Raw genomic sequence first — 72089 nt, 5'->3', positions numbered from 1 at the left:
GGAAACAGGTTCTTCGATCTATATTTAAATAATTTTTTTAAAGCAATTTTAGTATTTTTAAGCAAGTTATAACCTTACTTCTAAACGAGTTCTGTTAGAGTTTTCCGGATCTATTAGAAGTGTTTCAGTTTTGACCTTTCGGTGAGGTGGTACCGTGGGAAAACTTTCACTAACACAAAGTGACTTAGTATCAACATCATCCATGTTTTCATTTTCTGTCGACAAATATCCCTCAATCTATATATTAAAATTTTTTTCAGTAATTTTTTGTATTATTTAGCAAGTTATAACCTTACTTCTAAACAACCGCCCTTTACAGTTATATTAGAGTTTTCAGAACCTATTACAGGTACAACACCTCTCGATAAAATTATTCGGTTAAAAGATTTATTTTTATGTTCATCACGAAAATGTTTTGAACATATAACAGAACGTTTATTTGGATGCCAATTTGCAGGTTTATTAATTGCCGAAATCCATTTTTTTCTACACTCTTCATCTTTTGGGAAATAATGCAAACTATAGGTGTCATCTTTCTCTTTATAATTGCTGAGGCACCCTTCAACAGCACAACGTAGGGTATATGGCATTTCAAAAAGGATTAAGACCTCTAAAAGAATTGTCCGTTATTTTTGGATTATAATTCGAAATTGAAATGAAATTAGAAACAATATAACATACTTTATAATATTCTTCGAAGTTTCAACTAGTCATGAGAGTTTGGAAATAAATTATTGAAGTAAACGTTTCCTTGCCTTGCCGTTAGGTTCCGTTTCACTTTATTTACAAAATGTAGCTGCAGGCTTGCAGCTTGGAGGAATAAATACTTTTTTTTTTTGACATCCACACATCAGTGTCGACCCAAGGCCTTAGACACCAGCACACAATAACTGATTAATCCGGGCGAGATATGTGTAACGGCCACGCCAACGGGGGGATACGTGGGGACAGGGGTGGGGACACCCGTGGCGGAAGTATTCCGACCACCCGTTGGGGGATTGGTGGTAGGCCTCACACGGCCATCCACAAACTCTGCCTCCTGGACGCCTGGGATTACAGGAGTGAGCCACTACTCCCGGCTTGAGGAATAAATACTTGTTTTATTCCTCCAAGGTTGCAGCGCAGCGTTGCCAGATCTAAAATCTTAAGTTATCGTATCTAGGCCAAAATATTATCGATTTTCCTGGAAAATTATCGCACATTTATTTTTGGCGCTAAATTTAGATGATTTTTATTTCAGGGAAATAAACAAAATGTCTATTATCATTATTAACTGAACTTAATATGTTTAAAAATTTATTAAAAAAATGCGGTAACAGCTAGGAGTAATAAACTCACACTCACGTTTGGCAGAAAATGTACATCATTCATTTTTAAGTAGAAGTTATATAAATTAATAAGAAAATTTAATCGTTCGTAAGTTTTTAAAAAAATCAAAAAATTATCGTACGTTGAGACAGAATTATCAATAAAATGGTACGATATCATACGCCATGAAAACTGGTTCGACCTCATTTCTCCGACTCCACCTATCTCTCGAGGCTTCATTACTCCGCTTTCTCATTACTCCGACTTCACATTACTCCGATATACCTTTTCCCCGACTTCCCATTTCTCCGAAACGTCTTTAGTTAGTTTAGTCTAGATTATCTTTGCTGGGATGATTGGGATCGTTCGGTCACTCATCCGCTCTCCCTGGTGTCTTAAATAGTTTTCCCTTTATATAATTATATTTATATTAATTATAGGACATATAGTATATTTTTTTATGTAAGATTGTTGAAAAATGTTTTGGTAAATCTAGTTTATCTCTTCTTTATTTTTATAACTGGTTTCATAATTTAGATGGCGCAATGTTTTCGCCTAAGTCTATTCGCTACCCATGGGCAAACTACTACCCATGCGCTACCGAAACTTATGGTTTTGGTCGAATGTGGCATAATCACGATTTAATCAATATAATCGGTCGAATCGAGAATTTATCATTAAAATCCAAACTAAAGTACGATTTAATCATACTAATCACGATATAATTTTTTAATCAGTATTTAATCATCTTAAACAGATTTAATCATTTTTATCAGATTTAATCATGATTAAATCAGATTTAATCATGATTAAATCAGATTTAATCATGATTAAATCAGATTTAAACATTCTAATCATGATTAAACGTGATTTAATCAACTTAATCGTGATTAAATTGAATTTGATCAAAATAATCACGATTAAATCGGATTTAATCTTTTGAGGGGTGCGTCGTTAATCAAGGAAGTGACCCAGTAGCCCCGCCAGGATTTTTTCGCGAGTAGGCACTGCGTGATTAAGAGGCCCCCATAAAAAACCCCTTTGTAATTTTTGTTGTTCTTTAACTAGCCAAATTGTATATAATTATTTAAAAATTTTATTATTATTAAATCAATAAAATTTTTATTATTATTAAATTAATAAAAATGTTATTAGTATTAAATTAATAAAAATGTTATCATTATTAAATTAATAAAATTTTTATTATTATTAAATTAATAAAATTTTTATCATTATTAAATTAATAAAAATGTTATTATTATTAAATTAATAAAAGTTTTATTATTATTAAATTAATAAATTTTTTATTATTAAGTATATTATTTACAAATAAATATTACCAACTTTACTTTTAATCGTAGAATTCCACCCTACGATTACCTCTTTACCCAAATTCATCAACTACTTATTTAGGCTTGTCTCCCCCATTGTTAAGGGGGAAGACAACAGTGGCCATTGTCTAGTTTCGCGCTATTTCAAGCTGAACTGTTTTATTGTTGTGTTTTAACTTATTAAATTAATATTGATGTGTAAAACAGCCTCTTGTTTAGTGCTTAAAATAATTTTGACAATTTTAAATTTCAAAGTAATCTAATTATTACGTTTTAATTCGGACCCCCGGAGCTAAACACGTTGGGCAAGCGCCCAAACTACCCTATAGTAGTTGACCTCTTGAACAATAATTTTTCTCACTAAACTTGCTTTTAAATCATGAAATTTTTTTAAAATATCTAATATTGGAATAAAGTTTCCCCTATTCCCAATATTGTCGGCGGATGTGTAAGTGTTCCCCTGAAGTGCTAAATCTTGTTGGGCACATAAAATAATCACTTCCACGTGTGTAGATAGGACCTCTTTGTTTCTAATAACGTCTATTCTATGGTGGTCGTTAACCTGGCAAACTATTGATCCACGGGATTTGGATTCCATGTAGTCTAAGTACATTTTGTAGGCTAGTTGATGAGAAGATTTTTTGGAAGTGAAGTGTTCTTCGAATTGTGTCCCCATGTTTTTCCAATCCGAAAATCCCTTTAGAAATGCAGTGTTTTTACTGCCTAAAAAATGACGGCAACAAAAACAATACACTGCATCCTTTCTTTGCAACTGAATATTCAATCATTTGATATTTGTCATACCAAGAAGAATTGAAACCTCAATTTTTACCGCCAATTAATCTTTTAGGAAAAGGATTTAGTTTAGGCTGAACTGGAAGGCAATCTTTATCTAGACTAATATCCATTTATTTTGAATTGGACACGTTGTTTGATGTATTTTGTGCATGGTTAGAGTTGGGGTTTGCAATTACTTCTGCAATTTCTCCTTCATGAGTCAGTTCCATTTCCATAACAGTACTGACGTTTGGAAGAACTTCAGCAGTATTACTAATACAGTGACTGTTATCAAGCACGTAGATATAGAAAGTCTAAGGGGGGGGGGGGCTATAAGACAACCAGATTAAATCGCGAGCGCAGCGAGCGCGAAATTTTTCGTTAGCAATAACGCATATTTAAAGTACTGGCTAGACTCGGGATCGACATTTCCGAACGTGTATCAAACGAAGTTTTTTTAATACATTTAATGTTGTGCTCCTTTCGTAAGAAAGGAATCGACTCCTAAGGGGGGGGGGGGGGTTGAACCCCCTAACCCCCCCTTATATACGTGCTTGACTGTTATCAGTCTCCTATTATATACTAATAGCGAAATAACCTTAATAAGGTTTAAGAAAATAAAGCTTAGTTAAAGCTATGTAGTCTTCAGACAGACTTTTTAATAATACCAGCTATATCAAAGCCCTGAAAAAAGCGGTTTGAATATTTTTTCTAGAATAGCTAATTAGCCTTGAAAAGGGCTTTTTGAATAATTTAGCTAGAATAGCTAAGTAGCCTTGAAAAGGGCTTTTTGAATAATTTAGCTAGAATAGCTAATTAGCCTTGAAAAAGGCTGTTTAAAAATTAGCTTAAAACAGCTAAATAGCCTTTAAAAAGGCTGTATTGGCAAAGTTAGTCTCGGAAGAGACTTAAGGCCTTTTCACACGAGCCAACTTTTTGATCCAACTAGATGAGTCAACTTGAGTTGAGTAAACTAGTTGGTTCGTGTGAATAAAAGTTCGATGAGTTGATCCACCAAAAAAGTACGCCAGAAAAAAATGGATCACTGATCCATTTTTGCTGACTCAGCATTTTGATTTGAAAAGTTGGCTGGTGTGAAAAGACCTTTAGAAAAAATTTGACTGGGAGAGAATCGAAATTGAGAACTACCTGTTTGTTCAGGAGCAGAAAACGAAATGAAGAAACGCGCGTTATCTGGGACAAGTCCGACCACCGAAGGTCTAGGTCCTTTCTCTACGATCAGTGGTCACTGATATCACGTGATTTCGCAAAAGGGACAAGGAGTAAAAAAGAAAAAACCCTATTGAAAGTAGTGACTGGTACGATGCTTTACGCTTCGACTTCAGCTCCGCTAGGATTTCCCTTCGTTTAAGCGTTGCAACGGTTTAAGTCGTATTAAAGAAATCCAGTTTCTCACTTTATGCCCCCTTGTGTAGAATTCCTAGAAACTAAGCTTATGTTTATTGTTTTGGTTGGAGCTAAGTTATCACTGAGGCGAACAGGTGGTTTTTTTTGTTGCTTTCCTTGCACGACGAACTTCCCCGTCCCGGGCCAGTCTTTTGTCATATACTCTACATCAATGTTAACAGAGTACACTACCAAAAGCAGAAACCACAGAGTTCGCTGCCTTTGTTTGTGTACTCAAGTAATATTTATTTCGAGTATAGGTGGTTCAAAAGGGAACGTTTTGTTAGGGCCATTTAGGACTCTTGGAAATTGGAATTGAATGGGAGTTCTTTTTTTAGGGGGCTAGATGACCAATTTTTAAAAATAAATAAAATTTAAAAATCACATTTGGAGGCCCCAGAGGCAATTTTTTTAAACTTTTAGAGGCCCCTAAAATAGGCCTAAAATTTTCGAACATAGGCACGTGCCTACTTGTGCCTACTGCTGGCGGGGGCACTGAAGTGACCTGCTGTGAATAGCTCAAACACATCAGAAGGATTGTGTGTATTCTGATCATCGTACGTCTTGTTTCTAATTTTAAGTGTTCTCTTCGTTTGGCCTACGTAATTTTGTCCGCAATCACAAGGAAAATATTGTATACTATGCCTGTATAATCTCCTATATTTTCTTTTGGTCCATTTTAAATCGTTTTTAAGGTATTATTGGTTTTAACATAAGTTTATGGTTTTACTAATTAAATTTACATTTAATTTTTTTAATTGTCGTTTCGTTTGTTTACTGATTGATTTTATATATGGTAACGATATTTAAATTCTATTTTCTACTTCATTTTTAAGAAGAGTAATAAAAAAATGTTTTTATTTTTCTATAAGTTCACATAATTGTTTCACTGCTGTGTTAATCGTTTTTCGTACCTTCCGAACAATTGATAGCGTATAGGTGGTATTCACGAGAAGATAGCGGCCATTGCTCTAAGGTAGATAGTTATTGGGGAAAGGTGGATGACACTAGCCTTCCACTACAGTGATGATGACGTAACTAGAATACACCCTATATGCATAGAAATCAAACCTTGGGGGAATGGTAAATTTAAGTAAACCGAGCCATTGTTTAGGGAAATTGGAACAATAGCCCCGTGACCCTCCTTAAAGTACTTTTTAAGGAGTTTCCAATGGTGCGAAAATTATTCCCCGCAAAGCATTATTTAAAAAGTTAATTAAAAATTGCCCAAAGACTATACCTTGGCGGCTGAAGGCACTCGTGTTGGATGAGGTAGGACCATAGATATAGAAAATAAGTAGAGGCCCAGACAGGGAAAAAAAGAGCGGCTTTCTGTTATGGAAATTTCACCCCCCCCCCCCCCGTGGCATGTGTTATAGGGAAGAAGCACGTAGCGCCACCACACCGTTCTGGAGGAACTAGAAATCGTCGCCTGAAAGCAAAATCCACGTAACTAAATACACAAGTCTTAAGAAGTTACGTGGATTTTGCAATGACTTCGTAGAGCCCAGCTGGTTGCCACAAAGGGAGTTTAGTTTCTTAGATGGCCGTTTGTGGCGCCACGTATTTCTTCCCTATAACGCATAGCTCGTGAAGGGGGATAGCAGCGCGGAACAAACCCTCAGATTTCATTGGGCCTCTACTTATTTTCTATCTCTATGGGTAGGACTGATGACGTGTACGATTCTTTAAATTCCTAGATTAATACTTTTTGGATAACGTAGGACTGATGACGAAAATGAAAAAGGCTGAAATGCAAAATAGTACTAGCTTTTAAGGGTTGGGAATTTTTCCCGTATTTCAACGCATTTTAGGCTTTTTTAACCATAGTATGTCATATTATACGTCTTCTGTGTGATGTTGACTTATACAACGTCGAATGTATTCTAAGTATTGGCGCCTGACGGCGCCGCGCTCGAGCGGATCGAGCGCTGGGGGCGCGCGGCGCCTCCCCAACCCCATACTAAAAAAAGCTATGGGCCATCTATAACGCAACCTAGAGGACAGCACCAAGCCTGACGCATCAAGGAACGTCAACCCGATATTAATCCAACTAACCTAACCTATTTCCCCCGCCAAAACCCCTAAAATGCGTTGAAATACGGCGAAAATACCTAAAATAAAAAAGTAAGTAATGTTTTGCATGCCCACATTTTTCTTTTTCGTTATCAGCCCCACGTTATCCAAAACGCATTAAAATCTAGGAATTTAAAGAATCGTCCTAGGGAAAATTAACTGCAAAAGGCCAATGTTTAAAAATTCATATCTTTGTAAACATTCATTTCCGGCAAAAATTATTTAACATTAAAATAATCCCCATCTTGCCCTCTATCCAAAAAATATATATATAAAAAAAATCGGGTGGGGGGCAGCTATTCTACACTTTACCCAAAAGTTCTGGGAAGTAACAATTTTATATTTATCATATCTTTCTAAATAATAAATTGCGCTTAAAACTTTTTGTATTATTGTTCTCCTTGACAAATAATAAACCAAAAACAATAAACAAAACCAAAAAAAAACAAAACATATTATTAAAAATAGCCAAAACATTTTGATTTACTGTAATCCTTGACAAATAATACATCTTAAAAAATAAACCAAAACCAAACGTACCTATTCTTTGCGGAACTACACGAAGACCCGGAATCGGGCATGGTTAGCCGAAAATGAAACCGTATTATCCGTTTTGTGAAATTTTTCTTTTTTGTTTCGCGCAACGTCATTTTAATCCCTAAACCCCACGTCTACTACAGCAGCATATTTCGCGAACATTGTGGTCCTACAGGCGCCATTACCACTCCCAACACATAAAGAGAGGCTGATTTACGAAAGGGCAAAAACGGAGTGACGGCGAGCTCTCTTCGCCGCGGAGTGAATTCTACGCCCCAAACCGTTCGGTTCGTACATCTTTAAAATTAGTATATCTTTTAAAATAATTATTTGCGGCTAATAATTTTTGCACCATTAAGTTCCCCTTAATAAGTACGTTGGTATGGTGGAACTAAAAAGTGGGAAACATGTGGCGGGGCTATTGTTCCAAATAGCCGGCCCTTAATGGGTCAGAGTGTGCAATAACTGGTGGCTTTACCGGGGAGTCGGGGTCCGGCTGTTGTAACCCGTAAGGGCGGTGGCGCACTGGGAGATGTTAGCTCTGGTCAAATGGTCCTATCTCCACCTCCGACTTCGGTCAGGTAGGGGCTGGATACTGGTCGAAGCTCCACGAAAAGACGCCGCCTTCGCTCCAGCGGTTCTTGGAATGGTTAATGGTAAGCGTAAACTAGGGACTTAGATCTGTTTTTGCAAAGTTTTTTTCATTGACATATATTCAAAATTCTGCTACAGCGCTGCCAGAACAGTCAACCGCCGTAAGGCCCCGGCAGATCGTCGGCGTCTGCCATGGCCTCCAAGGACCCATCCGGCCACCGTCTTCGACCGCGACAAACGCCGCAACGATAGTGAATGGTACTTAAATCTGTTTTTGCCAAGTTTTTTTTTACGAATATTCAAAATTCCGCCACAGCGCTGCCAGGACAGTCAACCACCGTTAGGCCCCGGCAGATCATCGACGTCCGCCATCCAAGGACCCATCCGGACACCGTCTTCGACCCCGACAAACGCCGCAACGATAGTGAATGGTAAGCGTAAACTGGAATTTGTTGGCCAAAAAAGTTTTCATTGACATACAGGGTGTTAACTAAAAAACGATACAGAGCCAATTACTCAAAATGTGTTTTAGGTAAGAATTTGAAATTTGCAGGTTACATAGAGGGTGAAGGGGTACAAATGACAATGCAAATTTCAATGACCTTTAATCAGGTCTTCAAGGTCAATCAAATTTTATCTCTAGAACCATTAGGATTAGAAGAATGGTTCCAATTAGAAATGTGTTCTACGTTTAATTTTAAGTCTAGACAGCTATGACCCGATCTAATTTGATCAATGGGAAGCCATGAAATGTTAGACCAAAAACCATAAGGTCGTGTGTGGTATTCTAATTAAGACACGACATTTAACGGCTTATAAATCGAAAACTACCAAATCTAATGGATCAAAATTGTCGTGACACTCTACACTGAGTGCGGGAGTTCAAAAGTTTTAACTTATGATGACCTTGAAACATTAGTTCAAGGTCATTCAAAATTTATCTCGAGAACCATTAGGATTAGGAGAATGGTTCCAATTAAAAAAATTCCTACCAAGGTTTTTTAAGTCAACTTAACTTTCACCTGAGGGAAATAAACCAATAAAACTCCAAAATAAACGTTAATTAATTTTTTTAAGATGTACCAAGTATTTTTATTAACTTTTTGAATTTAAATTTTTTAAACACAAAAGAAACGAAACAAGAAATTGAAATAAATAAGCAACTAATAAACGTAAGAATTATTTACAAATAATTTAAATAAATAAATGATGAAAAAACTGAAGATTAACTTTCTCAATTCTGCCTGAGCTTCTCTGGTACCACGGCAAGGATTTTCATTAAAATACGCTAAGACATCGATGTCTAAGTTGCCTACTTAGTGTTGTGGTCCTTTACTAATAAAAATACTTAGTACGTCTTAAACTAATTAATTAACGTTTATTTTGGAGTTTTATCGGGTAAAAGGTAATTTGACTTAAAAAACCTTGGCGGGCATTTTCCTAATTGAAACCATTCTCCTAATCCTAATGGTTCTCGAGATAAATTTTGAATGACCTTGAACTAATGTTTCAAGGTCATCATAAGTTACAAATTTCGAACTCTCCCACTCAGTTTAGAGTGTCACGACAATTTGGATCCATTTGATCTGGTAGTTTTCAATTTATAAACCGTTAAATGTCGTGTCTTAATTAGAATACCACACACGACCTTATGGTTTTTGGTCTAACATTTCTCGGCTTCCCATTGGTCAAATTAGATCGGGTCAAAGCTGTTTAGACTTAAACTTAAACGTAGAACACATTTCTAATTGGAACCATTCTTCTAATCCTAATGGTTCTCGACATAAAATTTGTATGACCTTGAAGAGCTGGTTCAAGGTCATAGAAATTTTCATTGACATTTGTCCCCCTGCACCCTCTATATAACCTGCAAATTTCAAATTCTTACATAAATCACATTTTGAGTAATTGGCTCTGTATCGTTTTTTAGTTAACACCCTGTATATTATAAATGAGCGTTCTCGAATCAGTTGAAGGCATGTTAAGAGATTACGATTTTTACGACGGTCTAATGCCAATTGAAGCTGACCGTTCTGAGGAAGAACCTGTTGGAGCACTAATTCAGAATGTTCTTCTTGAAGCACAAGTAAAAAAATTAATATTGTACGGAAATATTCAAAATGTATTAAACCTTTTGGTTTTAGAACGATCAAAACGAATCTGAAGAGTGCAATATATGCTATGACAATATTGCCAGCACTAGAGCAATACCATGTAACCATAAAGCATAATACAGGTGCTTTTCTACGCTTCAAACAAAAACCAATGTCCGTTTTGCCGTAGGACAATAGATTATTTGATTGGCGTCTAGGTAATATAAAATCCTGTTACTTTTTGTTTGGTAATCATAAAAAACCAGTGTTTTAAGAAGCACTGCATCTTCCCAGCCACATAAGCAATTATTTTTTATGTTGAATTATAGATCTTAGACCTAATTTCTCCGACTCCACCTGAATCCATTGAATTGGGAATAATACTGCAAGAATTACAATTACGATTTCGGTTGCCATGGTTACGCGGGACCTGGGGCAATTCTGTAAAAAATCGAATGGAAATTCGATATCGATGCCCTATACCATGTCGAGATCGACTTCGACAATTTGCATTGATTTATGCTTATTCGAAATCTTTACCGAATACCATTCGTCGAGATCTCGAAGTTCGAAATCTAGTTTTCGATCGAAAATTGGATTTCGAATATTTACAGAATAGGCCCCCTGTTCTGAGAAGACTACGAAATGTATCTTTATAATTAGGCGGTAGCGCCATCTATATTTTGTAAAGTTATATGGTTAAAAATAAATAATGATTAGCTAACGCACTGTAGCTTGTGTTAAAAAGGATTGTGTTGACAGAATAAAATTGTTTTAAACAACTTCAAAGGTTTGTTTGTTACGATAAATCATACATTTCAATTTCGCGTCAGATTCGCGCAAAAATTCAATTGTCATATAGTGGCCACCACCAGAGAAAGATGCCGCCACGGTAGAACGATAAAGTTGATAAAGTTTCCTTATTGAAAGAAATTGGTCCCGCACCAGCCAGATTTAGTTGTACCTCTATTTATTCCCAACTCAATGCCTGAATCATAGTGTATTTTTCTCTACTAACCTTGTGCCTGAATCTCTCGAGGCTTCATTCCTATGCCTTCTATTTTAGGGGACAAATTTTTAGAAAAAATCTTATAGAAAACATGCGTTTTTGTGCTATTACACCCAAAAATAAAAAAATAAATATATGTATTTCAAAACCAATTAGACTCATGCTTATTGCAATTTCAAATTTGTCTGAGATTTTCAGAAACAAGTAATGACTTAAAGGGATCTTAAGGACAATTGAAGAAATAAATCATTAAACTAGTTTAAAACCAATTAGACTCATGCTTATTGCAAATTTCAAATTTGTCTGCGATTTTTCAGAAACAAGTAAAGACTTAAATGGATCTTAAGGACAATTGAAGAAATAAATCATTAAACAATTGATATTCAAACTCACCCGCCTATATTAAAAACATCCCGCTCAATAGTTTAGAATTTTCCCGACCGACAAGGGAAGTCGGAGTAATGGGAATTGGAAACGTAAAGTCGGAGAAACGAATCAGCACCTGAAAATTATAATACGCCCTAAAATTAGAGGGCACGCGGAGCAAGCGCGTGCAGGGGGCCGTGGTCCTTCGCGCATTCAAAAGGAAACGAGTATTCGCATCTGGTTTCGTAGAACGGGCTTCAAAATGGGGAATTGCCAATAAGAAAATAGGAAACGTTGAATCTTACCAAATGAGAAATATAAGCGTAACGAAACATCCCGGTTCACACGATGCGATTTTGTCGCATGCGACAAAAATTCGAAAATCGCGTCTTGTGAAATGGTTTTTTCAAGTCGCATGCGGCTGCGACCAAAAATAGGTATGAACCTATTTTATCGCATGCCACTGCTAGCTTCAGTAGAATAAAAAGGGGGAGTAAACAGGTGGCATTCCTTCGGAAATTTCGAAGTTTCTTCAACGCGTCAAAAATCTATTTTCATGTGCGAAAAGAGGATTTTCCACAGTTTCTTGAGGGGTTTATGAAATCGGAAACACCTGGATGTCCGAAACAAACTTCGAGAAACGGGTTTTTGAGAAAATTTTGAAAATACGTCCGTAGCTTTAATCCTTTTATTAAAAATTATAATGAACTTACCAGTGGCTAAAAATCACAGAGTGAGCGCCAAATGTTCAGCAGGTGTAATTGTCTCCCACCTTACCGTATTATTTTTTTGAGATTATGGGAGAAACACTATTGACTAAAAATCCAGATGTTTATGTGTCCATTCTTATCCATTTAAATTGGTACAAAAAAGGTAGGCAAATATTAACTTTTACCGTAACATAATAATAATAGGCCCCATAATGATTAATTTGACTTTATCTACGGAATTTGATGGGTACACCTTGTTCTTTAAACATCTGCGGTCATTTGGTTTCGTCTTTGTTATCGGCTTAACCGAACGCACGGTGTGAATGAAAATCTCATGTGACCGAGTTTTGGGTCGCATGCGATCAGAAATCGCATGTGACGAAATAGCATCGTGTGAACCAGGCAAAGTCTTCTTTCTGAGTAATATTTCTAATTTTACTATAAACTGGTATTGATTATACGTTTAAATTGGAAACATAATGTTTTATTGATGATTATTATTATCATTGTGGTTAAGAATTACAATGGTATTAAACTACAATATAAGGCATTCGTCTTTTTCGATAGTTTTTTGCGTTATCAATAATTAGAGCTTTAGCGTTTGGAGGAATGTCCGCGCACCGTTTTTAAATTAAGGACAATGTCGTCTTAGGTGTAAAACCATGGCCGCCGAGGGCGGAACCGGGTAACAACAATTGTTTTTTATGAAATATTTTAATAATTTAAATTTAAAAACGTAAACACACAAAATGTTTCTTGAATATTTGTATCCAAACCAAGACAGTCTTACATCATTACTCAACCCTAATAACACCTCAAATTTACTGTACTGAGTTCTGAAACACCCCGTATAGTTAAATTTTAAGAAATAATTTATTTAATATATCATTAAATTTTCATGAAATAATTTATTTGATATTTAAATTTTTATTAAATTGTTTAATAATTAAATTTTTATTAAATCGTTTAATAATTAAATTTTTATTAAATTAATTATTTAATACTGAATTTTTATTAAATAATTTATTTAACAATTAATTTTTTTAAATAATATATTTAAATTTTTTTTTAAATAATCTATTCAAAAATTAAATTTTATATAATAATATAATAATTACAATAACAAATTTGGTTAAATAATTTAATAATAATAATAAAATTATTGTTAGATTATTTTAAAAATAATAATAAAATTATTGTTAGATTATTTTAAAAATAATAATAAAATCTTTGTTAGATAATTTCAAAATAATAAAACGTTTGTAAAAATATTTAATAAAAATAAAAAAAATTGTTAAACAATTTACAAATATTAAATTTTTTGTTAAATAACATTTTTATTAAATAATTTATTAATAAACTTAATATTTTTGTTAAATAATTTATTAATAAACTTAATATTTTTGTTAAATAATTTAATAATATTTAAATTATTTGAATAATTTAAAAATAACAATTAAATTATTTAAATTATTTAAAAATAATAATTAAATTATTTGAATAATTTAAAAATAATAATTAAATTATTTAAAAAGTTTAAAAATTAAAATTAAATTATCTAAATAATTTAAAAATAATAATTTAAGTATTTAAATAATTTAAAAATAATAATTAAGTTATTTAAAAATTTAAAAATAATAATTAAATTATTTAAATAATTTAAAAATAATAATTAAATTATTTGAATAATTTAAAAATAATAATTAAATTATTTAAAAAGTTTAAAAATAAAAATTAAATTATCTAAATAATTTAAAAATAATAATTTAAGTATTTAAATAATTTAAAAATAATAATTAAATTATTTAAAAAATTAAATATTATGACCAGTTAAGTATCAAACAAAATTACAAGCAAATTATTGATGAGGGGGGGGGGTGAAAAAATATTTTGGTATAAAAATTAAGACATTTTTATCACTCCACCACCTAGTGGTGAGACTTTGTGGCCTTTTGAAAATGATTTCAAAACCCCGATCTTTCTGGGCCTCATCAAAACATTCACATCAAATAACTGAATTGCTTTGAATTTTGTAGAATTGTCAAGTTTGAAATGCGAGACGTGAAGCAATTTTAACAATGTAAACAAATCCACTTTGAAGGAAGGGGTGGGCCAGTGAGGGATAATTTTGAACAAAAAATGTATTTTCTAAAAAATAATTTAAAGATTTCTGATCTTTGTAAATACATATACCGTCTAATATATTAATTTGCATGTAGTTGGTTCAAATATTAGAAAGCCAAATAGGCCCATTATAAATTTGGAGGCCCTCAAAGAAAGCCCACTAGCCTGTGACGTATTAAGTTTGATATAAATCGACAATTACTTTTTATAATAGATGACGCGTGTTTTAGCCGTGTACTTATGATCTTCTTTATGGGTCTCCGGAAGTGACCTCAGATGGACTGTATCTCACAAAAACCCCCACTCTGACCCGTAAGACAAAGTGATATTGGTTACTCATTAGAATGGTCGTTTAAAAATATATTGACCCACCGTGTACATGCGTATTTTGTCATGGGCTCTTGCAACTACAAATTTTTCAAGAAATTCTATTGACGCTCTAATTTGTGTATCTTTTGTCACTTTGAGATTTCTCTTTTAATGGCCACTTTTAAATTTTGTTCCAAAATCGCGAACCCTTTTCCTAATTACTAATCGAACACTTTGAATATTTGGACCTTAACGCAAAACGATATAGCCTTAACTTAAAATAATAAGGTAGGTTCGAACTATAAATTTGCCAAACACAAATCCTTTACAACGATTAAGCCCGCTTTCAGTTCAGTGGCAAACAAAAACCGGTACGACTTCAATAACAATTTTATTATTTTAAATGGAGAAAATGTCCCCAGTGAAATACCATCCTTGGATAAAGAAATGAAAACGATCCTCGACGATCCCAATATGAGCGAATCTGAAAAATTAACGTTATATAATCAAACTTTGCAGCGGCACATAATATCTAATCGCAAACCAGTTGAAAAACAACAGACTGTTAAAAACAAAACGTGGTACGAAGAAATTGCGACGTCTATTCCGTCAAGTATGCTAACCGACGCGATATCGTTGTACAAATGGACATTACGTTTTATTTCGTGGAACAAACTCAGTGAAATGACATTTGGATGACTAATCGTTTCAGGATCAAACGTAATCGATTTAATTTACGACGCGGTTAGAAAAACCAAGTCAAATTCCGACCCTACGAGGTTCAAGAACTTCTACGAAGTATTGCAAAACAATAATGTTCCCAAAAAGTATATTAAGAATTCTACTAGAATAAGTTCTTTAAAATCGTTATCTTTTAACACGACACCTCCCAGACAAAATCAGTGGGGGACGATTTGAATGTATTTACCAATAAAACATTTAACACCAGTTACGGGTATTTATTTCAATCCCATATATCATAATGGATGGTTGTACGGAAGTTTTAGCTGAAAGTATCGTATCCCGATTAACTATATCATTTTCGAAAAATCCAAAACTATTTACCGTCGTTTTAATAATATTAATTTTTGTAATAGTCGAATAATTCGATTTCTTAATATTGTACTACACGACACCCACACATGGAAATTACACCAATTACGGATAAGCTAGAAAAGATATATTACGACGTAGCGGACTCTGGGGGCTGCGTTGGTGTTCGAGGACTATATCGTTCGGCTCGAGAAAAGGGTATCAAAGTTACGTTGAAAAATGTGAGGGAATTTTTACAAAACCAAGATACCTATACTCTACATAAAAATGCAAAGTGGTGATACAAAAGAAATAAAACGATAGTGTACGGCATTGACGATCAATGGCAAGCCGACCTCATTGACCTCCAGAAACTTTCCAGACTAAACAATGGGTACCGCGCTATATACTCGCGTGTATTGATATTTTTCGTAAGTATGCTTACGTCAAACCGGTAAAAAATAAGAAAGGAGAGACTATAGTGAACGCGCTAAAAAGATATTAGATGGTGATAGGAAACCAAAGCGAATGCATAGTGACCACGGGAAAGAGTTTGTTTGTGAAGCCGTTCAATCCGAACTAAATTTCCGTGGAATAGATTTTTTTGCGACGAACTCTGAAGTGAAAGCCAGCATCGTTGAGCGGTTTATTCGATCGTTTAAATCGAGAATGTGTCGATATTTCACTGCGAGGGCGTATCCAGGATTTCATTTCAGGGGGGGCTTAGAGGGAAAAATTTCAAGGGGGTGGGGTGCTGACGGAGGTTTCACTGATTTTTATTAGACACCCCCCAGTCATCAGCATTTCGGGGGGGGGGGGGGTTTGAACTCCCAACCCCCCCCTTAAATACGCCCTTGTTCCACTGGGGAAAATACTTATAAGTACGTTGACGTGCTTCAAAAATTAGTTAGCGCCTATAATAACAGTTATCACCGAGCAATTAAATGTAAACCCGTCAATGTAAATCCCGAAAATTCAAAAATAATTTGGAAAAATTTGTACGGAGATATCAACTTTAGTCCTCCGATAAAGTACGACTTCAAAATTGGAGACATTGTCAGAATAAGCAAAAACAAGGGACTATTCGAAAAAGGATATATCCCGAATTATTTCGAGTGATTTAGCAGATACCGAGACAGCCGCTGGTATTTAAACTGGAGGCGCTAGATTCGGAGCCCATTTTAGGAATTTTTTACCAAGAAGAAGTACAAAAGGTGGGGAACGATCTTGACACTTGCGCGTTCCAAATTGAAAAAGTGCTCAGGAGGCGTCGGAAATCTCATAATTCAGTCGAGTTACTCGTACGCTGGAAGGGGTACGGACCACAATTTGATAGTTGGGTTCAAGAAGTAGACTTAGAATGAGTTTTTATATCAGTATATCACTCTACCATCCGATTCTTCGCTGAATTACTTTCCGGGTAATACTCTGAGCAAATTCAGAGCTTACCTTCCGGAGAATGTTCCGCTGAATGGACCTTACGAAGTAGGGTAAGCGGAAATAAGTTATCCTAGAACGTGGAACAATATCAAAGAAGAACGGGTAGTACGAGTTGGTACGGATGATATCTTGTTGAAAGATTTTAGGTATATACGTAAAGAAAATTTCTCTTCTATCGAAAATTTACTTGAAATGGTAAAATTTGAGAATAAAAGGGTCGAGTTCAAATACCATAAACATCTGAAACGAATTGAGGTTCATATAACTAAGAGTTTTTACTGTATAATCCCTCCCGATATAGCGATGATGTTGGGGTTTTCTCGTAAGCAAGAAGGTGAATTTGAACTTATAAAATCTTCGTTTGCCCCTTATACCGTAGATATGGACGTAGGATTACATTCATTGTTTGTCTATTCTGACATCGTTGAAAATACGATCGTGGGGGACAGGAACGTCCCTCTTTTAAGAATTATTATATATACTGAATTTTCTCGTCCGCATTACCTACCCGCCGTTTCTTCCAACATACAAACTATCGAAATTAATATTATGGACGACTTGGGGAACCCCGTGCAATTTGAACGCGGAAAGGTGCACGTTACTCTATATTTTAGACCGCGGAGGGCCTGGCTCACTCTTTAATAGCGAGTGTCGGGAACAAGTAGCCCTCAGTTTAATGAAAGCTAACGAATGACGAACATTATGAGACGTCAGCCATACATTTCCTCCGTAGGCGATTACGAGAGGTACTATTTAAATCAGTCTGGATACGGATCAGTCCCCGTGTATCGTGGCGTGGGTGTCCAGAGAGGCTATGGATTGTGTAACATACTAGCTTCGGCATTTCGTCTTGCCATGCCGCTTTTGAAGCGCGGAGCCCAGTTTCTAGGAAAGAAATTTCTCGATACTAGGGCGAAAGTCGTGTCTGACGTCGCTAGCGGTGTCCCAATTAAATCATCGCTAGCCAAGAGATCTAAGAGCGCTGGTAAAGAGACATTGTTATCAGATGCGAAAGCCGTTACGCAAATGACGGGATCTGGAATTAAAAAGAGGCGTAGAGCATCGCGCAAAGTCACTCGAGCTAAAACCAAGAAGAAGAAAGCATCGTGCCGTTCTTACTCCGATATATTTTCATAAAGTCTTAGAATGGCGTTGATACATCCGAACTCTAGTGGTTGCGTGAATTCCGAATAAGTATGTTTGGGGTGAAGAATATGTTCATGATCTAAGTTTTTTTTTTAAATCCGTGGATTTGGGACTAGTATTTTGCTTATTTTCCATCATACATTTATTACAAAAATCATTTAAAATAAGAAAAACCGCGCGGAAAGCCGGAAATTAGTGAAGCCTAGGCTAGCAACTACGTTACTCCTAAAAATCCACTGCTCTCAATTTCTTACGGGTTTGAAAGATAAATATTTTTCTCTCACACGAAAAACCGGCCAAACCTTCACCTCCTCCGAACTCAAAAGGGGGAAAGCACACCTCATTGATATTATAGAACGCTCTATTGGACCTTTTCGAAATCCCGTTAACGCAAACGGGGATTATCGGTGGCGAATGGGTCGAATACAACCCCATTTCCAGCATTAGCAACAATTCAGCGTTAACGTTTTGCATTAGTGGGAATTCCGAAGCGTACATGGACCTATCACAAACTCTCCTTCACGTTCAAGTGGATGTAAAAATGTAAAACGGATCTTACCCTAACGCCGCCGTTGTCACCCCAGCGGATAATGTAGCCCCCATCAATTTGTTTTTGCACAGTCTATTTCCCGAAGTCCATTTATTTTTAAACGATAAATCAGTTACTCCTTCCGCTCAGATTCAAACTATGTTAACATTTGGAGACTCTGCTTAAACGAGTCATCTTACCAGTGGCCTATTCTATCGCGACACGGCGTACGAGTTCAACGATTTCGTGAATAATAAAGGTTTCTTACAAAGAGCCAGCTTCGCTCAAAAGGGAACTATAGATATGATCGGCGCTCTTCATTTAGATATTTGTCAACAGCCGCGCTTCCTTTTGAACTTGGTAGATTTAAAATTTGTTTTTGGGAAACCAAATACCGAATTTTGTTTACACTCTGACGTAAAATGTAAATTGGACATTAAATCGGCTTCGTTGTATTTGAGAAAAGTCAAGTTAATTCCCGAAATCCCACTATCACACGCCAGAGTGTTACAAATGTCGAGAGCGAAGTACCTAATTTCTCGCACGGAAGTGATGTCGTTTTCGATTCTGAGGGGTAACATGAGCGTCGTGCAAGATCATTTATTTACCGGACAAATTCCGAATAAAGTCGTAATCGGGATGGTTGAGCAAACCGCGTTTCTAGGTGAACTTAAATCGTTGCCATATAATTTCCAACATTTCAAATTAAACCACATATGTTTCGCTTTAATGACTTTGTCGAAAGAAATAGTAAAACTGTGACATTTAACTCTTTACAACTTCAAGGAAATCTAAGCGTGACGTGTGGAGGTTTTTGCGGGTATTTTGCTCTTAATAGATGTAGAGGTGTAAAAAGGTTCGATATTGTGACTAGATTTTCTAAAAATAAAAATGTAAATGATAAAAGAATTTATTCAAGGTATTCAATAAATTTTCAATAACTTCTTTAATTTACATTTTACATTCAAAATAACACCAGTCTACATTACACCAGAGTAACAATTTACAAAATTAGTATTTAATAAAATTTTAACGGAGGAAACACATGGATGTAAAAATTGTTTTATTTCAATTTTTAAAACATTAAAAATTAATTAAAACTAACTCATTCATAGGTTGAGCTTTCGAGCCGAGGGTCTTTGTTAAATTTTTTTTTAAATTATTATTTTCCATGGATTCTAAAAAATCTTTCAACATTTAAAATTAGTATGTTTAATCTGTAATGTTTCTTTTCAAAATATCGACCCAGTAATGACCGTATGATAATGTAGGAATTCCATCCCCCAAAATATATTTCTTGTTATCACAAGGGTTTAGGGCCATTTTATGTTGGGAAATTGTAAACAGGTTATGTTTCAAACTAACGTTGCGCTTCATCGAACAAGTCGTTAATTTCCTCCCCAGCAAACACTCGCGATAGTGGGAGTGACGAATTTTGTTTTTGACAACCCTTTTACAAAAACCCTTAAGTGTTTTTTTCTCCCCCTTATTGGAAATTAAACTATACATTTTAGGTCTGAGGCCGCAAAATTAATGAATTGGGATACCGTTCATTTCATCTTTCATTTTCCCAATGACTTTCTGGTTTATGACACTATATAAGGGGTGATTAGTGGGGTAGCCTGAGAAGTCGAAGAGATTAGAATTGGCCTTAAAATCAGCGTAGACATCTTCTGTTCGAATGTCGTAGGGTTAGGCTATCGGTGTCGGTGAACAGAAGTCGCGCATTTTCTCCATTGGTCTTCTGGATAAAGTCGTAATGGAATTCATACATGCTTAGTTTAAAGAGCTCCAAAATGGTGACTGCGGTGTAATAGGTCTGTTTAACGTTAAAGTCCTCTTTTTCATGTGAATACCCACAAGCTCGTTGTCAAAAATTGTGAACTTTTCAAAACACGGAGAAGTCGCCTTCTTAATCGCGCGTTCAGGTGTTTGGACTAACATCGTAAGTGGAACTCTATTCTTTTCCTTAAATTCTCCATTGTTTTACCTGGTAAATGAAATTGAAAAAAAAAACATTTAAAAAATAATTGTTTTTTAAATAATTAAAATTTAATTTTTGTTTTATTTATTAATTACCAAAAACGCTGTTGTTTTGGAGTTTGAAGAAATCTCGATCGAAATCGTTTTTCGCAAGTTAATTTTATTATTTTAAACCAGATTTCGCTTATTATACCTAAGTTTTGGATATTAAAAGCTTTCCACAATTGATGTACATTTTCATAGCATTCATAAGATATATCCTCGTCGGTTAAAGCATTGAAAAAGGCTTCTTTGGGAGGTAGTTTGGTTTCATTAAATGTATTCGTGTCACTCATGTAATCATAGGGGTATGATAATTTTTTAAGTAAGTGTATAACTTGATTAGGTGGATAAATTGAGTTAAGTATGGGGAACTTGTTGGGCTCACCCTTCGCTAAGTTGGAAACGAGAGTTTCAAGGGATGCCGGCATGAAACGCACCGAATCAATAAATCTTAGTCGTCCAAAAGTAAAACTTATATATGTTTCGGCGGTCTAAGGAATACATTTAATGTTTTCCCCCTTTTTTAGACCAATCCTCTGCATGATAAGAAATGCATCATACCAGTAAAATGTAACGCTCTTTCTTATGCAAACTTTATTAATTATTTTTCGTGTGTTAGATAAACTTACCGTGATAAATTATGCATAATAACTGGTATGAACTTTCCCACTCGTAATTTTAGATTGCACGAATTATACGCAATATCTCGAAAACGTCCTTGAGATTTAAATTCAATTAATTATAATATATTATTTATAACCTTTAATTATTTACCAGAGTAATGACAATGGTCTTTGACTGGTGGATCCGTACGTGTAAGAATCTCCGAGCAAACATAACAATGATTCGCTTTCAAGCACATTTTAATTTCTGCAGGAGTGAGATCCATTGGGACATTCTTCTTCAGTTAATCGGAAATTATCACTGCTCCACCAAAAGACTTTCCAGAAACACGTCGATGGCATCTGTTCCTCTATAAGTCACCGGTGCGTTCGGTGTATCTAAAATATATAAAACGTCATGGTTTCGGTCGAAAATAACTATGTAAAAAAATACCGTTTGGGCCTATGACAACATAACTAAAACCACAAGCTTCGTGCTCCGTCAGTTTTGTGATAGAGGATAATAGTGAATCAGCAAAACATGTCCGAATTTTAACAATAATTGACTCGAAATCGGCAATTATTACGTAGGGTACCTTGTAATAAAATATTAACAGTTAATTAAATAAAATGTGGTTTAATTAAATGTAACGTACCTTCTGTAACCATTCGAATTTGGCAAATTTTACAATAGGTTTTTTCAAAGGGCATTTTCACCCGTTGTGGAGCGTGGATATTACAGTTTTCTACGTGTTCTTTGTGATTATTTTCAGAATTAACTCCCGAAAATCGATGCAAACAATAACGACATACATGCACTTTACCATTATGATGGGTGAATTTGCATAATAATCTACTCATATTCCGTATCAAACAAAAGTGTTGGTTTTCTCCGGAAACAATGAATAATAGGTCAATTTGTCGACTTTTATTCACCTTGTTCTCACTGATGTGACGAGGGAAGACCTCATTTTTTTCAAAACCAAAGATATTAATTGAAAGATTGTTCTTTTTTTCAAATTTCTGTAGTTTGGATATGTTTAGGGAAAATGGGAAAAATAAATCGCGACAATCTAATTCTGTTTCGAAGGGTCTATAGTTATTCACTCTTTCAGCGTGGAAATATGCGTGGTGGAGTTTCGCGAGAATACACCAAAGAAAACACTTGTTATCGTCTGAATTAATATTCACAATACCTAAACAATAACGAAGTTTGTCGGGAAAAACAACACGCGCACCACCTACAAGCGGTCTGTAAGTTACGATATCCACTTGAAGAACCAGAATGGATTGAATTATCCACCCACTACCAATATCTTGAAATTCCTCCATAGCCTTAGATATTTGTTGTAGGCACGAATCAATTTTCCGCTGTATTTCATCGGGTGTTGTGATCAGTGATGGATTTCCCATTAGGCACACTAAGCAATTGCTTAGGGCGGCCAATTTTAGGGGGCGGCAAGTTTTCCCAAAGGAAATCAGTTACATCTTCCAAATTTTTAACGAGTACGGTGTACCGCTGTACTAGTAGCTTATATAGTTTAGCTTAGTAAACGTCTGTATTTTTTAATTGCTTCGCAAGTTCGTTTGCACTCATTTTTACTATAAATTATAGTAAAATTAGTGCAAACGAACTTGCGAAGCAATTTTAAGATAAAGACTACTTTCAAGTAAATTATAGTCTATAATTTGCTTGGAAGTAGACAATGACTAAAAATGCACCCACCATAATCATGTCCGTCCGTAGAAAATCAACATCGTCGATCGTCGTAGATTTTGAAATGTGACCAACGCTGACTATAGTCATGTGACAAAGTCGCAGTTTTAGTTCTAGTTGACCAAATTCATTTCAACAGAGGCTGAGAGGCGATTGTAAGTTTGTAACGAAGACACGAAGTCTTAAACGAAATTATATAATCTAAAACTAAAAAGGCTAAAACGTTAAAATGAATAAAGATAAATTAAGTGGTGTTAAATATCGTGCTAAAGCGAAAATGAAGTTAGAAAATCTCAGGAAAGTTGTGGAATAATCTGCAAAAATAGAGACTTTGTGCAGACGCTAACTAGCCCGAGAGCGACTTTTCCGACCCATAGAGTGTTGTCGTCTGATACGATTTTGAAAACTTGTAACGTCACAGCTGTAGTGTTAATAGTGGCCGCCATGACAGTTACCGTTTTTTATCAATAGGCAAATTACAATGGTGACGTGGCAGGGTTTCAGACAACAACACTCTATAGCTATAGCTTTGAAATATTGAAAAAGAATTCTGATGAAATAGAATTACAAGATAAAAATATAGAAATTGAAGAAAACAATTAAGCTGATTCTTCAGAAGAACAACAACAGTTTCAACAAATAAAGCATTCGGTTTTTAATACTTTTTGATACATTTTTCTTTAATGCGTCACGTACCCATTTTACCCCAATAGCACAATTTCTCTTAAAATATTGGGGTTATGATCATAGAAATGAGACTAGAACCACGATCGGATTGGATGAGATGTACCAGCTAGAAGGCCGCCATTAGAGTGGAATCGCGCATATCCGCGCCATCTAATAAAAAAAATTGAAACTAAATATGATCACGTGGCATAACGCCGTAAGCAACGTCGTCTGGTTTGTTTATCATTTCTTCGGTTGGTTTTCGGTATTGTAGAGTTGTAAAAAAGACAGATTTATTATTTCAACGACATAATATAAGTAATTTAAACAACTTTGAAAATCATTAGCTCACAAGAATCTACATTACCGTCAATTACAGTTTTATAAACGTTTTAAATTTACTGACCTTGAAATAAAATAAGCTTTGAAAGCTTATCTCTAATAGTTGATTTCAAAGGTCTCTTTGAGTTCAATGTCATGCCCTTTGACCTCATTAACGCACCCGCAACTTTTCAACGGTGTATGGAGGAAATATTCGAGGAAATGCTATCCAAAGTACTAGAGCTGTACTTTGACGACATTTTAGTTAAAGCCCGCGCGCTCGAAGACCACCTTGTTGTTCTTAAGTCCGTTTTCCAGTGCCTGCGCGAAACTGGTTTAACTTGCAAGCGACCTAAATGCGCGTTTCTTAAAAAGGTTGTTTTATATTTGGGATATAGAGTGAGCTCCGCGGAAATCGCGATAGACCCCTCCTCTACCGTCGCTATCGTAGAATATCCTAGGCCGAAAAACCTTAAAGAAGTTAGGTCATTCTTGGGTATGTGTGGGTGGTACCGTGAATTTGTCGAAGATTATGCCGATATTTCACTCCCCATCACCCAATTGACGAAAAACCCTACGACCGCGAAAATTCCCTGGAATGCAGCGTGTCAGTCCAGTTTTCAAGCACTGAAGAAAAGCCTACTTTCTCCCCCCTTGTTAGCTTACCCCGATTACTCCCTGTCTTTTGTCCTGCGAACCGACGCTTCTTTGACCGGCCTCGGGGCGGTCTTGTATCAGGTTGATAGGGAAGGAAGGGAACACGTCATTTCTTTTGGCAGCAAAAAGCTTAAAGACGTGGAACCCCGATATCACGCCACGGAACGCGAACTACTAGCGGTGGTTTGGGCGGTTAACAAGTATAGGCAATATGTCGACTGTGTTAAATTCACTCTCCCGTAATTCCGTTGAAACTAACGATGATCACCTAACCGAATCCACGAGATTTGATGAATTAAGTAATTGCGTAGAAGTTGAAATCCCTTCTCAACTGGCCGTCGACGCGCTTGCCCTAAACGACGCGGCCGCGACTCAGGTAGCCCCGCTTCGCGATTTACGCCGTTTCTCCGACGCTCAGGATAAAGATGTCAAACTCAGGGCCCTGAAAACCTACCTCACAAATGGGGACCTACCACGTGAAAAATTTGGTAGAAAAATTAAACAAAAATCGCGACGCTATTGTCTTTCTGACGAGATCGTTCTTTACCGTTTGATCGAGAGTCGCCCTTGTAAGCACATGGCTCGGATCACGGAGCCCATAGCGTGGCGTCCCGTTATCCCCTCTTCACTCAAAAATTCAATTTTATTCGAATTGCACGACCACCCCACAGCTGGTCATTTAGGGTTTGAGATAACACTTTATAGATTGCGCAACACCGCGTACTGGGACGGTATGGTAGCCGACTGTAAGGCCTATGTCAACTATTCCCTAACCTGTCAAAAATTTTAAATTTCCAACACTCAACCAGCAGGTTTCCTTTCCACAATCGAGCCCACCGCTCCTTGGGATATAATAGCCGCGGATCTTATGGGCCCCTTCCCCGTTAGTAAAAAACAAAACGAATATCTCCTAGTCGTCATTGACCATTTTTCAAAATACATTGAAATGTTCGCTTTGCGCAAGGCTACTTCCCAGATCATAACTAAGAAACTTTCGGATGAGGTTTATCCGCGCTATGGGGTTCCTCGCGTCTTAATCGTAGACAAGGGCTCCCAATTTATCTCGAAGCAATTCGTTGGCGCTTGTACTGATTGGGGGGTAAAAGTTCAACACACGACCCCGTATCACCTCCAGGCAAATTTCACTGAATGCGCTAATCGCACCGTAAAAACTATGATTGTCTCCTACGTTGAGGACAACCACGTGACTTGGGACGCTCATTTGCCCCAATTCGCTCTCGCTATTCGTTCGGCGGTCAACTCGTCGACAGGTTACAGCCCACATTTCACGCTTACCGGTCGCGAGATGGCTTTACCGCTGCATCGAGTTCTCGACAAATCAGGCACCGCAGCCCATACCTCCACTGCCCAATATATTGAGCAATTGAAAACCAGAGTAGAGGTCATTGATGACAACGTAAAATCTGCACGCGCGAAGGCCCACGCAACTCAAAAGCGCGCTTATGATAAAAACCGGCGTCACGTGACGTACGAGGTGGGCTCCCAAGTCTTATTAAAGACTCATTTCCTATCCAGTAAGGGTCACCGTTTCACAAAAAAATGGCGCCGAAATGGGAGGGTCCTTACGAGGTCGCGAAGGTTATCTCGGACGTGGATTACGTTTTATTTGATAGAACACGGAAATCCAAGGGTGGTGAACCTTTTTCTTTGGGGGCGCACCACGTTTCCCACATTCGTCCCTTTCGGGATCGTCCCGATGCACATGATACTCCCCTCTCTGCTCAAGAAAGTATTACGGACCATAGCCCTTCACCCCAAACAGTCTCGCATCCTGATCTTTCCGATGATGACAATGGCGAGCCTTTTGTTCGAAGCTCTGAACGTATTAAGAATAAAGAGCGAATAAAATACCCAAAATGAAGTTCATTTTAGTCTATCAATTTTTGCGCAACTTTGTTATAGTTGTTATGTCGCGTTTGGTTTTTTTTTTATTCATTTATCCGTTCTGACGCGGTTTTGAACTGTGAAAACTCGGAACAACTCCTTCTGCGTTGAGTTTACAAGTTCTCTCCCCACTGGTTTAAGGGGTTTTCCCCCGAGATCTTCGGTTTCCCCTTCCATAAAAACTTGTTGAGGTTAACGGCAATAGTTTGTGTAGGGAGCTGTTGGCTCGCGTGGCTTGCAGGGCTTGCCACCACCCTCCTACGCATTGTAACCCGGCCACCTGAATTTAAGGCTTTAAAAGTCGCAAGATGACTTAGGCCTAAGGTGGTGCCTTGGGTATTAGCCTAGCTGATTATTATTGATTATTATTATCATTGTAAAACCCAAAAGAAAAAAAGGAAATGAAATGTAATTTTTTTTTCTGAACACAAAGTGACATCTGTCCCTGATATTCTTGTAACCCAATTCTATTTTATTTGTTTAATTTTGATGTCGTTACTCATTACTTATTCTTATCATGTCGATTTTACTACGTATAACCTCCCTTGGGCCGGGGGAATTGTGATCGATAACTCCGGCCCTGCTTAACGGTAGTGTGTTTCCCCCATAATATCTATTGTAAGACGTGACCTGTCAATCACGAACCAATATCCCTTCGCCGGGGAAAACCCTTTCTCGGCGTTGGAACAAAATACCTATTGTAAGACCTCTGCTTGAAAAGGGACTGCCTTTCAAGGAGAGGTCAGATTTGATGTACGACTTCGAAGAGAGAGGTTCTCCTCTCTAATTTTTAATAAAATTATTTCTTTTTCTAATCAAATCAAATCAAATTTTATTGTTGTAAGTATATTCGTAATTTGTTAGATATTTGGGCTAAGTCAACAGTGTGACTTGTGAGCCCTACAACTTTTTAAACAGTTCCTTAAAAGACACCAATTTTAAAAATTGAAAAATTCAAAAAAGCAATCAACATCTTAAATTATACACTTAAAAATAAACATTCATATATATAGATACATTCAAAAATACACTTTCAAAAATATAAAACTAAAATTATACAATAAAAATCACTGCTATACCCTTTTGATTATCCTATTGTTAGTTTTTATTTTTGGACGTAAATAAGAAAATAAATTAATTTTAGATTTCATTATTCAAAATCAGAGATTTCAATTTACACTTAAAAATATTTTCTTTTTCTCTGATATCTATATATTGCCCGACCTCGTTTAGTAATTTAATTCCGTAATATAATAACGATGTTATTTTTTTCGTTGTGTTGCACAGGGAAATTTCAAAATTATTTTTCATTATAGTGTTAACCCTTTTGTTTCGGTTTTTAACAATTTCTTGGTTTCCATTATAATCTTTATACAAAAAAGTAATTATTGAATATTTATATAGCTGATTTATGTTTAAAATTTTATTCTTAGCACACAAATCTTTTGTATGGGTTAAAAAGGGAAACTTATTTATAGTTCGAATTATACGCTTTTGATTAAACGCGGACGTATTTCCCCAGATACAAAGACAATAATTAAGTTTGGAGACAAAGAGGGCGTGATATATTTCTAATAGAGTTTTATAGGTTATAATATTGTTGCATCGATACAAACACCCATTAATTTTACGCAGATGGTTATATAATAAATTTATGTGCGCATTCCAATTTAGATGCTCGTCAAAAATGACACCTAAATACTTATATTCTTTGACTCTTTTTATTTTGTGTTTATTTATGTTTAGGTCTATAGCGCTATTAGTGTTTTTACCTACATCGCTGAATATCACATATTCGGTTTTTTCTAAATTCAGGTTTAAATTATTATTTTTTAACCATATGCTTATTTTATTCAGTAAAAGATTAGTTTCTTTTATAACATAGTCGAGGCATTTCCCTCCATACAGAAATAAAGTATCATCCGCGTATAGAAACAGTCCATTTTTTATAATTGTTGTTAGATCGTTCACGTACAAATTAAACAACAGAGGCGATATCACTGACCCCTGCGGGACTCCATTTTGTAACATTTTAACGTCGGAGAGGGTTGTATTAATTTTAGTTTGGCACGGTCTATTGCACATGTAACTTTTAACCCAGTCACCAGCCACCCCTCTAACACCCATAGCATGCAATTTTTTAAGAAGGTTATTGTGTGGTATGGAATAAAACTTTAGAACGTAGTTCTGTTATTTGTAGTTAACACGCTAAGTCGCATATCCCCCGCTACAGTGTTAGAGTGGTTTGATTTCTGCTCCGGAAATAAGGAAGCGCTTCCACTTCTTCTCCATTGTTTAATTCTCTTAAATATCGTGCGTGAATAAATATGTTCCACTTTAGCCCATTTTTATTACTTAATTGTTTTTCCAGATATTTAATTAATCCAAGCTTTATGTACGTAATTAGTAAATTAACGTCCGTGTGGGTTGATTTTTGTGGATATCGAGAACTAACTATAGTGTTTCCTAGAACTGATAGTTCTTCAAGATTTTCATGAAAATTGTTCTCTGGTCCATCTATAGACACGGGTTCTTCCCCCCTCTTTTGTTCGGGTAAAGCGCCTTGGTTGATGAGATCGGTACGTCGCTCGTGAACGCGCGAATGTCTCTAAAGACGATCATTGTGGGCAAACGAATGTCCACAGACTTCGCAAGTACATTTCTGTTTTTCGTGAACTTCGCGAACGTGCCGATTTAAAGTACATTTTCGCGTAAACCCTTTCGAACACACGATACACGAAAACATGATGGAGAAGACTCACCGTATTCGGGAATGGAAATGACTAGATTTTAAGAGTTTTTGTACGGTTAGTCTACGCTTTTCTAACTTTTGGTATCAGTGACCAATGTACCAGTCAATACACTCGTTATCGTCAATAACACTCTAAGATACTCCTATCATTCAATTTGATATTCGTCAGTTTTCAACAGATTATAGGTCTTATAAAAAATATAAAATATGATACACAGAATTGCTTTTTTTAACTTAAAATGAAATATTTTTATTCGTAATTAGCAACATGGTTCAAAATCGGATGAGCTATCCGAATCTGGAATGTGATTAGTGTTTCTGTCAACGCGGACTGGGCCATGTTTTCCAAATTTATTAAATGGTTGAGATCAGCGTCGTCTTCGACTCTCTTGATTTTATTTGTCTTCAATGGTACGTTCGCGTCCAATGAGCGTTTCTTTTTGATTTTTCGGGAATTGTTGAACTTGAAGGGGTAAGGGAACCGGAGAAGGACGTTATTGGTAGGGAGATCTCGGACGATTTAGATAATGGCGATGGTAGATCGGTGGCTTTTGTATTTTTAGTGGGCTAGACGATGGTGGTGGAGATGTTAAACCCATCAATATTCTAGCAATATCGTCATCCTCCTGAGACACGGTGGAGTTTTTGATGAAGATTTTTTCGACCTTGAATGACACAATTAAAATTTATTATTTCCCTAACAATACATATTTATATACATCTAAGAATTGATATTTACCCCAACATAGGGGAACGCCAGTCCTAGTTTTTTCCTCCAGTAGTGTAAAAGTGAGAGTTTAGAGCTACGGGGTGAAATATTCCCATAGGGTTATAACGGGGTGCCAATATTTTCCATAGGGTTAGAACGGGGTGCCGGTATCTCCCTCGAAACCGCGTCGGCTCGATGTGGCCACATTTGCCGGCATCGAGAATACGAGAGAGACCGATGAAAACGTGAAGGGGGAATCGAAGCCGGTCAGAGTCTTGTTGACGGGGTGTAATATCGTTCAAGGAGGAAGCTGAGTTTCGTGACGAGGTAAGGGATAGAGACCCGGAAGAGAGTGAGGTCTCGGATTTCAACCGCGCCAGAAAGAAGCGGCTTGTTTATACGCGCGTTTCCTCGGTACGGGGCGGGAGTTTACGCGGGGATTAACGAAATACCCAATAGGGTATGGCATGGGGTATAATTCACGAACAAAGTACGGGTCAGCATCGAGAATACGAGAGCGTCCGTCGAAAACACGAAGGGACCATCGGAGCCAGCCGGAGATTTATTGACGGGCCGTAATAAGGAAGTAGAATAGAGGTCCGCGATAAAACGAGGTCAAGCTTTTGATCCGCGCCAGAAAGAAGCGGTTTGTTTATACATGACGTGAATCTACGGTGAGGGTAGCGATATTACGACGATTGTATATTTGCGGGGATTTTATCGGAGAGCAACGTCTAAGGTTAACCAGGTGGAAAGAAGCCGATTGTTTTCCAGCGTGTTTAGTCTGCAAATAGAATTCTTACAGATGCGAAACGTCAATTGAAATGAACGGAGAGTAACGTAGATGTTGATACGCCAAGGATTGAAATTAGTATTTTTGTAAAGTATATGAATCCAAGTAAAAAGCGCACGGATGAGTACCATATAAAGGGACTCAGTTTCCTTAAAATTACATCCCGAATTTGGAATCTTGTCTTTCACGTTTTAGAAGCGGCGCTCACCAGTCATACGAGGAGTAACCCAAAATGTGAGTTTTATCACGTATTAATTATTCGCGAATCATTTTTAATTTGTATTGTCAATTCTAGGTCGGAGAATAACTCTCGCATTCTCGAAGTCAACTTTCTGAGAGCCAACAACGAATATGTTCTCAAAGAATTGGCATTCTTGGTGGTTGAAACTGGAGAGAGTGGGGTGTACGCCTTTAAGCCGCCTTTTCCGTATCACGAGCCAAACGTGAAAGACAAAAGACTTTGTTCGTGGATCTCGACGAATATTTGCGGGATGCAGTGGGACGATTGTGAATACGAAATAAACGAATTGGATGGAATCATCACCTACATCCCGTCTAAAGCGTCAACCTTCTTCATGAAAGGTCTGGATAAAACATCGTTCCTCTCGAATCGTTTCGTTAAGAAGATCACTAACGTTGAGGACATTGGATGCCCAAAATTGAAAAATTTTGCAGATTTGGGTCCAAGGGTCTGCAAATACCATTTTCAAAATTTCAATTGTGCATTATTTAAAGCGCATCAAATAAATTTATGGAAAAAATATAAATAAAATATTTTGGTCTTAACCATATCTGATTTTTTTTCTTTTTACCTCTCTCATATACATTTACTTGAATCAAACATTGGGAAGTGGAATGGTGAAATAGAAACATTTTTACTTACAACCGTCTAATAGGTCTACCGATGGAAATCAGAATTAGTCTTATTACAAAGAATATATTTATACTAAATATAGATAAATCCAATCTTTATTTATACCCCACTGTATAAAAACGTTCTTATGTATACCTTATAGTATAAATACGTTCTTATGTATACCTTATAGTATAAATACGTTCTTATGTATACCTTATAGTATAAATACGTTCTTATGTATACCTTATAGTATAAATACGTTCTTATGTATACCTTATAGTATAAATACGTTCTTATGTATACCTTATAGTATAAATACGTTCTTATGTATACCTTATAGTATAAATACGTTCTTATGTATACCTTATAGTATAAATACGTTCTTATGTATACCTTATAGTATAAATACGTTATTTATTCTTTGTGACATAAATAAAGCGTAATTTATATCTTATGGCGTAAATACATTCTTGTTATTACGAAAGGTTGTAAACTATAAGCTCTATTTATTACTTGTGGTGGAGACGACTTCCAGAAGAAATTTCAATTCTGGCCGGGATATATAAGCCCATCTCCCGAAAATCAAAATCATATTCATTTCAGAATGGCAACTAACAATACCGTCTTAGACAAAAAAGTTACCATCGCGGTCTTAAGATATAAGGCTGCGCTGGGACATATTCCCGGCCGCCCCGAATTACCAGTCTTCAATTTTCGAACTTTCGAAGTCATTATCCGGAAGCAACATCGGGGATTTTGGGTGGAATTCCGCCCGGATGAATCGTGTGCAGTTATTGACGTGCACTTATGTTACCACCCGAACCTAAGACGGGCTCTCGGAGGATTAAATCAACTAATCGGGGTATGTTTATTTTCGTTTATTACGTATAAAACGTGTATTTATTCCAATTATTTTAAGATCGAAAAACTGGATTTAACGATATCGCCGGAAGAAGACTCCATCGCTTCGCTACTCTTTTTCAGAATGAACAACGAGCCGAATCCTTCTACCCCGGAAATCCCAGCCACACTATCATTGATCCCGACCACATCATCATTCACAATTCCTATAACCGGAAACTCATCATCATCTCTATCGTCTCTACCATCATTAGCGTCAACTTCTTCTACCCCCGAAGTGCCTTCGACTCTTCTCGCATCTCCTTCATTTTCCACACAGAAGCGGAAGAAAAGAAGCGGTCCATCAGAGAAGCAGATTAAAAAAAAATTGACTTTAACGATGATTTAGAAAAATTATTGGCTTTAGAACAAATTGTTCAACAAACCCTCGGTGAGGAATTTGTAATGTGAAAATAAATAAATATTAAGAGAAAATACCAAAGTTTAATTTTTACGTACTTATAATTAGGAATTATATTTAATTTTGGTTGGGAATTAATAAGATAATATTTTTTTTAATCCTTGTAAATTCTAAAGAGTGCATCAGATATAATTTTCCAAAGATTCTTTATCACATTGAAAACATTCTAGCGAGGTAGAGGCGGCCCCGTTATAATAACAAAGTAGTGATGTACTTTCCTTGAAAGAATTCTCCCACGTCCCAAGCGCTAAGACTGAAAAAAACCCTGCTCTTCCCCAACTCGCGAAGGACCCTACTATTATAACCCAAACAACGCGAAGCGAATGTTTAGGGGTGCAAAGTGTATAAAAGCTCGAATCGGAGCTGATGACATTGTCAGTTGCTAGTAGCGGCTAGTGAGTCAAAATGTTTTCGTGCACCATATGTGTTAGAGAATTTGCGACAAAGTTTACTTTGAATCGACATATACGAGAACAACACGGTAATAGGAAATACGTTTGTTCGCTTTGTGGTAACAGTTTCACGCGCAAATACGGATTGCAGCGTCATTCGCGAATTCACGCGATTGGTTCAGATTCATCGACACCGATTCATCGCGTAAAGAAGCCATCCTCCCATTTCAGCAGCCAGTTTCACCGACACCCGCACAACCATGGCAAAATAATCCTCTACCACTTCAAAAACCGATGGAAATAGACGACACCGAGGATAATTTTCTAGAAAACGTCGAAGAACTTTCCGTTATCGAGGACGCCATCATTAGCTCGCGTTATACCCCGAAAACCACTCAAACTTACCCAGCGGTATTAATCACTTCTATATGTTCAGCCTTATTTAAATACTTGAAAAATCGCTTATCTAAGAAACGGGGTATAAAATGGAGCGTATTTATTCGCGCGAAGTACGTGCGTAAACTCAACGACGGTGATGAAGTTGAAGCGTTACCGTATTTCCGTAGCAAGACTCAAACTTCCCTCATGCCGGATACCAGTTCAAATAGACTCTTGCATAAAGCAAGATCATTTATCGGATTTTGTTTTTCCAAGTAGATATTATAACGTATCTTCCACTCGTAGGTGGTACCTATATAGAGCTACCCTCGTAGCTTTGTAAAGGTAAAGGTCTCCTAAATATTAAAACTAAAGACCAGAAGTGTTTCTTATGGTGCATTCTTGCTAAACTACATCCTACAAATTCACATCGACGCCGAAAGGAACAATACCAAAAATTTGAAAGTGAAATAGACTATAGTGACATTTCATTCCCTTTTCAATTAAACGTTTTAAAACTTACAAAATTTGAATTTAAAAACAATCTATCAATCAACGTTTTTGGTTATGATAACGAAGTTTTCCCGCTTCACGTCAGTGAAAACAAAGTGCCGGATGATCGACAAATAGACCTTCTATATCTCGTGTCAGGAAAAAACCAGCACTTTTGTCTTATTAGCGACCTTAGTCGCTTGTTGAGCCACTTCACAAATCATAACGGAAAAATTTACGTATGTCGTTATTGCTTACACCGCTACTCTGGTGTAAGCGCCGAAAGTAATCATAGAGAGCACGTAAAAAACTGTAATGTCCACGGTCCACAGCTTGTGAAAATGCCCCACAAAGAACCCATTTTAAAATTCAATAAAATCGACTGGCTACAAAAGGTAAAACAAAAAATCTTATTACAAATTTTCACTTTTTAATATTCTTCTTAAATTTAGGTACCTTACGTCATATACGCGGATTTTGAATCTATCATTGATAAAATCCATACATGTTTACCCGATTCTTCACTGTCATCAACAACCAAACTTTCCGAACATGTAGCGTGTGGTTTCAGCTATGTTGTTGTGGGAGCCGATGGTATTTATATTTTGTACTGTTTTTAAAAAATATCTTCGCTACAAAGAATATTCAATTTATAGGAAAACCGCATCCACCCGTGACTTATAGAGGAACTGACGCTACTGATGTTTTTCTTGAAAGTTAGTTAATGGAACGGGAGTACATCACCGATTTATTAAAGGAAAACGTTCCGATGGTGATTTTATTATCAGAAAGCTAACGTCTAATTATAATTCTTAGGACGTTTTCGCGGAGTGGCCCACAATTCGGGTAATTTAAAGCTAAGAGTTGGAAAGTTTACACCCGTCGTCATGCACAATTTATCACGGTACGTAATTTATTTTCGTTTCTACTATCGACGAAATTATAACTAAATTATATTTATTTTCAAATTGTAGATACGACGCCAATCTTATTATGCAGAGGATTGGGTTGATGAAGGAACATAAAATTTCCTGCATTCCATCAACCACCGAAACTTATCTAAGTTTCACTATAGCTAGTCGTCTCCGTTTCATCGATTCACTTCGTTTCATGCCAGCTTCCCTCGAAACTCTAATTAATAACATAGCTATGGGGGGGGTCGTATAAATTTCCTCTTCTTTCTATCCTTCTCATCAAGTCCCGTATTTACTTAAAAAATTAACCTATCCTTACGACTACATGAGCAGCGTGGCAAAGTTTGAGGAGACACTTCCTCCCAGAGAAGCATTTTTCAACTCTCTCACTGATGAACACATATCAGATGAAAGTTACGAATCAGTCCGGCAAGTGTGGAATACTTTCAACGTAAAAAATCTAGGTATTTCACAAGAAATCTTTAATGGAAAGAAATAATGTTACTAACGAAAATTTTCTTGACAGGTGAACTACACGATTTGTACGTTCAAGTGGATACCCTCCAGCTCGCTGACGTCTTCGAAAGTTTCCGCGCCATGTGTGTAGCATACTATATCCTGGATTGCGCGCACGCGTACACCGGACCAGGATTCGCCTGGGAATCTGCGCTTCACATGACCAAAGTGAAGTTGGAGTTACTCCTCGATATTGACATGCACTTATTTATTGAGCGCGGTATTCGAGGAGGGGTTTCGATGATTAGCCACAGATTCGCCAAGGCGAATAATAAATACATATCCGAAACTTACGACCCCGAGCACCCGAGTAATTTTATAATGTACTTCGACATGAACAATTTGTACGGGTCGTCGATGGTCGGCTACCTACCCACTAGTAAGTTCGCTTGGGTACCTGTAAAAGACCTCGATTACGCTAATTTACACGTGCTTACTTTATCGGACGAGTCATCCTATGGTTTCATTTTGGAGGTTGATTTAGAGTATCCTGCTGAATTGCATCAAGAACACAATTGCTACCCCTGGCACCTGAATCTCGCGCAATAACCACCGATTTATTTTCTTCATATTATAAACTGATGCTTAAACAATTGAACCTTTCCACAAAAGACACTCTTTCTAAGCTTGTACCTAATCTATTCAACAAGCAACGTTACGTAGTTAACTGTCGTAGTTTAAAATACTACGTTTCGAAGGGGTTGAGACTTACTAAAGTTCACAGGATACTCTCGTTTGACCAAAGTCCTTGGCTTCGTCCCTTCATCGAGTTCAATACGGAGAAAAGAAAACTTGCCAAAAACAACTTTGAACGGGAATTTTTCAAGTTGCTCAATAATAGCACTTTTGGTATATTAAATATAAATTTAAATAATAATCAATACTAATCTAATTTTCTCCAATACTAGGTAAGACCATGGAAAATCTCCGTAATCGTATAGACTTTCATCTCGTGCAAACACCTGAGCGGGCCATCAAGAAAGCGTCTTTCCCGGCATTTGAAAAGTTCACTATTTTCCACAACGAACTCGTAGGCATTCAGATGAAGAGGAAGTCGCTTACTTTGAATAGACCTATTTATACTGGCTTCTCCATTTTGGATCTATCCAAACTTTCCATGTATGAGTTTCATTACGAGTACATGCGGAAGAATTTCGGGGGTAAAGTGCGACTCCTTTTCACAGATACCGACAGCCTCACGTATGACATCCAATCCGAGGATGTCTACGCGGACTTACAGAAGTCCTCCCACCTCTTCGATTTCTCAGGATATCCCGTTAATCATCCTCTTCACAATGAATCAAATAAAAAAGTGATTGGGAAGATGAAAGACGAGATGGAAGGAATTCCGATTCGCGAGTTTTGCGGTTTACGCCCGAAAATGTATAGTATCCTTTCGGAGAAGGGGGAGAAAAAAACCGCGAAGGGTGTTTGCAAGAGAGTCGTCAAAAAAAGTATCCGCCACTCGAGCTACCGCAATTGTCTTTTTCGGAATCAAATTACGAGCAACTTTATGATGCGAATTGTGAGTCAGAGACATCAACTCTTTACCATTTCCCAAAACAAAATGTCTCTAAATCCTTGTGATAATAAAAGATACATTTTGGGTAACGGTATTCAAACTCTATCCTATGGACATCACTGGATCGACAAGATAAAAAAGGTGTGACTGAATTCGTAAAATACGTATATAACTAATAGAACATTATGTATATGACTAAAAGAACATTATGTATATGACTAAAAGAACATTATGTATACATGACTAAAAGAGCATTATGTATATAACTAAAAGCACATTATGTATATGACTAAAAGAACATTATGTATACGACTAAAAGGATATTTAGAGTATTTTGATTTATTTTCACAAATATTATTCTAAAAATGTTAAATATTTTCAACTGGAAATGATCTGTGAATTAACTTTAACAAAAAAGTTTATGAACTAGTGTTTTTGTAATTTGTTTTGAATGTTGGTAAATTAAAAAAAAACATTTAAAAGTTATTCAATATTTATTGAATAGTTTGAATACACAAATTCTTTAATCATGTTATCATTAAGTAGAGAATAATCATATTTGAACATGTAAATCCAAGATGGCCGCCAAGAGGGCCGCCAAAAATAACCCCCCCCCAAAACAACCCCAAATTTTTTTCCAAAAACCAATTTTTGACCTTGGAAAAAAATCAACAAAATATTTTTGTTTTCAATCTCAAATTTCACCTTGAAGATGATCCTTGACCTCGACGCTTGACCCCTGTCCACCACCCCTAAGCCTCGGTCTATCACTCCAACAAGTTTGGACACGATCGGACAAGCTCGGACCGAGATATCGGCGGTAATATGTGACCCCACCAAATACCTACGTTCATTCACTTTTGATATCGTTTTTTTTTTTTTCGTTTTTTAGCCGTTTAAAATGCTAATTAGTTATTTGCGAGATGGGGAAACGAATTCGCGACCTTCGCTTTATACCCTTGGCAACTTTTGGCCCCACCCAAAATACTTTAAACATCTAATAAACGAGTCTAAACTTGCGATAATAACTATTTCTATAAATGATAATTCTTTTGACATTTAAAAACCAAAAGATATGTGTAAGCGTAAGACGTCTCAAAACTCGAGCTCTTTAAAGGTTAAAAAAATGAAGTTATTTATGGGAAAACCAGAAGTTAAATGCAAATCTCCTACCGAGAACCCTTGTTATTACTAGGAGCCATGTCGCAAACACGCGTTTGATTTTATAGATAGTTTTAAATTTAGTGTTAAATGCTGGGTTTGTCAAGCTTTATTTCTGGAACGAAGAGTTTTTAAGATGCATCTGATGAACCATTTGACATCTAGTTATTCTAATAAAACACTTCTTAATATTGATGTTTGCGATTGTCTTCATTCAAATCAGCCGAAATACACAAGCGAAGAAGAAATATTAGACGACCAAATTATTGATTATTTGAACGAGTTTAACGTAAAAAATCAAGAATGGTTCGACGGGTTTGTTAATGATAATGGAACTCCAAAGAAAATTCAACGTAAAAAAAGACAACTTGTATGAAGTCCGAAGAAACTTTAAATTCAACAATGAAACCAAATGTTGTATTTCCACCGGACTTTGTCATGCCATCTGATGAGCAGATGGAAGCTATTATCTTTTTTCAAGAATATTGTAAAAATAATCAAATTTTAAGTCTTAATCAAGTTGAAACGCCCATTGAGGTTTTGGAAAATCTTGAAAAAACTTGTCAAATGATTGAAAATATGTGAATAAAGCTGTTTTTCTAATAAACATATTGTTCTTTTTTTTCCTACGTAAACATAGATATTTTAACTCTTTCGTGTTAAGGTTTAGCGTGGTAGATCGGTAGCGTTGCAGTACGTTAATCAAATAGTCTCAAGTTCAACTCCCAATCCTTTCGATCTATCACGCTAAATCTTTTATTAATATAAAACGAGATGTCGCCCAACTAAAACTGTCATTATAAAGATGTCAAGTTTCGTAGTATTTCTACCTTCGAACGCATCACCCGATATATATCCAGAAAATACAGCTTCTGCCTTTAAAGTACTGTTATCAAAACCTTTAAATTTTAACAATGAAAAATGGGCTTGTGCATTAGCAGAGATAATTCTTCCTGAAACTTATTCAAATATAACAAAGGAGTATTCGCATTTCCAAGTAGGGCACGTGTCAGATGCTATTTCACCCGAAGAAAATCAATGGGATTATATTAAAATTGAAATTCCACCCAAACGTTACGAGGGTGATCTAGATCGAAATAAGAATACTATTCCAACATCTCTTCAAAATAATATACTTAACGAGTTTGCTAAAGCTATTGAGACCAATCAAACACTTAAAGGAAAAATCCAAATAAATACGGTAAAAGTAGATGAAAACGAAGATAGTTCAAAATTAAAAATACAGTTACAAAAAGATGTGCAAGTAAGAATACCTCAAGCATCGCCCCTAGCTTCTGTTCTGGAATTTCGAGAAAATGATTTTGTCGACAGTGATTATCTTTCTAATTATCCACTCTCGAATCACGCCAAAACTATTTCTTTAACTTACGCAACAAATTTTATCGAAGTACGAATAAAAAAAGCGTTAATTGTGAATAAATATCAACAAAAATATTTACCACGACAAATTCCCGTGGAAGAAATCCAATCACAACCCAGGAGGAAAAAACAGAAAATTAACAAGAAACCGAAACTAAAGCTAGAAGTAAAACAAGAAGAAAAACCAAAACTTGAACCAAAACTAAATTTAGAAGAAAAGCCAAATCTGAAACCAGAAGAAAATCTAAACAACATTTTACCAACAGAACCTTTAATTCCAAATATTAATGGAGACGTCAACCAACCAGAAGTTTTAAATCCTTCCGAAGAAAATAATTTACCAAGATCTCTTCCAATAGCAGTTAATCTACCGTCTCAACCTGTTATTAAACAAATACAATGGAATAATTACGCGATTGTGTTTGAGGCGGGCAGATATGAGGGTGAAAGACAATATAATAATGAAATTCAACCGTTCACATTACACTTGATTATACGCGATTTATTTGAGCGCTGTAAACCGAGACAGTTTGATGGATTAAAAACCCCGATATCGTCCGATGATGAAGATAATTTATATTTTAATTTAGAAATACCGGTAGGTATGGAAATTAAATTTCAAAATTCATTAGCAGATCTTTTTAAAATTCCACCAGACATTTATTTTACGGGTATTAAAAAATTTGGCACGTTAAATAATTTAAATAATATTACTTTTAGTTCGAGCAACAATTTTATCGACATACGTATTGAGACTACAAAAATACCGCAATTTGAGCAAGAAGATTGGGCTTTCTACTCTGTATCAATTATCCAACCTTTTTTATTTGAAGGTCAGAGAGATGATTTTGGAAATATTATTCCATTATCTTTGCATAGGCAATTAAAAAACGAAATTCAACAGGCGACAAACTTCCCCCCTTTAAACCGGTTCGAAATTAGTTACGTAATCGAAGAAATAAATCGAGGTCATTACTTAAGAATTTCATTCCCTCGAGACCTACAGGCGGCCTTCACCGGGAGCTTAGCAAATATTTTTAATATAAACGCGCCAGAATTTCAAGATGGTGTAATTAGTAGTCAAAATCCTTTAAAAGTGTATGAGGAAAAATTTATGTCAGATGAGGATTCTATTATAGATTTTAGATATAATAAAAATATTCCAATTGAACCGCCTAATTGGGAAAATGACAGTTATACGTTTGAACGTAATTATTACGAGGCTGATAAGGATTTAAGCGGGAATTTTAAACCGTTATCCCTTCATTTTAAATTTTTAAATGAACTTCAAAGATATTTTGATTCACATGTCTCGCTTAAGGCTGGATTTTTTATTTTCAAAGAAAATGGAAAATATTATTTTCAAATCGAGTTAATGAGTGGGTTGGAAATTAAAATATTCGGACCTCTAGCAGATCTTTTGCAAATCGAGTACAAAATAAATTATATCTCCTCAGTTTATAAAAGCAAAGCATTAGACTCTTCAAATTAGATTAGAATTAGATAATACGGTTAATTTTATAATTTTTCGAAACGATTTAAACAGAATTGAGAATAGTCGACGACAAAAACGTGATATTGATTTCCACAATTACGAACAAGGTAAAAATAATAAACTAAATGTTGTAGACAAATTCCATTGTCGAATTCCAAGGGGCGTTTACCACACCATTGAAGATGTTTTAATTGCGATGAAACACTCATTACCAGAACAGAACTGGGCTAAATTCGAGTTTAATTTTAATTCAGATTCGACAGTTTCAGTTAAAGGTTTGGGTGGAAACAATTTTTTAACCTTTCCAATAGATAACCCCAAACTCGGACAAATGTTAGGTTTTTCCAACAATCAAATTGAAAGACCTCTTTTTAACGAAATAGGTATGTACCCCGCAGATCTCAACCACGGAATATCTGGAATTTATGTCTATACAAATATTATATAACCTGTAATTACAGGTCACACCAACACACCCCTGCTGATAATTATCAAATTAAATGAAAATAAAAATCGAGCACAAGTTGAAAGATTTAATTTTTTAGACTATTTTCCAGTTCTCTACGATCAAATACAAACTATAGAAATTTCTTTACGGTGAACTCCTGCCATATAAGACAGGAAAGACTATTATTAAATTAATATTCAAAAGACTGGATTCTTAGTCTAAAGTACACTTAAAACAAGCTCATCATGGAAAGATATTATAATCATTATGTACAAACAGGACGTGGATATAACGTCTTTCGAGGAAGCCAATATCAAACTGGTTGTGGATTTGGGTCAATTTTTAAAAGTTTAGCAAGATTCGTAACTCCTCTTTTTCGACCCGTAGCTAAATCACTCGGTATCCAAGGGTTGGTTATGGGGAAAGAATAATGGACGATGTTGTTGCGGGTCAAAATTTTAAGGAGTCGTTAAAAAAAATAGTAAAATTGCCGGAACAAATCTTTTAAATAGTCTCGGTGATTCCATATTAAATACACAGAAAGGCTCTGGAGTTCGGAGAGAACACAAGCGCAAAGCAAAATTACGCAATAATCAAAGAAAACGCAAGAGAACAAAAACCGATTTTCTTGACTAAACACTATGCCTCAATTTGAATCTATGTGTTCGGAGTTGGAGCTTTTTAACGAACCCCTGATTAATGGAAATATTGAGGGGAATAAATTTGTAAATTATTTCCCTATAGCTCCCTGGTCTAATGCTACACAGATTGATTTTTCTATCCCCGGGGGAGATTATTATATTGACATGTCGAACTTAATGCTTAAAATTCGAATTCGTGTTAAAAAAGAACAAAACGGAATTTTAATAGATATACCTACAGCCGAAAAAAAAAGTCTCCCTATGTAACCTTCCATTGCATTCTATTTTTAGCCAAATAGATGTATTTATGAATGAAACTTTAGTACAATCTAGCAACAACTGCTATCCGTGTTTAGCATATTTAGCAACAGTTTTAAATTTTGATAAAGGAGCCAAACAATCTTACAAAACCGCCGAGGGCTATTACGAAGACGGGTTTTGCGACCCAGCGTTAGCGTTTGATGATGTTAATAAAGATAAACAAAACAATGGAATTTTAAAAAGAAGTAAAGATATTGGGGGATCGAAAGTTTGTGAATATATGGGTAGACTTCATGTAGATTCTTGTAAAATAAACAAATTTCTTTTAAACAAAGTGAATTTAAGAATTCGACTCTTGAAAAATTCCGATGAATTTATAATTATTTCCCAAGAAGATGTTAATAACAAATATAAAATATGTATCGAAGACGCGGTTCTTACGGCTAAGCATATTCTCGTAAATCCAGATCTCCAGCTGGCACATAATGCGATACTTCATAAACAAAGAGCTTTGTACGATTTAACACAAACAGTCGTTAAAACTCTGACAATCTCAGCAGGCGCGAGCGATTTCGTGATGTCGAATATTTTTTTAGGTAAAATTCCAAATCGGGTAATAATCGGAATGGTAAACAATTCTGCTTACAATGGCGCCAGTCGAGAAAACCCCTTTCAATTTAACCATAATAATCTCTCGTTCTTACAACTTTCATTAGACGACCAGAATGTCCCAGAAACTGCTCTAACTCCAGATTTTAATAAAAACCTCTACACTAGGTCATATTATTCACTATTCTCGGCAATGGATTTAATCGGAAATAACTCTGGTAATTGTATTGATTACGAAAATTATAAAAACGGTAATACATTATTCGCGTTTGATTTAACTTACGACTCCTCGGCAAATTCTAACAATCTCTCAATTCAACGAAATGGTAGTTTACGGATGGTAATGAAGTTTTCTTCCCCCTTAACTAATATTCAAAACATAATTATTATTGGAGAATACGAAAACCGATTTGTCATTAACCAAGAGCGTCAGGTTACTTATATTACGGAATAAAAAACAATCAACGAGGGCAAAGATTGGTTAGTTGCTTCGTGAAATCGTAGTGGTAAAGATGTCTCGAACTCACAGTCTCTCGCCTAAACAAGAAGTGACGGTGCTAGGTTATGTCAACCCATCCATCAAAATTTACAGACTAGACCCTTGCGCCGAATTTGAACTGAGTTTGGAAGCCTGGCAATCTCTATTCACATTTGAAAAGGAAATAACGGATTTTTTTGAAGACCAAGTTGCTAGTTTTCACACCTGGCTTCCTCTTGAAGGTTCAAAGATAAAAATCGACTGTTTCAAGGGACAAAAGGAAAAACTCGTGGATGTACGAGCTTGCGCAAGAGGAAAAATCATTTGTATCATCTTTTTTATTCAACAAATTATGGTTTTACTCTCAACCAAGCAGGGTGGAAAAGATTGAAGCATTGTAAACATACAATTGATCAGGAGATTAATTTAATTTGGTCGGCAAAAAATATTATGCGTGACATAATTGTACATGAGCTCACGGATAAAATGTTTGAAATTACCGAGAATTGTGAGAATCCACATTGTAAATCTTCGATTACTCACGATGTCTCTTGTAAACTAGGATTTAGCACAAATTTTGAAGACCGAGTTGAAAATATGATATTATTAGCCATTCCCCAATTAAATTTTGATCATATTGTTGTTAGATTCCAAAAGGAATTTGGCCTTGACCCCTTAATAGTAGAAAGTCAATTATATTTTTATATTGTTCAAAATGTTTCAAACTTAAAATGTGATTTAATTTATTAAAATAAAAACTTTTACTATAGTCTGTTTTTATTATTGCTATACATACATTTAAAGATGGTGGTGTCAAAACAGACAAACAATTAAGTAACGTTTATTACGATGTTGAAAACCCATACAGTTATTCAAACAGTTTTACATTAAGAAAAACGTTTCCCAAAATTTCGGAAAAAGAAATTAAAAATTTTCTCAACAAACAACCAACTTACACACAACACAGAGCTAGGAGATTAAATTTTAAAAGTAACAAATTATATGTAACAACTATTGACGAGACATTTATGGCCGATTTATTAGACCTCCCTCTTTTACAAACTTTTAATAACAATTACCGCTTTACGATATTAGTTCAGGACATTTTAAGTAAATTCATTTTTATTCATCCAATAAAAAATAAAACCTCGAGTGAGATTGTGAAGGCTTTTAGAGAGATTTTCAAAAAACGGGTACCCCTTAATTTATGTACAGATGCGGGGTCAGAATTTAGAAACGCTCCATTTCGTTCTCTCTTAAAGCGTTATAACATACACCATTACCTCACATATTCCGAGAAAAAGGCCTCTATGATTGAGATACTTGTTCGCACGGTAAAATCTAAAATTTTTAAAATAATTACCAAGACCGGCGATTTACATTATCTTAATAAACTACCATTAATTGCAAAATCTTATAACGCTCGGAAACATTCAACAACGGGAATCGCCCCTAAAGATGTCAATAAAAACAATGAATCAGCAATTTGGAAAAAAAATTATGGCAACCTTAGCATGATTGGGAAGCCAACTTTAAAAATTGGGGATAAAGTTCGATTAGCCGTTGCAAAATCAACATTTGATAAAGCATACAGAGGAACGTTTACAGCCGAAATATTTGAAATTCATAGAGTAATTACGAGAGATCCCTGTATGTATATTGTGAAAGATTTGACCGGCAATATAATTAAAGGGGGGTTTTACGCTCAAGAAATGGTTAAAATTCAAGTGTAGAGCGCTACAGTCTTTATTCAACATTTTGTTAACCATGGGTAAAGTACACGTTCTCCTGGGTCTCGCGATCGTAATAATTGGTGTTAGCGCCATAATAGTGTCATCCGCGATGAAATTAAAAAAACGAAGTCCCGAATATAGACATTGGAGTTTGTGACAAAGCATACGATCTAGGAAGAGACACGTACCTCGTAAAATGTAACGAGACTTTCGACGTGCGACATTTTAAGAAAGAAGACGGAAGTTTGAAGCCATCTATCAGGGGAATCAACTTAACAAAAGATCAATATGAAAAATTATGCATTTTGACGGTGACGTGAAAGATGAACACTAATCAAATCCAATCTATACTTAAGTGTGACCCACGATCGAGAGATAAATTTATCGGAGTATTTCCCGCTAATAGATTACCAAAAGTTCCAATTAAAAAAAATCATATTGTTTCGTATTCAACACCGACCCTGATACGCTTCCAGGGTCTCATTGGACGGCTGTTTACAAATCGGGCGACACCCTGGACTTTTTTGTTCTCTAGGAAGATCACATCATGACTAAGGATTTTTGCTAGAACGATATGGCAAGCGTATTCGATACAATACTCATAAATTTCAATCAAATAAAAGCCAAAACTGCAGACCTCATGTAATTTATTTTCTAACCTCGAGATGTATGGGGATTTCTTACAGTAAAATAATTAACGAATTGTATAATTTCAATTTAAAAAGAAATGATAGTTTAGCGTTGTTGAATATATGTATTCATTTGATGAAAGAGTGGAAACGAAATAAATCGATTTGTTTAGAATAAAAAAATGTTTATTTATTTCATACATAATTATTTTTACACATTTTTATTATTCTTGCCAGCGAGAAGGAGGCCTGGTTTGTCGTTTTGGCCTGGGAGATTTTTTAGGGGATGGTGATTTTAATTTTTTTTGCGGTGATATTAGAACGCCACCAACAGCACCCTCCTCAGAACCTAGCTCTCGATCCCAATCATCTTCCTTGCTTAATTGACTTCCAATATCGGTATTTTCTAAGTATTCTTCAAATATTTCATTTTCTTGATTTAATCGTTTTTGCATTCTATCATCAGTAATTGTCTTTTGTTGCTTAACAATCGGCGTAGATGATTTCCTTTTCCAAGAATCTACAGTCTTTAAGAGACTCGGGAATTTGGCCTCTCCCCTAGTCTGTTCGTTTTCTCTCTCGCTGAGATAGTCTTTCATTTTGCGTGTCATAGTATTTAGACGCAGCTCTGCGGCTTCGCCAGCGTTAACCCCCTCGGGCGTCTTGAAGGGTGAATAAATTTGCGAGGTGAACGGGGAATTTAATGGGGCAACAGGTACGGGTGCTTGAAAGTTTGTAATTTCAACTTTAGGTACGGGTATCGCTTTCCTCATTTCTCTGGCCTCGCTCAGTATTTTTAGAAATTCTCGTAATTTGGAGCGGCTGTTTAAATTAGAAGTTAATATATTTTGCAGCTCATTATCTAATAAGTTATAATATGTTTCCTGGGGAGAAACAAGCTGTTTATTTTCTTGAGATATTTGTCCGACACTCGATGCGGGAACTAAAATCATTTTTTTCATTTTATCTTTTATTGAATAAATTGGCAATTAAAGGAACGATAGATCCTAGTAGGGCCGGTATGAAGAACCCCGTACCTTTCTGAATTATTAAAGCACGCTTCCTTTTTTGTGAAATTTTTGGACTGGCCAAAAACCGTATTGTTTTTTTATATTTAGATAATTGTTTTTTTTTGGCTTTAGATAATATAATTTCACCCCCTTTCAAGTTTTTGCAAATGGTCTGTAAGGCTTTTAATTGCGTTGGAGAACTGTTAGCTAATACATTTTTACGTATCCCTCCTTTAGATTTATACAATAAATTTAAATATGGATAGTGTGTTTTAAACCTGTCAGAGGGATTTGCAATAGGAATCGTTTTTTTACGTACTGTCTTTTTTGGAGCCATTGTCTTTAATGAAGTTGCCAATAATATAGTTAATTATTTATTATTGGAAAAAACTACCATTTGTGGTCCGTTTTGATTAAATGTGTGCGATCTTAATCGTAAGTTATCTGGAGTGGTGACAGATGTGTCTATAAATAGGGAATTGTAAGGTTCGCTAGTAGCCATATCGTAGGCTATTTTAATTATTTTTGTATTATTGGGAGATATTTGATTGGCTAAATATTGAACTTGACTTAAATCTCGAGGAGATTTAAACAGATTTAGATATGACATATTAAGAGAGATTAAACGAGATTGTTTCCCTCGAGGAAATAGGGTTTGTGAGATTAATACGACTGAAATTTCATAATGATGACTGTCGACGGTAACCAATTTAGCAATTTGGTCATTTTTGTAAAGTTCATCTGCTAGATCATCGATAATAAGTAAGGAATTTCTATTTGCTTCCCAAAACTCGCTCCCCATCGGAGGTAGTCCTTGAATAAACTCTATATCGGTTAAAAGTTGAGATAAAACCTGGTAACCTGATTGCCAAACCGAATAACAATAAATAATTTTAATAGGAGGTTTATCGATTAATTCATTCCTCCATATAATTAGTGAGTTCGTCCAAAATGATTTGCCTGACATAGTAGGCCCTGACACCATCATTCGAAACGGTGAAAGAAATTTTATATAAGCCATTACTGTTTAAACAAAGACAACATACTACGTAGTTTGTTAGTAAATTGACTGTTTTATAGAATATATGTAAAATCAACAAACACATTTTAAATTTAATAAATTATTTTATTAAAGTATATGTCTCTTATCAAAAACCATTCGTTCACCAATTATATAAACTTTCAAAAAATAACATACAAAAATAACATTTTTGAATAAAAAATAAATCATAACAATTCCCTCACCAAAAAATTATACATTAATTCCCGTTTTTTAGTAAAAATTCAATTTTAGAAGTTAAAAGTTTAAATCTTAGGTTATTTAAAAATAAAGTATTTACTTGATTTTCGGAAGAGGTTTCATTTACGATAACTATGTGGTTGAATGAAACTTGTTTTGCGGGTTTTTTGTTACATGTTTTTTAGACTTATAATTAAAAGATGGTAATTTTATTTTACAATTCGCCATCTTCACATTCTAAATAGCCGTAGGGGACACTAGAGATATTCTCTTTTAGCACACGTTTACAAAATGTTTTTTTGAAAGTTTTACTTAAGTTCCCAACACGTAAAAGCATTTTGTACTTATCTTTTATTACGTTAAAAGGAATTTTCACCTTATACTCGGTATTTGGTACAAAAATCATATGTTTAAAAGAATCGAAATGGATGATTTCTGAATTCTCCCTGGTAAGAGTTATCCCTTTTAATTTTATAATTGTCTGATTATTTTCAAGTTTAAAGCTGTAACTTTTTGGCCCGGTTGATACGAATTTTGTTATATATGTATTCGGGGTCTCGCACGTAAGTTCACCTAAATTACCACCGAGGGGGGTAGCCATTCTTTTGGTAGATGTGTAAATTTCACTCCGTCTGTGTCAAAATAAATTACACGCTTTCCCAACTTATTAATTAACTTATGCAGATGAATACGCCCTTAACTGGTGACAAAGGCAGCAATTATTACATTACCTTTTGAAAATGTGGGTGCCAGCTCACTTTTTTTTATAACCTACCATGGCAACATCGTTGTTGATTAGATGAAAGTCTGTTAATTTATTCGTTGTGTCTGCTATAATCTCGGTTAATTGGGAGTAGCGATGGATGATTTTAGTTGTTGATTTATCCATTCTTAAAGCCATTCTTCCATATAATGAATTTTGCGCCAATTTCGCGGAAGTTCTTAAGGATGGGTTATCAACAATTTCTTCAGGTTCTAATCTTACTCCATCTGCTTCGTATATCGCGTCTAAATACTCTTTTTGCTCTTGATATGTTTTAATATTAGGTGGAAATCCTGAATTTTTAACTTTTGCCCTAAAAAAATGTCAATATATGGTTTGAAAAAATTGGTTGTAATATTGTAATGGTACACCTCGAAAATTTCTAACAGTTGGTAATTACACTCTTTTATTGAGTAGTAGATTTCCACCGAGGGTAAGACTACCGTTATAGCTCGTTCGTCAATACTATGGGTACAGTTTTCATCATTATTTATTACACAACTACCACATAAAGGATAATAAAGTTTCTTATTAAAACGGTAGGGAAGAACGGGTAAGTAGAGGTCTCTGGGGGGAGGATTCGACAACTAATTATTCCAAAATAGGCGTCAGGTGCATAATCAAAGTTGTGTGTGATAACTTTAACATTTTTACAACCATATTCCATTTTTTGTAAGCAATACGCATACAGACTACAAAAGTCAAAATATCGGATTTGTTCTCCAACTGAGGGGTCTATTTCATGGTACAGCTTAATTGTTTCTACACGTCCTACAACTAAAGAATCTCTAGGGTTAATTTTAGGAATAATTTTAATTGTATTAAAAAAAACTTTAGCTTCGGCATTTTTTCTGAACAAGTCTAATATCTCACATTCAAAAATTTGAATATATGTGTGGTTTGGTAAATTTTCTTCTATAATTCTTTTCGGTCTAATTCTCTTTCTCTAATTTCTTTAAATGTTTTTCTGATAATTGGATTAAAGCTCGAGCCAGAAAAATGTTTTGGACAACCGTGCCAGAAATCACCCATTACATCAATTACTATGGGTGGATTTTCACAGTAGCCATCTACGAAATACGGACCTACAGCCTGTTCCCCGGCCGCGGATCTGACCGTTTGCAAAATTAAATTATTTTCCTTCTCATACCAAGATAAATATTTTAATGCAATCTCACTTTGATTCTGTCTACTTGCCAAACCGATAGCCGGAATAGTACATAATGTATATGGTTCTAAAAACTTTTCAATAAAAACATTGTTAAGTGCCCCAGAAAGAGAAATACCCCCATAATTACTGATATCAATTTCAATTAGTTCTTTATATAAGATGCGAAATTTCTGCATAGCTAAGCGTAATAAATTACAATCTAAAAGACAATACGCTCTGGATTCTGATTTAATACAATATACCGGTTCGAGCTGTTTGTGTGAATACCAATTTTTAAATTCTCGGTATTCCAACTCTTTCATTTTATTGGGCTCAAAAAATTTTTCGTCCTGAATTGGTCCTGAATAATTTAAAGTGTCTTTTGTCCAAAAAATATAGGGAAAATATCCTTTAGATTTAGGTAAGGAAAACATTTTAGGAAAATGCCTTAGTGGAGCACTAATATAGTTTAAAGAATCTACAAAACGAATGTCTACCCCTTTAATATAAATAGTAAGAATTTTGGCTCCATCGTAAATAACCTCGGGAATGACATGATTAATTAATTTAGAAATAATAAACATTCCGTCGAAAGATCTCAGATTATGGGCCATTACGATGAGGTTGGTAAATTTCGGTCTAATTGTTTTTCTTTTCCGTTTCCCATCCGTAAGTAAAATAGTTTCATGTTGAAACAAAAAATTGAGAAAGTTATTTACACAATATTGGCCTTCAAAAACCGTGGTTTCCACAGGCTGATTTAAAATTTCACTTTGTGCCACTAACAGAATAGGCTTCAAAATCAAATTCAAATATATTTTATATTATGCTCGATTATAGTCTCAATATCGAAATATACATAGGATCGTGGGTTTTTTTTAAAGGTCGACTGTTTAACATAAAGCTGGTTAGGAGGATGTTCAATTTTACAAGAGTTGCAAGCTGTTTCACATTTGTGAGTTTTTAAAGTTTCAAATTGAATACAGCATTTTTCGCATCTGTGGAAAAGCTTGCAAGTTTCATTTTTAAAATGAAAATTGTAACATTCGCCTTGTTTTAAATACCTATTACAAAGTTTACAACGAATTAACGGAATTTCTAAAATTTCGTGAAAATTTTTACTTAAACACCTTTTACATTTAATATTTCTAGTGTCAAAGCAGTGGTGCTTGTTTCTATGTGAAGTGGAATAAAAAAAAATTCACAGTCTAAGCACGAAGCTACGCCGCCCCAAATGGAATGTAGATTTTTAGCTAAATGAACGTGCCAATTTTTACAAGTAGAATTTTGTTTTCGGAAGGGGGAAAACCTTTGAAATAAATTTGAAAATTTTCCGTTGCGTTAAATATTATTATCTGATATTTTGGGGCTAAATATGTTTGAAATTTAGCTATATCACCAATTTCTACAGCTCCTTGTGCAATTCCTACATCATCATGCAATTGCTTAGCGGCTTTAGTTTGTAATTTACTACGAAAGAGTGTTAAGGCTCTATATTCTTTAAGAACACTTGTTAATGGAAGTTTTTTCTTTTTGTACTCGGCAATTTGACAGAGTTTTTGTCCGACTGTGAGGGCTCTCGCTACGCATAAATTATCGATGTTATTTATATAGTAAAAATTGGTTTTAGTTTTTAAAAAAGCATCAAGATCGATAATGTCTCTGTTTTTTAGAGCTAAAAATTTTTTCCCCATTTTTTGTGGGGATTTCAAAAGAATTATACTAAATTTAATTTCTCCATCTAGTAAGAAATCTTTTTTCGATTGAGCAATGCGAGCTATATGGCTAAATATTCGAGAAACAGTTAACTGATCAATTTTAATAAATTTAATGTTAATTGGATGTTCTAAATTTTCCGATTGAATTGCAAATCTGAGGAAATCGAAACCTGGTGCCTCTTGTCTTACGTATTTGATAATTTTGGACAGAATCTTTTCAAATACTGTAAAAAATAAATGTTTGGGGATTTCGTTTATGTCTATTAGTTCTAATTCAAAATCAAGTTGTTTACATTTCCACTTTTTTGAATTTCTAGGGCTTAATTTTTTAATTTTATAAAACTTTTTTATTAAAACTGTTTAAAGATGAAAAGTCTAATTCACTGTCCGAACCGTAATCACTGGAGTCTTCCATATTCTAATTTCGTTTCCAGGTCTAAAATGTTATTCTAATTACTATTACGAATAATTAATTAATGAGTTTAACTTGCCTTTGTAGGTGGGCAAACAATTTTTCCTTCCGTTTGATCAATTATCTTTTTCAGCCTGTTTGTTGAGTTTATGATTCGGATAACGTCCATGGATAGGGTGTTGGCTAAGAACTTCACTCTTTTATAATCACCCTTCCAGAGCTCATCTTGAGGAAGATGTTTAATGTTTTTATACGAATATATCTGAATATCTAGATATATGCCCTTGTCGCTCGCCTTTTTCCTCGGAGTTTTAGTTTCGTAAGAAACTCCACCTTTCTTAACTTTCACTGATTGTTCGATACCAACTTCTTCGATATTTGACATACGACGTACCTCTTGAATAAACTCCCCATCCGATTCGTCCGAATCTAATAACATCTCCTCTTCAGGCCTATCAAAAACTGAAACTGCTTGACTCGCGGAGCTTTGACTATTGCTTGTGGAAGCCATTTTAGGCTGTTGTGTTTTAATAGTAAAATTTTGCCCTTTTATACCAAAAGTAATTTATTTTTTCATTAATTTTTTTCAAAATATAAAAACCTTGAATATTAAAGTGATTAATACTACAAGGATAGAACCTAGTTATAATTTATCGGTATGTAAATGGTATTTAAAATTGTTTGTGAATGCCAATTTAAATATAGACATGTATAAAAATATAAAATTATTAATTATTTTTTTGAAGGACTTTATATTTAATCAGTTTTTTATCATTGAATCAAATATTTTCCGTGACAAAAAAGAAAACGCCCTAAGAGTTTTAATATTTTTGCTTTAAAAATGGATTATAGATTTAAGAATTTTGTTAATTACAGGGTTAGATGTTTTAAAATTCTATGGGAAGAAATATATTTCTGCGAGGTATAAAATTTAAACGAAGGGATAAAATTATATTTCTGCAAGGTGTATTTGATAAAAAATTGTCTTTTGACTTGATTTTAAACAGGTTAAATCAGGATGTAAAAATTTAAATATTTCTAAAATTTTTCTTATAAAAAGACTGTCTTTACCGTATTCGTTTTATAAAACCATGGGATCTCGCGAAGTTTTGACTTTTTCCGGTAAGATTTCTCATCCTCTCGCTATTAACCCTTTTTCACTTAAATATCTAGCATTACGCAAAGTTAGGAATTATAATCTTTTTAAAATTAACGATATTTCGATTAGACTTGAAAATTACTCTATGAAAACAGTCTTTCTTGAGTGTCAAGCATTAGTAGAACCTTTTAAAAAAATCATTTTTGCGTGCCCCTTTATAAAAAAAATCTTTCAAATTATTTCCGTCTCTTTTTGCTTCAGTTTCTTCCAGAAGAATCAATAACAATTCTTGTCTATTTGACGTTCATTCTAATAATTTTTTCTGTCCCCACGATGGTTTTGAGTTTGACGGTTTACTGTTCCACACTCAAGCCACTCTTGAGGGCTGGTTTTCTTACGAAATTTTACGTTTAATTGGAAAACATATGCGATTATATAAAAATTTAAATAAGATCCCATGGTTTCGTCAACATAGAAATCGTAGGAACCTTCAACACGACCTTTTAATTCTCTATCAATTACAACAACTTTCTTTCTTTCGAAAAAAACAATTAACTATAACTAATGACTTTCGCCTAACGAGATATAACATCCGTTTAGAATTAGGAACGATAGTTCTATTTTTTATTAATGATTTGGATCGACAAGAAGTTAAAATAGTTACAAGTTTAAAGTAAGGAATACTAATTTTAAAAAATAATTACAATAATTAAGATAAATATTTTTATTTAGTTGCAAATCATCTCTACAAAATTCAAATTTAAACGATCGTCGGCGAATTTTACAACTACGACTCAAGGCATTTACAATATTTTTTATTTATTTATTTTAAAAAATTAAATTTATTTTTTTTTAAAATAGGACTCAAATCTTATAAAATTTTAATTTTGTGAATAGACATTTTTTATTTAAAAACTTTATTTGTGTTTTTTTATATTGTTATTGTTTTTATTTGGTGAAAGATATTAATTTTTGAAATGTTTTATATTTTTTATTTAAAATGTTTTCGTTTTAAAGGGTTTAAGATTTTTTTAAACATGTTTTCGAATATAACTAGTTTTATTAATTTAATTCAGGCGGTGGAGGCTCTTTTTAATACTTCATAATCTACTTTTTCTTTTTTAACTAGTTTTATTAATTTAATGTTGGGATTGGTGTAAAGCCCTTTTTTTCTATATTAAACATCCTTTGTTTTCATTTTTTTATACAATAAATTTTCCAGAAATGGTATTCTTATCTTTTTGACAGGTATCTAATTTTTTTGGTTAAATTAGTTGTTTGATATAAAGATCTTTTTTTGTTTTTATTAGTATTAGTTTTTTTATATTTTCTTTTATTATTATTATTATAATTATTATTTAAAAAATTTCTTGAAAATTTATTGTTTAACACTGATTTAAACAAAGTTCATCTGGAATACAAGCTATTACTCTTTTCAAACTAACAATTGATCATTTATTATTCTTATTTTTTTGATTTTTTTCATCTCTTCTATATACTTTTTTCACGTCTTCTATATACTTTTTTCTATACTAATATCATGCTTAAACTATAGTGTTTGATTTTCTTATATGTTTATTTTGGTAATTGTTGAATATATTAACTGAAATTTTATAAGAACATTTTGTACTAGGTTGTTTAAAAGTAAATATAATTGTTTTTTATTATATTATAAAAACTTGTTTGAGAAGGATAGGGATAATTAGTTAACCTTAGTTGTATTACAAAATTAATAATTATTCCCAAAGGCAATATTTTTAAATTTTAAAATATAGGTCAGGCTTAAACTATAAAATCTCAATGTAAAGGATTTTTACCAGGAGAAATCTAGAATCAAAATGTCTGGTGAATTCTATCTAAAGCCTGTAGTTTCTTTGCCCCGATCGTTAAAATTTCTCTCTCTTCGAGTAGTAAGAATGAATAATCTTTTTAAAAAACAAACTATTTGTAGAGAATTCGAAGAACGTTGTTTAAAAACTGTATTTCTAGAATCTAAAACAGTAATCGAACCATATGGTTCAAGGATCATCTTCAAGGTGAAATTTGAGATTGAAAACAAAAATATTTTGATGATTTTTTCCAAGGTCAAAAATTGGTTTTTGAAAAACATTTTGGGGTTGTTTTGGAGGGGGGGTGTTATGGCGGCCATCTTGTATTTACATGTTCGAATTTAGTTATTCTCTACAATTTTTTTGTTGATTTTTTCCAAGGTGAAAAACTGGTTTTTGGAAAAAACATTTTGGGGGTTGTTTGGGGGGGGGGGGTCATTTTTGGCGGCCATCTTGGCGGCCATCTTGGATTTACATCTTCAAATTTAGTTATTCTCTACAAATTTTTTGTTGACTTTTTCCAAGGTCAAAAACTGGTTTTGGGAAAAAAATTTGGGGGTTGTTTTGGGGGGGGGGGGGGGGGGTGTTATGGCTGCCATCTTGGCGGACATCTTGGAAAAAATGGTTTATATTTAGTTTACTACTACTTGTATACTACATGCCCCAGGTAGCAAAAACACGTGTTAAACACGAGTAATATGATAGTGCGGTACACGTGTGGAGTTCACGTGGGGAAAACGGCGAGCCTGTCACCCTCAAACACGTGTTTCAGCACGATTTGATAACGTTTTTCGCATGTGTGCATAAACCGACCGTCCACGTGTATATACACCGACCGTCCACGTGTGCATACACCGACCATCCACGAGTGCATAAACCAACCGTCCACGTGTATATTCATCAATCGCTACGTGTGTAAATACCTACCATGCACTAGTTTAAAATCGAACCATGCACGTGCTTACACACCCATTTTTACGTGTTTAAACACGAATCGTTCACGTGATCATATACTGATCGTCCACGTGTTTTAACACCGGTTATTTACGTTTAGGGCACCATTCAATACACGTGTTCGAACACATAATTTGTTCCTGAATAACACCTTTAATTGTACGTGTTCAAACACCGTAGTAACATTAAACGAACATCGAACTTCCATTCTTTAAACCTAGTAATTCTCCTACATTCATAAATGAAAATATTGCATTATTGTTAATTAAAAACACCCAAAACTTTTTCATTTTAATTTTTTTTAACATAGCCACCTAAAATTAAATATTAAATACGATTAATAAATTTCATGTCCAAAATTATTTATAAACTTTCGAATAAAACAATATTTTCAAATAATTTTTTAATGAAATGAATTTTTCAATAACAAAGCAATATGAACTAAAGTCAAAATTTTTAGGCCAGAGTTTCCAAAAGTAGAGCGGTTCCGCCCTTTTAGGGCTCATCAGTGCTGTGTAGGAACTCTGGCTATCCTTGGAAATCTACCGATATCAGTATAACTAATAAACAATCAGAGTGCCCTATAAGTGAGCAGTCCATTGCAACTTATAGTGAAATTCTTCACCAATGATTGCATGGCGGTCGCTATTCAGCAGACATCTTTTACGCTCGGGCTTCCGTTGAATTCCAACGTTAAGATATTTATATCAAAGGTTAAAAATTTCAGGCCAGATATTCCAACAGTAGACAAGAACAAGACGTACGACGGTCAGAATACACACAATCCCTCTAATGTGTTAAGTTTGTTTGAGCTATTCACAGCAACCTGCAACGCTGGTATCACAACCAAAATATATCCACGGTCACACACATATACATATTTACATTTATTTGTTACTTCTAATTATACTTTGAAAGCCTCGAAGATTCCTTCGATCAGTATCACTCTTATATTTTACTTCTGATCACACTTATTTGTTACAACTAGTCAGCCGTTGAGTGTCACACTTATTACTTCTGGTCATACGCCGAAGACTAGGTCGATCAGTGTCATACCTTCAGGCTACGGGTAAATTAACACCAAAAAAACCATCGTGAGTTAAAAACCTTTAAAACACGCGGAGATCACGTGTGAAATTACACGAACCGATTTTCGTGTAATTGAACATTAAAAAAACACCTTCAGGCCACGTGTAAATTAACACCGAAAAACCATCGTGAGTTAAAAACCTTTAAAATACGCGGAGATCACGTGTGAAATTACACGAACCGATTTTCGTGTAATTTAACATTAAAAAAACACCTTCAGGCCACGTGTAAATTAACACCGAAAAACCATCGTGAGTTAAAAAGCTTTAAGACACCAGGAGATAACGTGTTAAATTACACGAATTGTATTTCGTGAGCTATTAACCCTAAATTCTACGTTTTCTACACGTGTGTAATTTTCAAACACGTATTATCCACGAAAAATACGAAAATTCCACTATAAATACACGTGTTTTTGCTACCTGGGAAGTCAATAACTAATTTTTATATAATTTGAATTAAGGTTTTTAAATATATATCCAATATTAGATTATTATTGTCATTATACTGGATACAAATCAGAAACAGGTCTGGTTATTTCCAAAAGAGTTTTAAGACCTTTTCAGGTAGCGCAATATTGTTAATTTATTTTCCTTCAGTTGATTCAAATGCTAATTTTTCGAAACTGTCTTCAACAATAACATTGATTTCCGAGACAATAAATTTATTGCATTCTCTAACGAAAACGAGCTAAAATTAATAATATAATATCTTTTAGCAAGCCAAAGCTAAAAAACTACATACTTTACGGTCCAGGCTGCAGACTCAAGTTTCTTTTCTGACAAAGATCCCTGTAATTTTTTCATATTTATTGTTTAACTGAATTAGTTAAACACTCTTTAACTTACATTACCTTGTAAATTTAATTTATAAGGAAAAAAAGTAAATATATTTGTAATTGTTGCCTCCAGCTCGGTCTAAAGACGCCATTTTATTTTTAAAGCCCTAAAGCCCCAAAACCACCCGGTGACTATACCTCCGTTACTACTTTTTTTCTTCAAAAAACTTCATAATACTAAGAACCAATGGAAAGCGCCCTCTGTTTTTGAGCTGTTGCAGAATGATGTATCATCAAAATAACATGGGTTCAATGAGAAACGGAATATTTCCTCCTAAGGGGTTTATTATAAACTTCTGATAATACTTAATCACGCGAGCTTGGCAATATTTATCTGCATTTGTTTTAGCCAATTAGATTATCCCTTCCGAACCAGCGCGCGTCTATTTATTCCATGTAACCGTTGAAGATTTTCAAATCAATTTCATTTAAGATCCATAGGTGATTCAATAAAATACGGGACGTAATTTTTCAAAATGTTTTTTCAACCTCACTAGCTATAGTTATTGAAGACAGAAAGCACGTGCTGGAGTCCACAAAAATTTTTTGAATTTGAAGTCCACGTGCGAAACACGCGTGCCATTTAATTACTAAAAAGCTTAAGCTCGTAACGCGAAGAAAATCATTTTATACTTTTATTTTTTTATTGAATTTATTTTTTATGGAAACACCTTTTGGTTGTCGGCCAGGTTGAGGTTTGAATTTTTACGCTCAGAATTGTATTATTTCTGCCCATAAAGGTGATTTAAATTATGAAAAAAATGGTCCAGAAGACCATCCCCGAGTGCTTCGATTTTATTGGTAACTAGTTCGTTTTTTTTAAATGTTTTTTTTTAACAACACGTGGAAGACAAGAAATTTCAATTAGAAAGTTGTAAATAATACTCTGAATCTCGGTCGAAAGTGGCCTATTTTTAAATATGTCAAAAAAGGCTTATTTTCAATAAAATGCAAGAATATGCGTAATCACAAATATACCACTAAATCTTCAATAATTACTTGCAAATATTTTATGAATCATTTTAATAGTAATTTCGATAATGTTTTATATTGTTTGTTTAGATAGCAGCTTTTTCGACGTATCCTTTATTCTCTAAGTTCATTGAGAGCAGAAAATTGACAATTCACCGCAGAATTATATTATATAATTATAATAATATATAATTATTGGTTTACAAGGGCCAAGTCTTCTTGCGACTTATAGCCCTGTTTTGTTTGTTTATCCAGTTTCAAACGTAAAAAATAATACACAAAAATAGTTAACAAAATTAAATTAAATAAAAAAAACAACAAAAAAAACCAAAAACAATTCAACGTTTTAAAATGTGAAGCTGTATTTAGAAAAAGAGGAAGAGTAAATACTAAAGCAGACATTTGTTTCCCTGTTGGGGCTTATCAGGACCGGTCTACTGTTGGAATTTTGGCCTGAATTTTTATCTTTTGATTTAATCATTTGAACGTTGGATTTTGGTGTCGCTGCACGGACTGTATAGATTTGATATCAGTTATTATACTGTATTTTATACTAAGTAAATGACTACATTTAAAGATATAATACTTCAATATAAAATATTTTCATGGGTAATTCCTAATACCGGAATAATAATGTAAATATGTGGCCAAATATAAATTAAAAAATCCGCGTAGATAAATATTTATAAAAGGATTAGTTTAAAAATATAATCATCCACGTATACTATATTTTCTTGAATCTTCTAAATTTTATCTAGAACCCAAATCGTTGAACACGGATGAAAATCCAAATCTGCTTTATGATAAATTTGAATTAATGGGCGATCTTAACTTGTTCTGGTGGCTGAAAATGTTACTAAACATTATGAAATCGCACAAAGACTACAATCTTTATAAAAAAAACAACATCCTCTTTTTCTAGCTGGTCTGTTCTGTGGCTACATGTTTTTTGGTGTTATCACTGTTAAGTGTCATATTTGACTACTTAAATCAGAGAAAAAACAGGTTGAAAGCTACAATAAAAATACAATATTTTTGGGCATATTTCGTTTGTCTACTAAGCAAATGTAAGTATTTGAACCATAAATGCCGAATTAAAATTTCATCTGGCTCAACATGTCCGATTTAGCACTAACCACTACGTCCCATAGTTGGCTTAATGTAGATAAAAGAACTCTACCGAATTTTGCTGAATTGTTTGGGAATGAGTTCTTTAACATTGGAATTGTTTTCAGATATTTCCTTTTTTTAGGACAAATCGCAAAAAGGACACTTTTTTATTGGTCGAAATTGGCGTCAAATTTACGATGGTTTGCGAAAATAGCCACAAAATTCTAACCGTTCACGTATGAAATTTCTAAACAAGACCAAGGGGACGAACATTCGAGGCCACCGTGTAACCTTTGGTTTCATCTACTGCGCGTTCCTTTTGGCGAGCCTAGTAGTTCTGTACTATGCTTGTCCAGTTTGAACGAAATTCAATCCAGGAAATCGTCAAGCCTTAAATACTAAAGCCTGGTTTTCACTTGGCGGTTTTTGGGCGAAAAAGCCCGGCGTCGACGGAAAATGGGTTTTGTGTGGCGATATTCATTTCAATTTTTTTCGCTCAGTTGGGCGATTTCGCTCTTTTTCAACCAATCAAAATCATTTTCGAAAGGTGACTGTGACGTCAGAGGGGATGGTTAATTTCCTGCTTCTTGCATCCGGGACTCGGCCACGTGCTTTTCTGTGAATTTTGGAACGTGTCTTTTTTCTTGATACCCTTGTTGCCTTCTTTTCCAGTATGTTTCTTTCACACAAACCGATCTTTCATAACTCATATTTCTTCGAACACGATAGATAATGTAAAATAACATTAAATTTAAAATGCTTACATGAGCTTTAATCAATAGTTCATTATTATGATCAGATAAATCATCCATTTTTAGGCCTAGGCTTAAATCTCCATTATCAAACGAAAACCGACAAACTCGCTGGCAGAAACAAAATCGCTTTATTTCCGCCCAAAAAAAATCGCCAAGTGAAAATGCTAAAACGCCGACAGTGAGCGAAACGTCGAAAACCATATCGCCGACGTCGAACTTTCTGTCGGTGATTTTCCGCCAAGTGAAAATCAGGCTATACTCTACTTACTATCTAAAGTTTGCTAGATTTTGGCTTTACAAAATTCATTTGTCTTTAAAGGTACCCGAACATGCCCGCTGACCTCAGGAAGAAAGCCGCTGAATAGTCATTTCTTTAATTTTGATCGTTGACTTCGGCTTTTTCAAATTTTTACAGTTATTTTATTTTACAAATTTATTTTATATATTTAATTCATTTCTCAATAGTTTTTACTGTCTGGGTAACCACCATGTAAAGGTTTTCGAAACTAATATTATTATTATTTTTAAAGATAATATATTCTATCGACAGCCACTTCACGTGAACTAACCATTGAACTTGAAAATACTTGTTACTCTTTACAATAGAACCTTAGATATTTCATGGGTATGCCTGAACTATTTACTGAAACCATAATTGAGAGGTTAAGCAAAGCCTGGCAGACGTTTAAACCGCAACTGCAGAACTGGATTACAACTCAATTCTTTCTCTGCAAATAAAAATCTCATAAATTCGTTTAAAGTTTCTGATTTATTACAGGTTTATTATTATGAGATTCGATTTTTGGTACCTCTCTGAACTTATATTTATTTAATTTTTTAGCCTTCTGCGTAACGACACTGGTCGTTATCAACAACGTTTTGACGTCCATTATCCTAACGAACTTACTGCTACACTGAGAGTTTCAAGTTTCAAGTTTATTGAATTTTTTTATTAAGATACAAATGTGGTGTAGGGCTAAGTCATTGTTTGACTTGTAAGCCCTTGTTTGTTTTAAATAATATTTTTTTATAATTTGATGGCAATAGTAACAATTGTTTTTTAAAGGTTAACAAATGTAATACATAAAATATAAATAACAAAATGAAAATATTAAAACAGAAAATACCGCGTTGAAAAAGGTTACAAAAAAGAATTGATTTAATAAAATTTATACATCTCTTTCCATTAGGACAGACTTAAGATCACGTTTAAATTCATTATATTTTTTATTTATGTCTATTTTGTTTGTCAAGTAGTCTAGGAGTTTTATTCCACTATAGTAAATAGATGTAAATTTTTTATTCGTGGCACAGTGTGGAATTTCAAACATATAATTATTTCTTAAGTTGATAGGGTTTTTTTTAATTTTTATAATTTTTTGTTCACCATGATAATCTTTATACAAGAACAACATTGATAAGTAATCGTATAATTGATATATAGTTAAAATTGCTTCTTTTAAGAATAGTTCCCTTGTGTGCGCTAGGTAGGGTACGTTGTTTATAGCGCGAATAGCACGTTTTTGAAGAATACTGATTCGATTTAAGTTGTGTTTATTTGTATTCCCCCATATACAATAGCCATAGCTCATTTTAGCGTTAAAGAGGGCATAGTACACTTCTTTCAAAATTTTGTGAGTCATTATTGTTCTACATTTGTATAAAATTCCACTTATCGTTCTTAGAGTTTTACATATGTTCTCGACATGGAAATTCCAGTTTAAGTTATGATTGAAGATTATTCCTAGGTATTTGTACGTGTATACTTTATTTATTGTTTGGTTGTCTATGGTTAATTCAATTGAGGTGTTTGTATTTTTTCCTATGTTGCTAAAAATAATATATTCAGTTTTTGAAAGGTTTAGTGTTAAATTATTTTTTTTAAGCCATAAATTTATTTTATCTAATACTAGATTAACTTTTTGTAAAACAGATTGAGCACATTTCCCCCCGATTAATAACAAAGTATCATCCGCGTACAGTATTAAACCAGATTTGATGACGTCGGTGATATCGTTTAAGTACAAATTAAAGAGTAATGGTGATATTATTGAGCCGTGTGGGGTACCGTTTTGTAATGTCTTAGGTGTAGATAATACGTCGTTTACTTTAGTGTAACATATTCTATTAGCTAAATAGCTCTCTAGCCAGCTGCCTGTGACACCTCTTATTCCCAAATGACTTAATTTGTTTAGCAAGTTTTTATGCGGGATGGAATCAAAGGCTTTCCGAAGATTTAAAAACACCCCGACACAGATTCCTTTTTTATCTAGATAATTAATTATTGATTGATATTGCATTTATTGTTCCCAGTCCGGTTCGGAAACCAAACTGAGAATCAGAGAGTAATCTGTGTTTTTTGGTGAAAGAGAGCATTCGGTTATTAAAGGCTTTATCGAATAGTTTTGCTATAAAAGGTAATATCGATATAGGTCTGTAATTTTTTACATCCGTTATATCGCCTTACTTGTGAATTGGTATAATTATAGTTTTTTTAAGGGCTTCTGGGTACTTGCCGGAGCTAAACGATAAATTAATCAAAAAAGTGATAGGCAATAAAATATAGGGAAGTATGAATTTTAGAGGTTTGGTGTGCATTTCGTCATAGGCAGTGGCTGTGCTGTTTGGGATAGTTGCCCATATTGAGCTAATTTCTTCAGGTGTAACAGGAAAGAGGCTCATGGTATAAGGATTACTCGGTCTAACGGGGGGATCGTAATTCGAATGTGAAGTGATTTCTTCGGTAAAAAAGTTATTTAATGTATTAGGGGAAATAGGTATATCTGTTTGGGATTTCTTTTCCCTATTCATTAAGAAGTTAATTGTTTCCCACTTTGCTTTCGAAGTTTTACTTTCTTTTAGCTTTTGATAAAAGTAGTGGTTTCTGGCCTCTCTCAACTTGTTATTAGTTATGTTTCGGAAACTGGTATAGATTTTGGTGTTTGATTTTTTGCAGCTTATGTTTTTCTTTAATCATGTTTTTTATTTCTTTAGTTACCCAAGTATGGTTTTTCTTTGTAACCGTTATTAATTTAAAACAGCTATCATATTCTTTTTTTAGTTTTTCTTCAAAGTAATTATATGCATCGTTAATACATTCTAGATTATATAAATCTCCCCAATTTATATTAGAGATTTTAGTTGCAAATTTGTCTAAGTTGTTTTGGTTGAGATTTCTTATTTGAAACTTTTCATTATTTTTATCTAGGTGTAGGTTCTTTATGTATATTACTATATGATCTGTGATATCTAAGTCTAGCGTGGTAAGATTTGGGTTAAAATTCGTGAATGCGTTATCAATGCATTTACCGTAAGTACGAGTTTGTTGGAAAACATTCTGCTGGAAATTGTAGCTAAAAAACAAGTCAAGGAGTTCGTTTGAGCAGGGGGTGGATATAAGTACATCTATATTGAAATCTCCTACGATTATTATTTTTTTATTGCTATTTATTCTTATCGAGCTAGTGATTATTTGTTCAAGATGGTTGTAAAAGTTATTAATATTGGAAGAGTGAGGTCTGTAGATAACAACATAATTGTCCTTAGTTTTATTATTTTTTATAGAGTAGGATTCGATGTCGTTGTTGAAGATACAGTTTTGTTGAATTGTCGACATTTGTATTTCATTTTTGTAGTAGAAACCTACTCCCCCGCCAATTCGATTTCCAATTCCACAAAATTTATATCCCATATGATTAAATATTACGTCAGATCTAAACCATGTTTCCGTAAGCGCAAAGATGTCTGGGGTTATGTCAAGAGTCGATAGATTAGCATGGAGTACCGGGAAGTTACAGTGGGCGCTGCGAATGTTAGAATATGATAGGCTAATATTGAAAATGCAATTTTAATTTTTTAGCTCTACACAATTATTTTTATCGTTGTATATATAAATTTGTTCGTCTTTTATCACCGAAAATTGCGTTTTAAATTTGGCTGATCCGTTCCCTTGTACTTTAATAAATTGCCTAAGTTTGTATCTCACAAATTCCTGTTTGACTGTATAGTCGTGGGAGATAAAAATTTGTGAACCTTTTAATTTATATACGTTTTTCATTATTTCATTTTTTAACAACAGGCTGTCTAGTTTTATTACTATACGTTTGTTTTCTCCTCTTCGATAGGCTTGCTGGGGTAGTAAATTGATATCTATATTAAGTAATTCTTTTAGTAAGGCTTTAATTTCTGCAGCTAACCGAGTACGATCTTCTCCGTGTTTTTCCGGGAAGCCGGCTATTGTTATGTTGTTTCGTCTTTTTTCGATCTCCAAAGACTCAACTTGGGATGTTAGGGTCGAGATTTGTTTATCTTTGGTTTCTAAATTTCGGTTGGTAAGCTCCTGGAAATTATTATTTTCTAGTCTAATTGAGTCTACTTCAGTAATTTTTTCTTCTAGGCTTCCTAATCGGGTTTCATGGGCATTAATTTTTTTACAAATTTTATCAAGTTTTATACTAAAGTTGTGGTTGGTAGTATTTAGTTTGTCGAATTCCGCTTTATTATCACTTCTTAGATTTTTAAGTTCTTGTAGGATCGTTGCTAAGGTAATTTCACTATTCATTGAGAGATTTGGACGCGAGTATGAATATACACTTTATTATAAGATTTCATAGAAAGTCAGAGCGAGTCAGAGCGAGCCCAGCGGTATAGTAGTTTCAGTAGAATATGAAAAAGTTTAGTTACCTGAAATACACAAACGACGATTAGTCCTGGTTGCAATTCGCTGGGCTCTGAAATCGGCGTCGATCACGCGAAGCTTTATATATCCTCGGATGTCGATTTTTTAAAAGCTTGGTAGTTTTTCTTGGTGGCGAAAAAAAAATTGATATCTCTTATCTTATCTGTACTTTCTACAGAGTTTTTGTACGGTATTAATGTGTGCGAAATTTTTGCAGTACGTTTCTGTTAGCAAGTAAAACAGTTCAGTCATTTCATTTTTGTACAATATTCATATGTATATTTTAGTTACAGAACTGTTATTTGTACTAAGAACTGTAAAGATTACAGAACTATTTCTGTAATCCATGCTCAACGATTTTGGCTGTTAAAATGACCAAATATGTTTATTTGTGGCACTGTAATTTTCACCAAAAACTGCAAAAATTACAGATCTTGTCTTGTAATTTGCGCTACAATTATTTAATGTAAGTTTTACATGTATATCCGTAGTTGTAATATAAATATTTTATAGAAACGAAATTTTCTAAATTTCTGCGGTTATTACCATAAGCCTATGATAGCCACTCTCACACCTAACGGAACGCGCCTCTTGCGACCGCGATAAAGCTCGGCTCCTATCTGTCGTTTCAAAGGAATCCAGCGTCTGGCTGAATGCGCTTTCTTCTCCGACTCTGGGTACTCATCTCAACGATGATTCTTTTAGAATCGCCATCGGTCTTCGCTTGGGTGCCCATATCTGCGTTCCGCGCATCTGCAACTGTGGTGCCCATGTCAACTCATTCGAGACCCATGGTTATAAGTTGCAAAAAAGTGCTGGTCTCTGTCCCGCCACGCCGCCGTCAACGTCATCGTACGGCGCGCTCTCGTGACATGTCCGCCTGTGTGCCCTCCGTCCTCGAGCCCCCGCGGTTTGTCGCGGGACGACGGCAAACGTCCAGATGGCATGACCCTTGGTCCGGTGGTAAATCTTAAGTATGGGATTTCAAATGCTCCGACCCCATAGCGCCTTCGTATTTGGCTTTGTCTTCTACAACCCCACTCTGGGCCGCCATCCAGGCTGAATTGAAGAAAAACGCCAAATATATGTGGGCCTCGGTCATCACTTCCAGTTCTGTGCTTTGGCTGTTGAAGCTCTTGGCTTGGCCCTGGAACACGCGACTGGCGAATTAGGAAGAAGATTAGGTGAAATCCCACACCAAAGATTTGCCACCTAAGCATACGGAGCCTTTGTCATCCGTCAGGTCGTTTATCGTCGTCGCACAAGGGCACGATTTAAAATGTCGCTCACGGCAGCATGACTGTGCGGGTCGCTTCTCGTGTCATGACGCGACAAGCGACTCTCACCTCTTTTATAACTCAAACCTTCAGTGCAAAAAAAAAAGAAATCGACAACGCCACGGCAAAGTATCAACCAAGCACGTGATTATTTTGAGGTATCAGAAAAAAAGCGGTCAGTTATCACAACATCGAATAAAATTGCGTTGTGAGTAGACGAATTAAACGACGGAAATCCAGTAGTTTAGCGAACTTCTCGCGTTGGCCGCTGGAAGGTTCTATGGTAACCGAATGTCTTATTTTTAAAATTACAGTTTAGCAGCTTGCGCAAAAATTACCAAAATTAAAATAACGTAGACGACGAATTTTTCTAGTGCACAAGATTTATTTAAAACATAAATATTTAATTTATGTAATTAAATATTTATGTGTATGATTTGACGCCCCTAGCTTATTATTTTTTTAAGAATAGTTTTTACATTGAAGCCAATATAAAAACAAGCGTGGCGCTGAACTCCTACACGTTATAGTACAGTTTATAGGGGGAAAATCCTTGCTCTCGGAATTTCGACGAATGTGTTGGCCACTGTAGCGTGAACAGCGCGCTGCGCGTGATCAAAGTTGGCCGTGGTTCACGAGTGCGGCGCTGATGGCGTTACTTTCATTACCATCCAAATAAAAAGCATGGGCCAAAGGCAGGGTTCTTTAAAAGTTCTAATCGGACCACGCCACAAAATTTCAAAACTCGTTCTAGTTTGTTATCCGATTTCTATATTAGCTTCACGAAATGCAGTTGCAGAGTCAGTTGTCAGTTATTTCCTTGTATTATTCTAACCCATAAGTTAACTTGTATTCACATTAGAATAAGATATAACAGGTTCAAAACTTTTGTTAAAAAAATCGGAGCATGTGGGAATTTTTGTTTTAAAATTTGTACATCGTACACTTTAATAATCTTCGATCAGGGGTGAAATAATTTTCGGGCTTTTGACATGGCAACCCTGCTCATGACCAATGTTGCCACTCCTTGGCATTTCTTCCAAGATCTTGGCATCTGGGTATTTTTTTTCAACACCTTGGAATTTTACCTATGGTTTTTTTTTCAGTTCTAGGATCTTTCATTCTCCCTAGGATTTTCTTGGCGAAAACGTATTTTTTTTTAAATTTTTATACAAAATGAAAAAAAATAAGGGGTGATACCTTATTTCCAAAACTACGTACCTTCTTAAGATTTGGGTACAAAGTTACGTGGTTTTGTGAATAAGGCCATAGATATATGATCTATGAATAAGGCAGCGTGATCTCTTTATAAGGAACGTTAATAGGTGGCGTTGACGGCTGTCCAGTCACGTAGCTAACATGGGTGACACCCGGGGCGGATTTCATGGTGTACTACTTACTAGTCTCTAGTTTGTGTAAGTTTTTATTTTTTTCATGGTCGGGTGTTTCCTCCAAATCCCACCGAAAACTATGGCTAAGACCTCTTTCGAACGTAGACGAAATCAGTAAGACGAAGCGCATTAGCTGACAGTCACGTAGATTGCACCCCCGCAATTCGGAACTGCCCCAGGCTTCAGGGGGCCCTAAATTCCTATCCTATGCTAAATACCGGCTTAAACCACGAAAAGACTCTCTTCGGGAGGGGGGCTCGCGGTCTTAGCTTCTCCACTATTAGCAGAAGTGGCTAAAAATATTCGGCACCGCAACGCCACCTAGAACCGTTTCGGTCGCGATTATTAATATACTTTATTAGTGATTTTTAGTCATTTTGAGGCTCAAAATGACTAGAAAATCTCTATGCTCAGGAGTCACGAGCAGTGTTGCCACTCTATGATTTACAAAATGCCAAGATCGAGCTCGAAAAAATGCCAAGCGCGAAATTCGAAAGCAGAAACGAAAATTAAGCGTGGAAATTTTGTTTTATACAGGTCACCAATTTTTATAAAAAGAAAAGTAGTGGGCTAAAAATTTTGACTTCAGAAGTACGACTTCTGGGGGGTAACATATTGTATTAAGTAAAACCGTTGGCTAAATTTTACTATATGGGAATGGGTGCAGTAGAACACGTGACGGACAAAGACGCAAAGAGTGTGCAAACCATACTTAGCTTTCTGGGGACCAATGTTCGACTGTAGTAGAACTCGTGAAGATGATATTGTTTAAATTATTTCTTTTGGACTTTACTACAATAATATTTAATTATTTTCTAATATTTTGAACGTTTTTTGACAAATCATTTTCGAGTTCTTCCAACATACTTCGGGATCCGGGGAAAAAGTGGGGCTTTATTGAAAGAACAAGTTGTGCCGTGAATTATATGAATTTATTAAGTTCTTCCTATATTTTAGGCTGGAACTCCTATTAGTGAAAAAAGCTGCCGCCTCACCCATGTCTGATAATTATAGGTAATAACAAAAGTGAGATAATTTCTAAAAAGTGTGACACTCCCTGTACTTTCCTATGCTAAAGGTTTAATGAATGTTCGACTCGAGATCGACCACATATCAATGGAAAAACGGGAAATGTCAGGGAAATCGGTTTGCCTATGGTTGTATGAACCCTGCGTCAGTTTTACTCAGTGATGGGCATTTTTCAAAATTTCGTGATAACTCTCACTCCACCTCATTCCCGTTTCTAAAATTTTAAACTCAAAACTCATCTCCTCTAACCAACGTAAACTAATTTTGTATCTCATCTCCTCTCATTGAATTTCGCTAATTAATCTAACCTCGCGCACACTCCCGCTAGTTTTGTTTAAAAATCTGATCTCATCTCGCACTCCTTTCCCTTTATGGAAGTCTTAAAATACCTCCTTTCAATCTCCTCTCTCTGAAACGCGTACTTTGTGAAATTCCTCTCACGCTCCTCTCCTTTTGAAGTTTCGCGCATCTCACCTCCTCTTATTATTTTTATTGAGTGGGGTGGCAAGCCAAACACTTCGACCTAAGGTCCATTGTGCATCCCCAAACTGGGTGACTTAAACAAGTTCTATTGCCGATATAAAGCTTAAAATCTGCCCGGCCGTGATATTAGAGACGTCATACGTCTCCAACCGATGCATACCCAAATGCTCAAACCTCTGGGCTGCATAGTAATCGCAGCTACAGAGTACATGTGAGGCAGTTTCCTCCTCAGCTAGACAAGATCTGCAAATTGGGTCATCACTGATCCCAATAAGCGTTAAATGTCTGTTAAGATGGCAGTGGCCTGTAAGTAGGCCAGTAACAATCCTAATACTGGACCTAGAGAGCGAGAGTAATTCTCTAGCTCTCTCCCTAGATGGGCCAAGAGTGAACTCTTTGGCCTGCCTTTGACCCTCAATTTCAGACCATTGTCTGAGTTGACGATCCGACATAAACTTGGAGATTAAGCCGCGTACAAGTCCTCGGGAGATGGGGAGAGCAGGTTCTGGACCAATGAACCCAGCCCTCGCACCTTCCTTGGCCAAGGCGTCGGCCCTTTCGTTCCCAAGATGCCCCTTATGCCCAGGTACCCAAAAAAGTTGAACTTTATTGTGCAACCCAAGAGTGCAGAGGAGATCTAAGCAGCTAAAAACCAGTTTAGAAAGAATACTATACTGGCTGAGAGCTCTAAGAGCAGCCTGGCTATCTGAATAAATCTGGATAACCTTCCCATGATACCCCTGATGTAAACAGTAAGCAACACAGGAGCAAATGGCAAAAATTTCAGCCTGGAATACACTAGTGTGTATCCCTAGGCTTTCATAAAAGCCAAAATTATTAGTAAGGCAATACATCCCCGCACCAGTGCCATAGTGGGTCTTAGACCCATCAGTGAACCAGACCATCTCTCCTCTGGTACCGAGAGTCAAGTGACTCCACTCCGCACGGCTAGGGAAGTTGACCTCAAAAGGTTTACTAAAGTGGAGTTTAGTAACCATCAGATCAGAACCCATTGTTAAAATCGGCATCTGATTGGAAATATCTCGGAAGAGCTTGGTGTGGCTATGCTCCCAATTATTAGGCTTCCACCAGCCATTTTGGTTAAGCCTATAGGCACCTAAAAGCGCAGCTTCCTCAATAAAAAGGTGAAGAGGAAGCATATTCAGGAGTATTTCCAGAGAAGCGCTTGGGGCTGTTCTCATGGCTCCTGTAATGCCGACACAAGCCAGCCTTTGCAGAGTGCGCAGATCAAACTGCACAGTCCTTAAAGTAACCCTTGGCCACCAGACCACAGCTGCATAAGACAGGATAGGTCTGATGATCATGGTGTACAGCCAGTACACAGCCCTGGGGCTTCCAGGTCCTGCTAACTGCACTTCTAGTTCTCCAAAATAACATTTTGCCCCTCTTGACTATGTATGTACTTCACCTCGGTGCTCTCCACTAGGTCCTTTCCAAATAAGGAAATACCCTCAAACATACCTTTTATCCTTCTACGAGTAAAAGGAACAAAGACAGTTTTATTAGGATTAACCATGAGGTTGACCTCCCTGCATTAGCTCTCAACTGATGCTAGGGCCCTCCTTATTACGTCCTTCACTGTTGCCGGGAATTTCCCAGTAATGATGACAGCAATATCATCGGCGTAACCGAAACAGCGGCATCCTCCCCTGTTCAACCTCCGAACGAGTTCATCCACCACCAGGCACCACAGAAGGGGAGAAAGAACGCCCCCCTGTGGGCAACCACGACTGGTGGAGACCATAAGGGAGTCACCCAGCAAGGAGGATGTCACTTTCCGGTCAGTTAACATAGATTTGATCCAAAGGCACAATGAGTCATTGATACCAAACCTTTTCACAGCCTTAAGTATAACTGCGCTGGAGACCTTATCAAAGGCTCCCTCAATATCAAGAAAAACTGCTAACGCAATTTCCTTGTGCTCAATTGATTTTTCCAGGCAGCTGCTGATACCATGCAGGGCGGTCTCAGTAGACCTGCCCTTCTGGTAGGCATGCTGCGCAGCCGACAGAGGAGAGTTGCAAAGAACCTCCTCTCTAATAGAGTTGTCCACCATTTTCTCCAGAATTTTTAGGAAAAAAGAGGTAAGACTAATTGGCCTAAATGCCTT

At 35.3% G+C, this 72089-nt stretch overlaps 2 protein-coding genes across 5 annotated transcripts in view; one reads left to right on the top strand and one right to left on the bottom strand.

Annotated features, from left to right (window-relative positions):
• The window catches only part of LOC149926935 (THAP domain-containing protein 3-like), a 4446-nt gene extending 3663 nt beyond the window's left edge, over window positions 1-783 (bottom strand). For all 4 annotated transcript variants that reach the window (XM_090158472.1, XM_090158474.1, XM_090158473.1 and 1 more), the window contains exons 1-4: window positions 682-783; window positions 297-610; window positions 79-237; window positions 1-18 (exon numbers count right to left, since the gene is read on the bottom strand). The exon at window positions 1-18 is cut by the window's left edge. In XM_090158472.1, coding sequence (XP_090014598.1) covers window positions 1-18; window positions 79-237; window positions 297-590 — 471 coding nt within the window. In that variant the 5' untranslated portion in view covers window positions 591-610; window positions 682-783. The remainder of the gene's footprint in view (window positions 19-78; window positions 238-296; window positions 611-681) is intronic.
• A 33932-nt stretch (window positions 784-34715) lies between these two features.
• Window positions 34716-36353, top strand: LOC149926934 (uncharacterized). The gene is made up of 7 exons (XM_090157775.1): window positions 34716-34769; window positions 34827-34968; window positions 35031-35090; window positions 35191-35278; window positions 35349-35461; window positions 35573-35752; window positions 35815-36353. Exons 1-7 carry the CDS (start codon window positions 34716-34718, stop codon window positions 36351-36353), a joined length of 1176 nt encoding a protein of 391 aa, XP_090013901.1.
• The last annotated feature ends 35736 nt before the right edge of the window (window positions 36354-72089 follow it).

This window comes from Leiobunum rupestre, chromosome 9, assembly GCF_980474605.1.
Source record: "Leiobunum rupestre chromosome 9, qqLeiRupe1.1.hap1, whole genome shotgun sequence".
Taxonomy (NCBI): Eukaryota; Metazoa; Arthropoda; class Arachnida; order Opiliones; family Sclerosomatidae; genus Leiobunum; species Leiobunum rupestre.
Note: the sequence above shows the minus strand (reverse complement) of the source record. Positions and strands in the feature narration are given on the sequence as shown.

Coding starts and splice junctions, on each gene's coding strand:
- LOC149926934 (XM_090157775.1), top strand. CDS start 34,716: ATGCCCCACAAAGAACCCATTTTAAAATTCAATAAAATCGACTGGCTA. Junction 35,279..35,348: donor GTCATGCACAATTTATCACG/GTACGTAATTTA, acceptor TTCAAATTGTAG/ATACGACGCCAATCTTATTA. Junction 35,753..35,814: donor TTTCAACGTAAAAAATCTAG/GTATTTCACAAG, acceptor TTTTCTTGACAG/GTGAACTACACGATTTGTAC.